This window comes from Lathyrus oleraceus, chromosome 5, assembly GCF_024323335.1.
Source record: "Lathyrus oleraceus cultivar Zhongwan6 chromosome 5, CAAS_Psat_ZW6_1.0, whole genome shotgun sequence".
Taxonomy (NCBI): Eukaryota; Viridiplantae; Streptophyta; class Magnoliopsida; order Fabales; family Fabaceae; genus Lathyrus; species Lathyrus oleraceus.
In genome coordinates this window covers 608227269-608299357 of record NC_066583.1, presented here as the reverse complement: position 1 = coordinate 608299357, position 72089 = coordinate 608227269, and the positions used below count along the sequence as shown (strand labels likewise).

Below are 72089 nucleotides of genomic sequence, written 5' to 3'. Positions count from 1 at the left end.
TATATATATATATATATATATATATATATATATATATATATATATATATATATATATTGGAGATCAATTTATTCTAAGAGTAAATTTTTTAACTTACTTCAAATCATAGTCTTTGAATTGAATCTAATATAATGGACAAATTAATCTTTTTACTTAATTAATCATTAGATTAGATTCAATTCAAAGCCTATGATTTGGAGAAAGTTAAAAAAAATTATTCTTGAAATAAGTTGAAGAATTATATGTAACATGTTGAGCATAAATTGAATTATATATATATATATATATATATATATATATATATATATATATATATATATATATATATAAAATTCATTTTACTTTTTTTTATAATTATATTTATTTATACCAAATGATTATTATTATTATTATTATTTTTCTCTAACACTTTCGATTTGATCTAACAAGTTAACATGCTAATATTTTCTCCAAATCTTCAACTTATGCTCAACATGTTTCATATACTTTTTTTAATGCTTTTAGTTGATATCTTAGTGTTGTTTTTATATTAACATTATTTACTCTTTAAAAATAGATATTGTTTTTTATTAAGTCTTCTTTATTAATTTTTTAATTGAACTATTATTTCGTATATTTTTACTAATATTTTATATCATTATAAAACAATAACAGTTGTTTTAAGAAAATAAATTTAATCTCTTATAAATATTCATAGTCAACCTTAAATAAGTTTTTTTTTAATTCATAATTTTTATGCCAACACATCCATTTTATATAAAATAAAAGCAATGTTTTTTTATATTTACAATATTTTGTAGTTTTCTTGGTAGAAGATTGTGTTGTACCTAAATTTCAAGTTGATAGGTTGGAATTAGATTAATAAAGATTAATAAAACATTTATGCTCAAAAATTTATTATATAATTTAGATGCGAAAATCAATTATATATAAAATTAAAAAATCAATAAAATAATATTGGAATATATAGATTTGGTTTTTCCTCAACCGATACTCTTTATGCCTTGATTTCTCTTTAGATGGAGAGAAGAGATAATATTGCTTGTGTACGATATATTCGGCTCCATAGTCTATATATATAGTGATGTTCAATTAGGGTTTACATTATTCTCAAATGGACCATCTTGACATCCACTCATATTTGAGCTCATATACAATATTTAATTTATTAATTAAATAATTTCTAAATGAAAATTTGTCATTTTAACTATATTTGATCACTTAATTATTTAAGGCACTTAATTGATAAAATAGCTAATATAATTAAATAAATATATTTGACCACATAATTATTGGAATGCTAATATAATATTAAATTATTAAAATATTCCAACAATCTCTCACTTGGTCAATATATCTTAATAAGTATATCATAATTATTTAGACCTGCATCTGAATGCTATTTATTTTTAGATTTCAACTTTATAATCTGATTCACCTTATACATCAATAATGAGACCAACACGATTGTCGTCATTGACATGTAATGTGACAAAACCCCGACGACCACCATATCAATGTACTTGATGACATAGATCGATATGGATGAGTGATATAGAAATTTCATGCAATGTGATCTATAAATCATGCATACTTCCAACTTGTCCTACTGAAATCTTTAGTGAGATCAAACTGAAGTTCCTTAGGTGCAATTCAAAATCACAATATTTGCACATAACAAAAAATTTGATATTGTTATAACAATAGTAGCTCATACGTTTTATTTCCGTAGAAAATTAAACATAACATAAAGTTTATACCAAAACAAAACCAAACTATAAAACATAGAAAATAAGGAAAAGACTCCCACTAAACTAAGACAATCTCAAAACCAATACCATGTGACCAACATTCCCATGAAAAGCCTTAGGTGTCAAACATTTGGTTAGTGGATCAGCTAACATTAAGTTTGTCCTTATACGTTATATCAAAATTTGCTTCTCCCCAACTCTTTCTTTCACAACAAGATACTTGATATCAATAAATTTTGATTTTGTAGAACTCATATTATTGTTGGAGTATAGCGCAACTGCACTATTTTCACAATAAACCTTCGAGGTCCTTTCGATGCTCCCAATGATGTGTAGGTTTGTGACAAAGTTTGAACTATAAGTGGTGCTTAAGGAAGAAACATAATATTGTCTTGCTCTTGATGGATGTTAGGAATAACATCATTGTTTATTTCAGGATCTGTTTCTGGAACAAAGATAGGTACAAAGACTTGATCATAGAGAGAAACAATTTTTTTATCAAAGGCAACACTCCTTATGCTTCCTTCCCATCCAAACTCTACATCCTTAAGGAATCTTGCATTTCCCATTTCAAAAATTGTTCTAGTGATGGGATTGTAAAACTTGTACCATAAGAGCGTTCAGCATATCCAATAAAATAGCAGCTAACTGTCTTTGCATCCAACTTATCTTCATGAGGGCTATAAGGCCTCACTTCAGTTGGACAACCCTAAATGCACAGGTGTCTAATGCTGGGCTTTTTCCCAGTCCAGAGCTCATAAGGGGTCTTAGCTGCTACTTTAATAGGTACTCCATTAAGGATATAAACTGTGGTCTTTAATGCTTCTCCCCAAAATGACTCTGGAAGAGAAGAATGATTAATCATACCCCTTACCATATCCTTAAGAGTCCAGTTTCGTCGTTCTGTAACTCCATTCATGCTGGGTTTTCCTGGTAGTGTGTATTGTGGAACAATTCCACAGTCATCAAAGGGAAAACGTAAAGGGCCCTGGACGTTGTTCCCCTGAATCATCATACTGACCATAGTATTCACCACCACAGTCGGTTTTGACAGCTTTTATTTTATTTCCAAGTTAAATTTCGACTTCAACTTTGAATGACTTGAACACGTCCAAAGGTTGAGATTTATCATGAATCAAATACAGGTAGCCATGCCTCGAGTAATCACTTATGAACGTAATAAAATACCGTTGTCCATTCCAAGAACCTGTCGAGAAAGGACCACATATATCCGTATGAATCAGTTCTAAGACATCCTTAGCTCTTTCAGCCTGGAAATTCCTCTTGTTTGTTTGCTTACCCTTAATACATTGAATGCAAACTTGAAAGTTTGACAAATCAAGTGACCTAAGAATATTGTCCGACATAAGCCTTTGAATTCTTTATTTAGATATATGTCATAATCGCTTATGCCATAAAGTGGTGGAATTCTCATTTAGTTTTTGTTTTGTACCATGTGATTGTATTTGCATTATTTTGTTATAAGGACATTCAATATCAAGCATATAAACATTATCATTCAAAGAGACGTAACCAACAACTTTTGAATCATATGAGAGGCTAAATTTATTATTTCCGAATGAACAAGTACAACCTGATTTGTCCAAAATAGAAATAGAAATTAAATTCCGTCTAATAGACGGTGAAACAAAAGTCTCAATCAAATCCAAATGAAAACCAATCTTTAATAATAATCTAAAACTCCCTATAGCCTCTACTGCAACTTTATTGACATCGCTCACATAGATGAATCTTTCAGCATCACTTGGCGGACGGCTCCACAGGCAACCCTGCATGGACATACTAATGTAAGTAGTAGCACCAAAATCTAACCACCAAGTATCCTTAGGTACATAAACTAAATTAATTTCAGAACAAACAAAAGTGAGAAAATTACCCTTCTTTTCACGTCATGCAGCATACATGAAACAATCCTTCTTCATGTGTCTAGCCTTTTTGCAAAATAAGCAAGTGGACTCCTTAGGTTGTTCATTTTCCTTCTTATTTTGAGAAAAAAAATCCTGCAAGTTTCTTACTTTTATTATGAGATATGGTAGCCAAGTGAGCACTTTCGATCTTCTCTCTCTTTAGCCTCTCTTTCTCCTGCACACAGTGAGATATAAGCTCATTGAGAGACCATTTTCATTTTGAGTATTGTAACTCACTTTGAATTTCCCAAATTGTGACGGGAGAGAGATATCAAAACCAAGTGCACAATAAAATCCTCAAGAAGTTCTAACTTCAATGACTTGAGTTTTGATGTGAGATTAGACATCTCCATGATGTACTCTCTTATGTTCCCTTTGCCTTTATAAACCATTGAAATGAATTTGGACAAGGTACTACATGTCTCAGCCTTATAATTTTTAGCAAAGAATTGCTCCACCATTTCGAGGAACTTCTTGGCGCTTTCACTCTCAGCAATTGAGCCCCTAACCATTTCAGGTATGGATCTTTTGATTATCATGGGGCATATTCGGTTAGATCGGTCAAATTTTTCTATTTAGTTTCATTTGGTTTCTCAATAGGGGCAGTGACACACTCATCCATCAAAGATAAGTCTAAATCCATGCATCCAAGCACAATATCCACAAATTCTTTCCAAGACTTAAAGTTCATCCCACTCAGCATAAGGATAAATTTAATATGAGCAGCAAAATTTGGAAGGGTAGCAACGACAACTGGATCTATTGAAAAGAACAACAAACATATAAATAACATTAGTAGGCATGTCAAATAACCATATGGACATGCACAATATTCTTTATATACAAAATTAATAAGACCTAGACAAGATACCCCAAAACACCATCAATTCCCAATCTTTGATTGCAAGAATTAACTGTAAGCGGTACCTTCACGTAATGATTGATAAGGCAACAACCTTCTGAATTGTTTCTTTCTAACTGATTATTGTGTCAAGCATAGTGAACACATATCCATAAATAGATTTTCTAGAATCCATACATCCTATATAATCAGAGTCGACAGATCCTTTGATTTTGACTTTGATATCATCACCACAGGCTCCACCATAAATAAGTACTATGTTCAGAGACCCATTTATGTACCTTAGAATCCACTTTAATGCTTGCCAGTGCGCCTTCCCATGATTGGCCATATACATGCTTACAAGGCTCACTCCGTATACTATGTCTGGCCTCATACATACCATAACATACATCAAAGAATCTATTATACTAGCATATGGAATGCTATTCATATAGGCTCTTTCGACTTCAATTCTATAACTTTGAGTCGAACTTAGCTTGAACTGAGGATTAATCGGTGTTACAACAGACGTTGAACTCGACATACCAAACTTGTTGAGAATCTTCTTTAGGTATGTCTATTGAGATAAACATAATCTCGATGGCTTTCTATCTCTCTAGATGTCAATCCCGGGAATTTTAGAGGCAGCTCCCAGATCATTCATGTCAAACTCATTATCGAGTTCAACCTTTACCTTCGTAACACCTTCAACATTATTGCTTACTATGAGGGTATCATCCACATAAATTAACAAAATAACAAATGAATTTCCAAGTCGGAATCTGAAGTAAACACAGTGGTCGAACTTGTAGAGATTATTTCTAGGTTCTTCATCAAAAACCTCACTTGTAGAGATTAAGGCAAATGTTATGAGATCTGTATAACTAAGTCTCTAAGGTGGTTTGGTGACTCTTTTTGACATGTCTCTTGCCAGCAGGTAGTAATTTTCAATCTCCTCATCTTCATCGACAACTTGTGCATCTTCTTCGACTTCATATGGGTTATGTAATTCAACATCAACATGCTCCACCTCAACAGGAATATCTCCCTATTCCAACTTTTCTTCAGAGATCTTTGCATTTTGACTCATTGGTTTTCTTTAACACCATTTCTGCTTCATTGAAAACTACATCTCAACTTATGATACTCCTCCTATGACATGGGTCTAGGCACCATAACCTAAAACCTTTGACTCCTTCACGGCATCCAAGAAACATACATCTCAGAGCTCTAGGTTTGATCTTGTATTGCCTAATGTAAGCATATGCTAAACAGCCAAATACTCTAAGTTTGTCGAGATTAGATGGATGTTTCAACCAGGCTTCTTCAAGTGTTTTCATCCCTAGGGCAGTCGAGGGGTACCTATTTATCAGATATGCTACAGTCACAACAACTTCTATCAAAAACACCTTCTTTAATCCTGCACCAACCAACATGTACCTCACTCTTTCCAGAATGTTTGGATTGGACCTTTCAGCCAAACCATTTTGTTAGGGAGTTCATGATTTAGTTCTTTACCTTGCAATACCAGATGCATCACAATAGATGTTGAAAGCCTTATTGCAAAATTTAAGGCCATTGTCGGTCCTTAACCTCTTGACCTTCCTGCCAATTTGGTTTTCGACCAGGGCCTTCCAACTTTTGAAATTTTTGAAAGTTTTATCCTTAGCTTTATGAATGAATATCCATAACTTTCTAGAATAATCATCAACTATGGATATGAAATACTTTGCACCTGAGTGTGAAGGATTCCTTGTAGGCCCCCAAATATCAACATGTTTGTAATCAAGGAATCAATGTGTTCTTTGTTTACCTTTGTTAAAATTCATTCTACAGGATTTACCAAATATATAAGGTTTACAAAACTACAGTTTTTTGACCTTGTCACGACACAACAAATTTTGTTTCGACAATTCGACCATGCCTCTTTCACTGACATGGCCATTTCTCTTGTGTTGTAACTCAGTCTTCGACACAGGTTTTGTAGATGCCACATCTACTGAACCACTTACAACCTCAACCTCAAGGGTATACAAGCCTTTTTTCTTCACACCTCTCAAGACTTACTTCGACCCCTTCATTACCCTTAAGATACTTTGCTCTTCTTTGAAAACATATCCTTTATTGTCAAATTCACCAAGAGAAATATAATTTCTCTTAAGATCAAGTACATATCGATCAATAACCTTATTGACTCATCATGGAGCTTGAATCTTACAGATCCAATACCTGCGATTTTGCAGGCTTTGTTGTTTCCAAGTAATATTTATCCATCATCTTGATCACTTAGTTCCTCAAACACATCTTTGTTTGGAGTCATGTTTAAAGTGCAACCTGAATCCATAATCCACTCCTTGCTAGAGTCGCTGCTTGAAACCACCAGGACATCATGTAACACCCTTCTTTAATACCCCAATAATAATTAAAACAACAAATATAAATCAGAGTAGATATGTAATTAAGGGTGTCACACTTGACACTTCACACCATTCACCAAAATAGTTTGTCATGCTCATTTATTGATCAAAATAAAATATTGCACAATTCGCAGCGGATAGAGATCTAATCAATCATGCAAACCATGTAACACATTACATGTAAAGTTGTTCAACAACCAAAATGAAAACAAAGTAAAACATCCCATCCCGATGTTACATCTACCAGAGCATGACCCACTAAGGAACTACACTAGACTCCAAGCACTAGCTTCTACTCAATCACTGCTCGTTACCTGAAACATAGTTGTAAGGGTGAGTTCCTCAATCGATATAATAAGCATTATAAAATATCATGTAATGCTAAGTAAATTAACACATTCATCACCCTAATCAGATCACACATTCAGCAACGGCAACATCAACTCATAATCATACTCAACACAAACACAAAACACACGTATAATATTGGAATACATCCATTCATATTATACGCCATACATACATTATGCAATGAGACTCCATGCATGCGGTACCGACTATTTGTGAACACATAGTTCAACCTCACCGATCAAACCCAGATACGGCTACCAAGCTCACTAGTCCCACTCATTTGAGACCTAGTGACTCACTCACTAATTCCTCACCATGGGAATTAGCTACCACCCCAAGGGCTATGCTATGCACGCTAAATCACCTAGCATGCAAACATCAATAACAATCCACAATAACTCACTCACTAATTCCTCACCATGGGAATTAGCTACCACCATAAAGGCCATACTATGCACGCTAAATCACCTAGCATGCAACCATCAACAACAATCCATAATGGACATATGCTCACACTCTAAGCCATAAACAGTCCATCCACAATTGCATACATAATAGATATATTCACAGCATTATGCATACCATCATACATTATCAGCATATTTATCACAGAATCATATCATGTCATGCCAAATAATAAATTACAGTATTAGCACACTCTACTAATACCCCTACTGCTCAAAACAACGGAAAATGATCCCTACTATATCATACACCAATATAGGCCAATCATCAACTATGTACACAATATTTGAATATCAAATTTTCACTTTTCCAACAGTGTTAACCGGTTAACTCCCTGGGTTAACCGGTTAACGCAAAACAGAACACGCTTCCTGGCACATTTTAACAGTGTTAACCGGTTAACACCCTGGGTTAACCGGTTAACGCAAGACAGACAGCAATTTCTCATAATTCATAACAGTGTTAACCGGTTAACACCCTGGGTTAACCGGTTAACGCAGAACAGAAATAATTCTTTTAATTATCATAACAGTGTTAACCGGTTAACACCCTGGGTTAACCGGTTAACGCAAGACAGAAAGCTGTTCCTGCGCTAACACGAACAGAATGCAGACTTACCCGCATTTTTCGCCGTCGGAGGACTTCTAGACCTCCGATTTCGATTCCGTAAATGGCTACACGTCCAGAAAATCACAACTCATCCAATTATAGATTTAATCACAGTTTTTAACGTAATTTGATCATCACAATTTGCAACATTCATCATCCAAATTAGGGTCAATTCAATGGCTTATTACTACCCACTACATGTTAACCCATAATACCCATTAAACGACGATAAACTCCCCTTACCTGAGTTAATCCGGCAAATCCTTTAGCTTCAAGCTTTTCCCTTCTTCAACCCTCGTTCTCTTGTTCTTTCTCCTTGCCCTTTTCTCACTTTCTGTCGCTTCTCTGGTTTTCACGTGAAAAACCCTTTTTACCAAATGGAACTCTTTATATATATTCCAACTTATTATTCCAATAATAATAATTCCAAATAATATTCCAATAATAATCTAATTATTTAATTAAATTAATAAATATACTATTAACTTAATTTAAATAATTATCATATTTTATCGGGGTGTTACAACTCTCCCCCACTAAAAGAGTTTTCGTCCTCGAAAACATACCTCAAGCGAATAACTCTGGATAAGACTCCTTCATCTGACTCTGAAGTTCCCAAGTCACATTGCCACCTGTTGGTCCTCCCCAAGCAACTTTTACCAAAGCAATCTCTTTACCCCGCAACTGCTTCAACTCTCGATCCTCGATTCCTCATAGGTGATATTTCAACAGTCAGGTTATCTCTCACCTGTACATCATCTACTTGGACCACATGCGACGGATCAGGAATGTACCTCCTCAACTGAGACACATGAAAAACCTCATGCAAATTTGCAAGTGACGGCGGTAAAACGATACGATAGGCTACCTCCCTTATCCTCTCCAAAATCTGATAAGGACCAATAAATCGAGGTGTCAACTTTTTCGACTTCAAAGCTCGACCAACCCCAGTTATCGGAGTAAAACGAAGAAACACATGATCTCCCTCTTGAAACTCAAGTGACTTCCTCCTCTTGTCGTGATAACTCTTCTGACGACTCTGAGCAATCCTCATCTTCTCCTGAATCATCTTAATCTTTTCCGTAGTTTGTTGAACAATCTCCGGTCCAACCACAGCACTCTCACCGGACTCATACCAACATAAAGGTGTCCGACATCTCCTACCATACAAAGCTTCAAACGGTGCCATACCAATGCTCGAATGAAAACTATTGTTGTAGGTAAACTCAATCAAAGGTAAATAACAATCCCAAGCACCTCCCTTTTCCAAAACACAAGCCCTCAAAAGATCCTCCAGTGACTGAATCGTCCTCTCAGTCTGACCATTAGTCTGCGGATGGTATGCAGAACTCAATCTCAGCTTAGTTCCCAAAGCCCTCTGCAAACCTTCCCAGAACTTCGATGTAAATCTAGGATCTCTGTCCGAAACAATACTCGACGGAATACCATGCAAACTTACAATTTTCTCAATATACAACTCAGCTAATCTCTCTAACGGATAATCCATTCTGATCGGAATGAAATGAGCCGATTTTGTCAATCTGTCAACAATCACCCAAATAGCTTCAAAATTCTTACTTGTCCTCGGTAAACTAGAAACAAAATCCATACTGATACTATCCCACTTCCACTCTGGAATAGCCAACGGTTGCATTAGCCCAGACGGCTTCTGATGCTCAATCTTTGACTTCTGACAAGTCAAACAAGAATAAACAAAACTCGCAATTTCCCTTTTCATTCCCGGCCACCAAAATAACTTTTTCAAATCATGATACATCTTCGTAGCCCCAGGATGAATACTCAGGCCACTACGATGTCCTTCCTCAAGAATACTCTTCTTAAGTTCGGTAACATCCGGAATACACACCCGATTACCAAATTTCAAAACACCATTCTCATCAACTCTGAATTCACCACCTTGACCTTGATTCACTAGAATCAACTTATCAACCAAAAGCACATCGGATTTCTGACCCTCTCTAATCTCATCCAGAATACCACTCGTTAACTTCAACATTCCCAATTTAACATTATTGTGAGTACTCTCACACACCAAAATCAAGTCTCTAAATTGCTCAATTAAATCCAATTCCTTAACCATTAACATAGACATATGCAATGATTTCCGACTCAATGCATCAGCCACTACGTTTGCTTTACCCGGATGGTAGTTCAAACCAAAGTCATAATCCTTCAGAAACTCTAACCATCTCCTCTGTCTCATATTCAGCTCTTTCTGATCAAACAAATACTTTAAACTTTTATGGTCACTGAAAACCTCAAATCTTGACCCGTACAAGTAATGCCTCAATAACTTCAGAACAAATACCACAGCTGCCAACTCTAAATCGTGTGTCGGATAGTTCCTCTCATGAACCTTGAGTTGTCTCGAAGCATAAGCTACAACCTGCTTATTCTGCATCAAAACACCACCCAAACCCAACAATGAAGCATCACAGTAAACCTCAAATGGTTCCGATGGACTTGGTAATATCAGAATAGGAGCAGTAGTTAACCTTCTCTTTAACTCTTGGAAACCTTCTTCACATTTTGAGTCCCAAACAAACGCTTGCCCCTTTCTAGTCAACATCGTCAACGGTAACGCCAACTTAGAAAATCCCTCAATGAATTTCCTATAATAACCTGCAAGTCCAAGAAAACTCCTTATCTCAGAAACTGACTTCGGAGCTTCCCACTTAGATACCGCTTCTATCTTAGAAGGATCAACAGCAATACCACCTCTTGAAACCACATGACCAAGAAAACTAACCTCTTCTAACCAAAATTCACACTTAGACAGTTTAGCAAATAACTTCTTTTCTCGTAGAACTCCTAAAACCACTCTCAAATGTTCAGCATGCTCTTCTTCAGATTTCGAATACACCAAAATATCGTCAATAAACACCACAACAAACTTGTCTAGGTACGGATGGAAAATCCTATTCATATACTCCATAAATATCCCAGGCGCATTAGTCACACCAAAAGGCATTACAGAATACTCATAATGTCCATACCTTGTTCTGAAAGCAGTCTTCTGAATATCCTCAGTTTTCACACGTATCTGATGATACCCCGATCTCAAATCTATTTTGCTGAACACACTCGCACCAACCAACTGATCCATCAAATCATCAATCCTCGGCAAAGGATACTGATTCTTGATCGTCACTTTATTCAGTTGCCTGTAGTCCACACACAACCTCATAGTACCTTCTTTCTTCTTAACCAATAACACTGGTGCGCCCCACGGTGACACACTCGGACGAATAAATTTCTTATCCAATAGATCTTCCAACTGACTCTTCAATTCAGTTAACTCAACAGCAGACATACGGTACGGAGCCATCGATATCGGCCTAGTACCAGGTACCAAATCAATCGAGAACTCAACTTCACGCTCTGGCGGTAATTCATTCACTTCCTCAGGAAACTCATCAGGAAAATCACACACCACGGCTAGATCGCAAATCACCAGTTTATTTTTAGCCTCCAAAGTCGCTAACAGCATAAACAACTCTGCCCCATCTGCTACTGCCTCATCATAGGGAGTGTAATACTTCGACAGCTCTGTGAACTTAGCAGCATACTCAGTAACAGACCAATTGCCCCGCTTCAATTCTAAGAACTCTATCTCTTTCTTTCCTCTGACATCCTCTGGAAAGTACTTCCTCAGGAATCTCTCTCTGAACACCGCCCAAGTGATCTCAGCACTCTCAGCAGCTTCCAACTCAGTGCGGGCAGCAACCCACCAATCATCTGCTTCCTCTGACAGCATATGCGTACCGAACCTGACCTTCTGGTTATCGGCACACGCAGTCACTCGGAAGATCCTCTCGATCTCCTTCAACCACTTATGAGCACCATCTGGATCGTATGCTCCCTTGAACATTGGAGGATTGTTCTTCTGGAACTCACTCAGTTGACGAGCAGCTCCCAATCCCACAACATTCGGATTCCCTCCAAGTACTCCAGCTAGCATACCCAGAGCCTCAGCAATCGCAGCATCGTCTCTACCTCTTCCAGCCATCTCTATTCTGAGAACCCAACAAGCTAAAACAATAAGTACTGATAGGGTTACACAACACCTATCACGTACAGGGAAACAGAATAATTACGACTCAACTCGACCAACTATGCTCTGATACCACTAATGTAACACCCTTCTTTAATACCCCAATAATAATTAAAACAACAAATATAAATCAGAGTAGATATGCAATTAAGGGTGTCACACTTGACACTTCACACCATTCACCAAAATAGTTTGTCATGCTCATTTATTGATCAAAATAAAATATTGCATAATTCGCAGCGGATAGAGATCTAATCAATCATGCAAACCATGTAACACATTACATGTAAAGTTGTTCAACAACCAAAATGAAAACAAAGTAAAACATCCCGTCCCGATGTTACATCTACCAGAGCATGACCCACTAAGGAACTACACTAGACTCCAAGCACTAGCTTCTACTCAATCACTGCTCGTTACCTGAAACATAGTTGTAAGGGTGAGTTCCTCAATCGATATAATAAGCATTATAAAATATCATGTAATGCTAAGTAAATTAACACATTCATCACCCTAATCAGATCACACATTCAGCAACGGCAACATCAACTCATAATCATACTCAACACAAACACAAAACACACGTATAATATTGGAATACATCCATTCATATTATACGCCATACATACATTATGCAATGAGACTCCATGCATGCGGTACCGACTATTCGTGAACACATAGTTCAACCTCACCGATCAAACCCAGATACGGCTACCAAGCTCACTAGTCCCACTCATTTGAGACCTAGTGACTCACTCACTAATTCCTCACCATGAGAATTAGCTACCACCCCAAGGGCTATGCTATGCACGCTAAATCACCTAGCATGCAAACATCAACAACAATCCACAATAACTCACTCACTAATTCCTCACCATGGGAATTAGCTACCACCATAAAGGCCATACTATGCACGCTAAATCACCTAGCATGCAACCATCAACAACAATCCATAATGGATATATGCTCACACTCTAAGCCATAAACAGTCCATCCACAATTGCATACATAATAGATATATTCACAGCATTATGCATACCATCATACATTATCAGCATATTTATCACAGAATCATATCATGTCATGCCAAATAATAAATTACAGTATTAGCACACTCTACTAATACCCCTACTGCTCAAAACAACGGGAAATGATCCCTACTATATCATACACCAATATAGGCCAATCATCAACTATGTACACAATATTTGAATATCAAATTTTCACTTTTCCAACAGTGTTAACCGGTTAACTCCCTGGGTTAACCGGTTAACACAAAACAGAACACGCTTCCTGGCACATTTTAACAGTGTTAACCGGTTAACACCCTGGGTTAACCGGTTAACGCAAGACAGACAACAATTTCTCATAATTCATAACAGTGTTAACCGGTTAACACCCTGGGTTAACCGGTTAACGCAGAACAGAAATAATTCTTTTAATTATCATAACAGTGTTAACCGGTTAACACCCTGGGTTAACCGGTTAACGCAAGACAGAAAGCTGTTCCTGCGCTAACACGAACAGAATGCAGAATTACCCGCATTTTTCGCCGTCGGAGGACTTCCAGACCTCCGATTTCGATTCCGTAAACGGCTACACGTCCAGAAAATCACAACTCATCCAATTATAGATTTAATCACAGTTTTTAACGTAATTTGATCATCACAATTTACAACATTCATCATCCAAATTAGGGTCAATTCAATGGCTTATTACTACCCACTACATGTTAACCCATAATACCCATTAAACGACGATAAACCCCCCTTACCTGAGTTAATCCGGCAAATCCTTTAGCTTCAAGCTTTTCCCTTCTTCAACCCTCGTTCTCTTGTTCTTCCTCCTTGCCCTTTTCTCACTTTCTGTCGCTTCTCTGGTTTTCACGTGAAAAACCCTTTTTACCAAATGGAACTCTTTATATATATTCCAACTTATTATTCCAATAATAATAATTCCAAATAATATTCCAATAATAATCTAATTATTTAATTAAATTAATAAATATACTATTAACTTAATTTAAATAATTATCATATTTTATCGGGGTGTTACACATCAAATGGTTCATAACCATCTTGCACAATGGTTGTATTACCGTTATCCTTTCACCATGATTATTCAGTCGATCAGGGAACACCTTTCTTGTTTGACCCTCCTTCTTACAATGATAACACGTAATAGAAGGATCATTACCACCATAAGAATTATGTAGAAGTTTACCCTTCTTCTTCTTAAACCTACCATCTTTATTCAAGAATTTCCCCTTAACGGACAAACCTTCACCAATGGTCGATGGCTTGCGTTCCTTTGTTTATTCAAATCCTTAGAGTACAAGTTTAATTTAACATCTTCAAAGGTCAACGAATATTATTCATACAAGAGAGTTTCTTTGAAATGAGCACGAGACTTAGGTTAAGCAAACAACAACAATAATGCTTAATCTTCATCATCAATCTTGACTTCGATATTCTCAAGATCAGGAATCAACTTGCTGAATATATCCAGCTTCTCATCCAAGACTTTAGGTAGAGACGATTGACCAACGATTTCGTCATGTACAAACCTTCGAGTTTCGTCCACACACCAGTTGCAATTTTCTCCTTCAAAGCCTGCCGAAAAACCTTATCACAAAGGCTTAATACAATGGCATAATAGGATTTCTCAATCATCGACATCTTCTCCTTCTCTGATCCTTTCAACGCTTTTAACAAGCCCTACTGAACAAGTAGGGCTTGCATCTTCAAGCTCCACAAATCAAAATCATTTACACTAGTGAATTTCTCAATCTCATACTTTGTTGACGACATCTTCTTCTCCATGCTCACCGCACCAGAAGTAAAATATGTTTCATATGCATCAGGTTATACTATAACTCTTCCTGTTCTCTAGATGGTCTCACATACTACTTCCAGCTTGACATCTTTCACGTTCATATTTTTAAGCTTGAGATCTTTCACTTTGACATCCAGCTTACATCTAACTCTCAATTTTTCTAAAATGTGATATTGATACACTAAATTAGTATGTGTTGAAAAAATATTTGCAACATCATTCATCAATGAAAATCATCTTTGATATATTATTTAGATTCGTCAACAAATTGTGACACATCTTTAAAGACCAAATACCATTTTACTCTTTTTTATAATTCATAAAACCAAATTCAACTAGATATGCCATCTTTGTAGAAATGATACCAACACAGTCAAGAAAAGATAGTCAATATTATATAGTCTTATAAGTAGAATCATGAATACTATAATGGATAACTACCTGAGCACATGCCTGTACCCATTTTACGGATTTATACCCTACCTGTTATGGGTATTTTTGTGGGTGCCCAATGGGGTGGGTCAAATTTCCATCCTTAACGTTAGTAATAATAGTAATAGTAATAATAATAATACGTGACGACTGTACTAGCTAAAAGTATACTACGTGACAACCCCTTATGTTATAGGGTTGTCAGATGTTTTTAAGGTTGTTGTGGTGTTAGAGAAAGCTCACACAAGAAGGTGAGAAATTATGTATACCAATATTTTTTGGGTGAAAATCGAATGTCCCTCTCCGCCTAAAGTTTGAGGTATTCATAGGAATCCTTTGGGCCTAGATATTAGGATCCAAGAGAGTAATACCCATTCTCAAGAGCATGGGATGTGGGCAGTGAACTCTCCTATTATGCAGGAGATCATAGTTTCCCTTTTGACTTCCTCTCCATACCGTTATGGATAAGGTTGCATCATCCTGCCTTTTCATACAAGGCGAGTAATATATAAAATGGGTGCCACAACTAAATAACAGACACTCATTCTAATAAATGAGTGTTTAGGAAGTTGACAAGTGCAACATATTACATAACCTTTTCTTAAGGAACTTCCTACACCTCCTTTTATGGTTTTTTTTACCAATATACCAATACATGGTTCCTCAAGCACGAGGGCTTGGAAAAGGCGAAGTGATTTAGCCTGATTGCCTATTTTCATTTGGACAAGTCCCTGAAGTGTACCAAGGGCGAGCCCCTCAAGCGAATATGAGGCGAGTTCCTTAGACGTACTTAGGGTGAGTCCTCCAGGTGTGGCCTGGGGTAGAATTCTAGGTGCCAATGGAATGAACCCTTAAACGTCAACTAAGGGAAACCCCCAAACATCAATTTTGGGAAATCCCCAAATGTTAGTTGAGGTGGAAAATGTAACACCCCGATAAAAATATGATAATTATTTAAATTAAGTTAATAGTATATTTATTAATTTAATTAAATAATTAGATTATTATTGGAATATTATTTGGAATTATTATTATTGGAATAATAAGTTGGAATATATATAAAGAGTTCCATTTGGTAAAAAGGGTTTTTCACGTGAAAACCAGAGAAGCGACAGAAAGTGAGAAAAGGGCAAGGAGGAAGAACAAGAGAACGAGGGTTGAAGAAGGGAAAAGCTTGAAGCTAAAGGATTTGCCGGATTAACTCAGGTAAGGGGGGTTTATCGTCGTTTAATGGGTATTATGGATTAACATGTGATGGGTAGTAATAAGCCATTGAATTGACCCTAATTGGGATGAGGAATGCTGTAAATGATGATGAATAAGTTATGTTAAAAACTGTAATTGAATCTATATTTGGATGAGTTGTGATTTTCTGGACGTGTAGCCGTTTACGGAATCGAAATCGGAGGTCCGGAAGTCCTCCAACGGCGAAAAATGCGGGTAATTCTGCATTCTGTTCGTGTTAGCGCAGGAACAACTTTCTGTCTTACGTTAACCGGTTAACCCAGGGTGTTAACCGGTTAACACTGTTATGATAATTAAAAGAATTATTTCTGTTCTGCGTTAACCGGTTAACCCAGGGTGTTAACCGGTTAACACTGTTATGAATTATGAGAAATTGCTGTCTGTTTTGCGTTAACCGGTTAATCCAGGGCGTTAACCGGTTAACACTGTTGGAAAAGTGAAAATTTGATAATTAAATATTGTGGACATATTTGATGATTGGCCTATATTGGTGTATGATATAGTAGGGATCATTTCCCGTTGTTTTGAGCAGTATAGGTATTAGTAGAGTGTGCTAATACTGTGATTTATTATTTGGCATGATATGAATATGATTCTGTGATAAATATGCTGGTGATGTATGATGGTATGCATAATGCTGTGAATGTATCTGTTATGTATGCAGTTGCGAATGGACTGTTTATGGCTTAGAGTGTGAGCATATGTCCATTGTGGATTGTTGTTGATGTTGCATGCTAGGTGATTTAGCGTGCATAGTATGGCCTTTATGGTGGTAGCTAATTACCATGGTGAGGAATTAGTGAGTGAGTTATTGTGGATTGTTGTTGATGTTTGCATGCTAGGTGATTTAGCGTGCATAGCATAGCCCTTGGGGTGGTAGCTAATTCCCATGGTGAGGAATTAGTGAGTGAGTCACTAGGTCTCAAATGAGTGGGACTAGTGAGCTTGGTAGCCGTATCTGGATTTGATCGGTGAGGTTGAACTATGTGTTCACGAATAGTCGGTACCGCATGCATGGAGTCTCATTGCATAATATATGTATGGCGTATAATATGAATGGATGTATTCCAATATTATACGTGTGTTTGTGTTGGGTTGAGTTTGATTATGGTTATGAGTTGATGTTGCCGTTGCTGAATGTGTGATATGATTAGGGTGATGAAATGTGTTAATTTACTTAGCATTACATGATATTTTATAATGCTCATTATATCGATTGAGGAACTCACCCTTACAACTATGTTTCAGGTAACGAGCAGTGATTGAGTAGAAGCTAGTGCTTGGAGTCTAGTGTAGTTCCTTAGTGGGTCATGCTCTGGTAGATGTAACATCGGGACGGAATGTTTTACTTTGTTTTCATCTTGGTTGTTGAACAACTTTACATGTAATGTGTTACATGGTTTGCATGATTGATTAGATCTCATATCCGCTGCGGATTGTGCAATATTTTATTTTGATTATTAAATGAGCATGACCAGATATTTTGGTGAATGGTGTGAAGTGTCAAGTGTGACACCCTTAAATTGCATATCTACTCTGATTTATATTTTGTTGTTATAATTAATTATTGGGGTATTTTAGAAGGGTGTTACAGAAAACATGCACAATGTTAAATGCAATCAATGATGATTTAGCATTGGGATGCCAAATTGGCCTTAATCTCTCACACATGTCAGAAACGTGAAGAGCCTTTCGACTGATGGGAAACCTAAGAAACACTCTTAATTACCCATAGTCTTTAAACTTCTATAAAAAGGGTTCAACTCTAACCCTTATGGTTTTTTGCACATTTCCGTCTCCGGATTTCTTTAAAGTTTCCTATGAATCCCCCAAGAGCCCTTCAATTTTCTCAAGTTCAAGTTCTTAGTTTCCTCATTTTCATGTACATATATGTTAACCTTTCTTATCCCTTTTCTCGTTTATGGTAATAATTAGGGATTTAGACGAGAGTGGAAACCTAGTGAAGCCTTTAAGCTGCAATGAGCGTATAACCATGTTGATTTAATGCATAGAAATGGAAAATATCTTAATAGTTGATGGACTACAAATTAATGAAGCTGGGCATGTTCGGTAGTTGTGAGGGTTCCACTAGCTCTAATAGAGATGGCAACGATAGTGACTACTTTTCCTCTTATATATTCTCAAGAAATAAAAAGATGACGGTTGCCTATAACCTTTAGCATAAATACGTCAAGGATTTTGATTCCTATTATAAAAATGAGGAAATGATAGCCTTCTTTCAACATCATGTCAACCTTTCCTCTTCAGGTGATAATGTAGAAGTCCTCTTGGAGGCATGTTCTACGACAGAGAAAGCCAATGTGGCTGCTTTAGATGATCCCCCCAACCATTACTTTTACCTTCACCTTCTTATTGTTCGTGGCCTAGGGGTTCTAGTCCCCCTTTCCCTATTTGAGGAAGAGGTTATAAAGGTGATCAAAATTTCTACGTCCCAAATCTTGTCCAATGGTTGGAGCAACTTTTGGGTGTTTGAGATCATATGTTGGTGACTGAAGGTTCATCCTACCATAGGAATGTTCTTCTTCTTCTATGGCACCAAGGCAGGCATTAAAGGGGTTTGGTGACCTTATGCATCTTTCTTGGGCGAGCCTTGTTCAAACAACATCCCATTCACTACAAAATTTGGAAAGGCAAGTTTTGAGGGTGGGAAGGCGAAATGACTCCTATATGGTCACTACTGAAGTAGATTGCACCCATTGCTTTCCTATAGCCTAAACATACAATCCAATTGCAATCACTAGGTATGACTTCGACTACCTTCACCTAATGAAATGAAGGTAGTTAAGCTTTTGGATGAATTTGAGGTCTTGAGTTCCCGTACCTTGATCATCTTGGACCAAGGGGGTGATAGTGAAATGAACAAATATATAAGTAAGGTAGATATCATAATGGACTTTATTTGGGATCTTTTTTGTTGATCGAATTTCTTATATTTGTCCTCTCTCTTCTTTGCAAATAAAATTTCAAAAATTTCTTTGGCAGAAAGGAAGGAGTGTATGGCCATAAGAAAGGCCAAGCGCCCAAGAATAAACAACCCTCAGAGTCGCCAAGATGACTTGATAACAAAAGGGACCAAGAGGCAAGCTAAGGGCGACGTTCTCATAAAATCTAGAAACAAGATGTGGGTTCCTCAATTGCTCTTGAGGATAAGGTGATTCGGATCCCTGAAGCAAATGGGGTTGGTGAGCATTCATCACCCGCAAAGAATGGTTTGCCTCCCCAATCCTCCACGTAGAATGATCCCACATTTAAAGCCATAGAATTCACTTGCGGCCGCTTTCTTTTTAATGAAGATTTAGCAAGCAACTATAAGGACATCAACAACAAGATGCCTTATATATTATCTGAACTAAAGGAGAACCACTTACTGATGGAGCACTCTGATCGAGAGAAGCACATCCAGATTATGAATGAGCTAAAGTCGAAGCTCGCGGAATCCCAAGTAAATCTGGCCATAGGTCAAGCAATAGTGAAGACTTTAAAGAAGGAGAAGGAAATCTTAACAACCAAGCTTAAGGAGGTGGAATCAAAAGCTTAGATTTTCTATACTTTAGAGAAAAAACAAAAAGAAACCCTTAAATACACACTTTACCCAAAGGATAAAAAGGATAAAATAAGGGAGGAGTTGTTTGGATTTAAGGATAAGCTAGTGGACACCTATGACTCTTACTTTAAAAGGGTGAAAGAGCATGCCACCTTCCTTTATCCTGAGTTAGATTTGAGGCAAATGGGATTTTTCAAGGTGGTATATGACAATTAATTGGTGAAGGAATATGAAGATCCCTCTTGTAAGAAGACAATTGCCTTTCCTAATAAGGGCGTCGAGGTCGAGCCTGATGGCGAAAAAGTGGTGGAGGAAACTCCTAATTGAGACAATGTTTCCTAAGAGATCACCTTATGGGGAAAGTCAAGCTCCGATGGCGGGACAATGAATTTTGAGCTTTGCTTTTTCCCTTAGTGGCTTGTTCTATGATTATGCCATGAGGGGGATTTTTGTGTAATGATGAATATTGTCCTTAAGAGCCTTTTTTTTTTTAATTTTCCTCCCTCAGGGATTCATTAAATGGTGGGTTTGTATGATCTTGTTTATTTTTGGTGCGATTTATCTTAGAACAATTTTTTTACAGGTCTTAGTTGAGTTGTGTCTTGTAGGAATATAATTCATGCACAAGGATCTAGCATATGTAATTGTCTATATAGGTGGCAAATACTCCTTTACGAGGATCCAACATGTGAGATCTCCTCAAAAGGCGGCAAGGATTCCTCTATGAGGATCCAACATGTGTAATCGCCTCAAAGAGAGACAATGATTCCTCCACGTGGATCCAATGTATATGATCACCACTATGGGTGATTTAAATAAGGTTTCCTTTCACTCTTTAGTTCCTGCAAAACAGAACAACCATAATTCCAAATTTATATGATAACATGATGCGCCTCATTAAAAACCCTTTCAACTTATTATCAACGCATGGAAAAAGATGACTCCCCACAAAATAAAGAATGTCATAAATTTAATCATACAAGCGACAAAGATGCCATCTCGCATTACACAAACTAAACGAATAAGTTAAACTAAACATGGCTTAATGCCTGAAATAGTTAAAGGTTTATGACAAGTATCTTCTTTTGCCACCTTTTTACTCTCCCATGGTAAGGTGGAAAGGTCTTCATTCTAAGGAGTTACCTTTAGCGGTTTGATCTCTAATTTCATGTTTATACGTTCACTCCTTAGGTAACTACTTTCTGGGTATGGGCCACGACCATTATCTTTTTCAGGTCCATGCTCTTTACATAACATTTTCTGACGATATCTTGATTCCCCTGTATAACCCTTACCCACCCATCTAGGTGTGAATATTTTATGCATAAATACAACGTATACAGGGAGGCCATGAGTTGGTTGAAAGTAGGTTGTCATATAATCATGTTACACGGGGAAGGTGCATCTATGACCAGATATCTTACCTTGATTAACTTGGAGTTATCCTCTGCTCCAAATGTGGTATTTAGGATAATATAACCCTTTACATGCATTTTATCGCCTGAGAATCCTACCAATGATCCTTGGAAGGATTTTAGGTCATCCAGATCCAGGTAGAGTATTTAAAAGTGTTCCTATAAAGGATGCATGCAAAGCTTCCTTGATAAATCATCACTATCTCAATCTCTCAATCGTCATATCGTACAATTGTGAACATGGGGTCGTTGTCATGTAGGTGGATGCATACCTTATCCCTATCAGAAAAGGTAATCTTAGAGTATAAGGCTCCTATCTCGCCCAAATCAGAGCTAGTGAAAGAGCTGAATCTATTGGTGTTTGGGTGACATCGTCCTTGATATATTTCTTCAAATGTCATTATTGGATAAGGTGATTTATCTCCTTCCTGAGTTGATAAAAGTCTTCAGTGTGGCCCCCATTAACCTTGTGAATTTTGCACCATTTGTTGGGCTCAGGTCTGGTGGCAGTGGAATGTCATGCGTGTGGAGGACTTCATGCCATATATGTTCATATTGAGTTTTTAAGGTCTTCCTACGGATAACTTCCTACGCCGCCTTTTGTGAGACTTTTACAAATATTCCAATAAAGTTTACATTTGCAAATAATGGATAGAAAGAAATAAAACATAATACAATTCATTTTGTCATATTTCATCAAATCCTTTAATTTTTATTCATCAAATTTGATGTCGTATGCAATTGAATGAATTAAATAATTATATTTTATTATATATCAAAATTATAAAAAAATCTAAATAATAAAAGTTAGTCTCTTACTTAGGGGTGTAATCGGTTCGGTTTGGATCGATTTTTGATTAAAAAAAAAGGTTCGAACCGATGATGTCTTCATCGATTTGATTTGTTTTGGTTTTTAACATTTTTCAAAAATGGGCCCGAACCAAACTAACCGGTTTGGTTCAATTTGGTTTGGTTTGGTTGATCGAATTTCGATGTTTTTTCTCAAATATTTTATTCATCCGTGTATTCTCCACTATTGTGTCTTTTGGTGTATTTTATGCTATTATTTTTTAAAATAATACATTCATGTAATTTTTTTCATGCTCTATTTTTTCGAACAAATTACAAGTTTTTCTTAATCCATACGAAATAATGACATGAATTCCATTGCATCATGAAATAAATTCATTATCATAAAAGTTGACATTTGTCATCAGAAGGTTAAGAATGATTTGAAATCTTAGTAAATAGAATACAACAAAACACACATCAATTAACATGTTTCACACCTCAAACACGCATCAAAATTATTTTGTAGCAAGACTAGAAGAAATTTTGTTGAAAAAGAAGAAACAAAAAAGGTAAAAAAATAAAAATTAACTAAGAGAACATAAACATGAAAAATTCGACTATAAATTATTCGAACGAAGATAGAGAGAAAAACACCTGAGGAGGCAAGGAGGGCAATGGTTCAGTGAAAGAAAGTTTGACTTATAATTTCTAGATTCTATATTTTGGAGTTTGTATCTAGACGTATGTTTTGCTGGAAGGTAAGAAGTGTAAACAAAAATGGAGAATTATTGAATTCATCGATTTGATAGTTCATAAAACCAAAAATTGAGAATCGAATCAAACCACATCAGTTTTCATTGATTCGATTTAATTTTAGAACCGAACCAAAAACAAATAATTTTATTTCATTTTAATTTAGTTTAGATTGTCAATTTAATTAATTTTTTTTATCCGTTTACACCCTAACTCTTATTCAGCACTCCATTCCAATGTATTTCATTCCGCTCAAAACATACAAGTAGTCTTACAAACTAAAAAAATTAATATATATGCATCGTCATTTATGGAAAAAAATAATATTTGAATATTATCTGGGCCGCTAGATATTAATCAGACGGTTAGAGTTGTCCTCCTTGTTTAAAAACGTGCAGTTAACTAACCGCGGTAAATATAGGTTTCGCTTTAATACCGTCTAAGCCCTAGCGTTGTTAAACACATTCCTGCAAAGTTTGCACTCACAAACTTATAACACCATCCGATTTGAAAAACACAAATTCCAATAAACAACCACACCGTGATTCATGAAACCCCTCCCCAGAACTCGACCGTCTCCGTCCACCGGAGCCGAAGACGGCTGGTCCGAGGAGGCCACATTCACACTCATCGATGCCTGGGGCAAACTTTACAAGACGGTTAACCCTAAAAACTTCCGTCAGTATCACTGGAAGGAGGTTGCAAAAGCCGTTAACGACAGTCACGGCTTCGTCAGAAAAGCGCGCCGCACTTACGATCAGTGCAAAAGCCGCATCAACGCGCTCAAGAAGAAGTACGCTACCGAGAGAGCTAGGATTTCTGATTCCAGCGATTACGACGACGCATGGCCGTTTTTCGACAAGATCAATTCCATCATTGGGGATCTTTTTCCGGCGAAGAAGCTATCGCTATTGCCGCCGTTTGTCACTCCCGTTAAGGCTTCGGCATGGGCGCTCGCTCCGGTTGGTCGTCGATCTCGCACACGACCTGCGCCGGCGATAACATCGGCTTCGGAGAGCTTGGATGAATCGCGTTTTAACCGGAATTTAGCTGCCTTTGCTGCAGCGGCAGCAGCTGCAGCTGCGGAAGAAGAGATTGATGAATCTAATTCCGATAATTCAGATTCAGATGAGTGGGAGTTGAGCAATGAGAGCAAGAAGAGGAAGAAGGGAAGAAATGCTATGGAATTAGGACACAGAGAGGTTGCAAGTGCTGCAGAGAAGTTTAGTGAGATACATGGGAGAGTGGACGCATCAAAGCAGAGAAAAAATGTGGCTTTGGAGGAACAGAACATGCAATTTTCAAAGGATTCTCAAAGGATGCAGCTTCGTAAAACCAATCACTCAAAGTAAGCCTATTATCTTTCTTTGTTTTCTTTTTTGATTACTGCATTTGTTACTGTTTAATTATTATTATGTTGATTTTGTTTTGTTGTCTTGTTTAGTGTTACTGTTGGGTTGATGTAGAATTGTAGATTGTTTAGAAAGAGGAGAGAAGTTTAATAGTTCTGGTTGAAGTGGGAATTTTTGACTATCTTATTTGGTGTATAAGATATGTGGTAGAAAAGAAGAGTGTGTGATTCAAGATATGGAATATGGTTAGCTTATGTTAAGAATTTACTTCAAAGAATAACTATTAGCTAAATTGATGAAAAACCGGGAATCAGAAATAACAACTCCATTGAATGATATGCTCATGCTCTAATGATCACATGTTGAAGATAAAGGAGTTTGAAAATTTGAATGAGTACTCCAAAGGTGGGATATCGAGCTACAAAATGAGCGAGGGTGATGGTTATTCCAGTTGTGACAATGTTCAAATGATTTTTTGTTAATATAGATGATGCAAAGAATATTATATGGCATGTAGACGAGATGAAATGTGATTCATCACGTGACTAGTTCTTTGTAATGGAAGAAAGTTGATGACCTGTTTCTTAATTTCGGAAATGATCCGAGAAAGATAGGCTTGGACTTGCAACAAATAAAATGGATTGATATGGTAACTTACTAGTAACTATAGTTCATGGTATTTTTCTTCTAGTTATCTACAAACTACCTACTTGCACAAATGCATTATATTATGCTGTATATGATGATTTCGGGCATAAGGCAGCCAACAAATGACATAAGTATTTATCTAAGTCTCTTGATTGAAGAATGTGTATGATGGGTATTCCTTTGATTATTTAACACTTTTTATATTCATAAAAGAGAGATACGAGAGAATGTTCAAACTTGACCATCTTAGAAAATTAAACTGTAATTTTTACTTTAATTACTTGTATGTGATGGTTTCATTTCAATAATTAAGTATATATGTGATAGTTTTATTTGAATAATATTTACATTGATTGCTTACATTGGTTTTTATCCACATTAGTTTATCTTAATAATTTTTAGCTTGATTGCTTATAGTTAATGGTATCCATATGTGATAGTTTATCGATTGTCTCATTTTATATATCCATTATTTAGAGGAGCTATTGACTATTATTAGTTTTTGTTTAAACAGACACATGGATGATCTCTCAGCTCATTCTCAAAGTGGGTTAGATACTCAGTCTACCAACAGAAAGCGTAAACGTGGTCCCACACAAATGAAAAAGTTAGCAGTTATTGATGGACAAAGGATACCGATTGAATTTGATCAATTAACTGGTAAACCGTCAGGGGAAAACAAGACAAAATTCAAGAGTTATTTGGGTTTCCTTAGTCGAAGCAAAATCAGTATTTTGCCGAATGAATGGGATTCTGTAGATGAGGACGTGAAGGATGAAATTTGGACAACCATCTTGGTAATTGTAATTATGTTTGAAAATGTTGTATTTAACTATCTTATCATCAGTCACTAAATTCTCCATTTTGTCGTGCAATGTAGCAAGTATGGGATGTTCCTAATTCTGGGTTCTTACGAAAGAAATTGATGTCATATGTGGGTGAGCGTTGGAGGGGATTCAAGACTCATTTGACTTCCAAATATGTACATGGAGATCATAGTGATAAATCTCCTCTTGAGGTCTATAGTTTTCTCAATGAAGAAATATGGGAGGCATTTGTTGAAATGCGATTAGATCCTTCCTTTCAGGTTAGTTGAGTTTATAATTTAGTTGGTCACCAAATAAATTTTTAGTGTTATATTTAATTCGCGTGTTTGCTTAATAGGAGAAAAGAAAGAAAGCGCAAATCAGTTCGGCTCTAAACAAACACCCTCACAGATTGTCTCGTGGGGGATACGAGTTGCTCCAGGAGAAGATAATGCAAGAGAAATTAAAACAAAAATACGAATCATTGGGAGATACAGTAGCTGCACCTCCATCTCCACCAACACGCCATGAACAATGGAAGAAAGCTCGACAAAATGCATCAGGAGATTTCATAACAGAGGACACACGCATTATTGCCGAGAAAATTGTAAGCTAATATCCAACTCTAATTTTGTAGTTATGCAACTAACTCACAATTGTCGAGAATAATTTTTAAATTTTATGGTGTAGGATTCTCTTGTTGAAAAAACATCTCAAGGAGCTTTTATTCCACAAGGACGTAAAGATATTTTGGCAGAAGCCATTGGCCGACCTGAGCACTCTGGTGGTGTTCGTGGTGTTGGTCGTGGTATCGGTATTCGACAATACTTTGGACCACCTTCACATGAAGCCTCCATTCTACCTGTTTTTAGTAGCGAACAACTAGAGACCATAAAAGTGGAGCTTACTCAACAAATTAGAGAGCAGTTGATGCAGGATTTGTCATCTATGGGTTTCTCTAAGAATTTCCCAGCTTCTTCTCCTAATACCACTGTGCCTGCGAGCCCGAAGGGTAATCACTCCATTGAGCCGCCTATACCAGAGGAGGATGAAATCCCAAAACAATGTGAACTGTATGTTGATAATTTAATTCATGCCGTGGCCTTTGGTAATGTTTACAAGTTAGGGCCCACCATACATAATCAACTGCTAGAAAATGATATGGTGAGGGTGGTGGTTAACGAGGTCCTAGATGCAAATGCTCCAGTGCCTATGCCCACAGATGAAGTGGAAACGGTTGGGCATGCTCTTAACAATTTCATTCAGTGGCCGAAAAGACTTGTGCAAATTATATCGGATAAGGTATTCGTTACATTTTTCTTGCACTATAGACACCTCAAACCTCTTAAATAAGTTACCTAATGTTTAGTCCTAATTATTTAGAATGCTGATGGATCTGCGGAAGAGGACCTTTCAGCCAAAAGGTTGGACCCTCAACTAGATTCCGTTCAACAATTGGTTTTAAAGGCAATGTGTATGTCAGAATCTATAAAGCTCGAATTGGAACACGATAGGATGAAGTTTCTCTGGCTCTCACAGAGAGATATTATGGAGTTGTGTATGGGTAAACAAGAGTTATCCATAACTATACTACGATTGTGGTTAACGTAAGTATATTTTTTTTTCATAAGTTTATTTAACTAATTAATGTTTATTTATAATTAATATTACTTCAAAATTTTAGGTATTTGAGTCGCCCTTCTATTAATGTGGGTAAGAATGAGTTGTATGGATTTATTGATCCATGTTTTATTCAAAGTCCACATGATCCAACTAAAGCTGAAACCTACATACAGAATAAGTTATACGTTGATAAAAAAGAGTGTTACCTAGCTCCTTATCACAACAAGTAAGTAAATGTTGATTCTTGTTCATGGCTTATAATTGAGAGAATTGTATTCAACCCCTATCTATAACGATTTGTTGTTCAATGTAGTCGTCATTGGCAATTGCTCGTTATTTGTCCTAGGAAGAATCATGTAGTATTCCTATGTTCAAAGGAAAGAAAGCCAGATAACAATATTATTCACACTATAGATTCGTAAGTGTTAATTTTTTTTATTATACATGGACTTTGCGATATGTTTTATAACACAAATATATAACTTTAATTAATCATTTATCATCTTAGTGCTTTGGATGGATATCATAAGCTGCAAGGTGTTCAAAAGAAGAAGCCAACATGGAATGTCCCGGTTGTAAGTTGTCAAAATTTCACTTATAACTTGTGAAGTTACTTAATGTATATAAATTTTAATTAATAAATTGACCTTTGATATTCAAATTTAGTGTCAAAGACAGTCTGGTAATTATGAAAGCGGCTACTATATTATGATACATATGTTGAACATTGTATCTGAAGGTATTATTGATCCATGGAAGAAGAAGGTAATATAGTTTTTTAACAAGTTACATTACTATTTAGTTGTAGTTTTTAGTGTTGATGTGCTAATCTTATGTTCTTTCAACATTCATTCAGGTATTTGGAAATTCGGAACCATTCCATGAGGATGAACTTATGAATGTTCGACAACATTTTTCTAGTTTTATTCTTGAGTATATTCTATAAATTTAAATAAAATGTATGATAGTGTATCTCTTCATTATGTTAATTAACAGTGGAGTATGCTTTTGTTGGAACCTTTTTTATCTGCCTGTAAATCTTCAATTGATAGTATATTTTTAACCTGTTGTTTTGAGTTGATAGTATATTGTTGGCATCTGTCAATTGATACACAACGATTTTTTTTTACTGTAATTCTATTTTATTTATTTTTTGAGTTGTGTATCATACAATCAAAAAACAAGAAAAGGCCTTTGACAGCACTTTTATCATACAATTTTGTGTGTGGAGAAGAATGTATTACAACCATTTTTAAGATAGAAATTGTGTAATCTATCCTTCAAGATGGGATGATAGTTCTATATGGATTGAAACTTTATACATACACAAAATCTGTTAGGTGGTTTATAGGTTAAAACAATTCAATTTGAATTTGTTAGTTGAATTTAGTCAAAAGTTATTTGAAAATTTTTCTTCTTACCTCGGAAGCATATTTTTAGACTTTTTTTATTTATAAAATGAGAGTGTGACTTATTTATATATAAATTTGGTGTATTTGAGGTGCGTTCAAGTATATTTTTCGAATTCAGAGAGACATTTTCAGATTTTTATATGATGCTTTTCTACTACTTAGAATGGAAAAAGTTACCTATTCATAGATTGTGGTTTCATGACGGGAGGCACACAATTTGTTTAAGTTTTGAGCTTTGATATGTGTTTGGATTTTAGGGAGAAAAACATTTTATTGCTTAACATTTTCCTTAGTTGTTCCTTTTAGCTTTTTTTTTGTCAGGCCTAACATTCTTTCGATTTGGAATTCAGATTTATAAGTTGATGACAAACTACTAGAGAAGATGATGTTTGGTTGACCTCAGCATAAAGAAATCTGAAAATATATATGCAAATACTTTGACGCCAAAGTTAGTCAATATTGTGAGGTTTTCAGGGTTAAGAGGCGTGTACCTTGAAAAATGGTAATGTTAAGCTTATATAATCTTTGAAGTTGTGGAATGAGTTTGGATTAACTAAATAACCTAAATTGGAACATGTCAGATGCCTTGAGATCCCTCCTTCTATTGATACGACAATCCCTGTTATTTCGTGGAGCATTTGGACATTCCACTCTTCAGATTGACCCATTTGTTTGGCATTTATCATATATGTGTTGATCCCAACCGAAACAAGAGCCCCTAAGCCTTATGTTGGTGGAGTCAGGTAATGGCTTGAGTCAGTCGTTTGTTGATTATGAATGCCTTGTTGGGACTACTTTCAATTAATATAATGTGTTAATAATTGGTTTAAGGACGAATTTCACCTGTTAACATAATTGTTTTGGCCTTAATGTGTTTTGCATGGGTTGTGTCGCAGATGATATATGACCTTTCAAGATTATGATTTAATCATGATTTTTTGTCTCCGATTTTATTGGCATCTAATCATCTCTAAGAATAAGTCTTTGTCTAAAACATAAATGTTGTCTTCTCTGGGCTAAAGAGTAGCCATTGGATCGAGGTGAATGTAGAGCCATTAACCATCGACTTCAGTACACTATCAAAAAGTGGGCATACTAGTAAGTATCAAGATTATCACTCGACCAAGCGTATTAGCTTATAGAGGGAATTCAAGTTGATGAAGTTAAGGATTGGGGCTCTCACACAACCAAGCGTATGAGCTTGGAGAGGGGGAGAGAGGGTGGGGTGGGGTGTCTGACTTGATGAAGATAAGGGTCGAGCTTTTCACTTAACCAATCATAAGAGTTTTAAGGGAGAATTCAGATTGCTGAAGCTGAGAACCGAGACTTTCACTAGACCAAGTGTATGAGTTTATGGGGGGTCCGACTTGATGAAGATAAAGGGTAGGGTTCCCACGTAACCAAACATATGAGCTTGAAGGAGGAATCCAACTTGTTGATCCCGCATTACAGAGATATCTACCAATTCTAGATAAAAAGCAGTAAATACACATATTAGTTTATTAGCTAAAATGTAGTTAAATGGTCAGAGATATGACATGTGTTGTGTTTATAAGTGGGGGTAATCCGTACCACACAACCAATTTTTGTAAGGATGAGTTAGACCAAACCCAAGTTCTAATAAGATATCAGAGCATATCATATATCATTTGTTGGGATTACCACATTGTCCACGCTTCAGTCTCATTAAGGTCCGAGCGTGAGGGTGAGTGTTAGAATTTCCGCCTTCACTGCGGTCCGCCCCTAGTCGCCTAAATTGCGGTATTTAGTCCGCCTTCATTGCAACCTCCAGCATATTCATTGTGTTGGGTTTGAAAGGGGTGAATTTAGTTTCACATTACTTTAAGATATTACTCGTGTTGTGTTTATAAGTGAGGATAATTCTCACCTTATAAGTCGGTCTTTTTAGGGATGAGTGTGCGTGCGTGTGTGTGTATATATATATATATATATGTGTGTTTTTTTTTTTTTTTTTTTATAATAAATAATGATATTGATGTATTTTTATTTTTGTGTGGGTGAGGTAAAAGATCTTGCAACCTATTGGTTTATCAAAAATTAAGAAAACTGCATAAGCAAACTGAAAAGCAAACAACTAGCTAGATAAGATGGGGAAAGAAATAAGAGTAACTTCTGTACAACTTCCATTAGATATGGACTTTGTTTTGTACAAAGCTTATATGGAAGAACCACTTAAATGTACTCCGGGAGATTTTGGTAAAAAGGCCAACCTATGGAAGGCCACTCACGGGTTCTAATAGGCGAATCAATTTTCCTTTGATAACAAAAATCTAATGCTTATACGTCTAAAGGGCACACAATATGATGAAGAATCAATTCTTGATCCATGTGAACATCTTAGCAAGTTTTGTAAAACTTGTTCATTCTGTTGCCCAACTAGAGCAACTGAGATAAAGAAAAAGTAGATATTATTTGATTTCACTTTGACTAAAAGATATAAATTCTACTTGAATTCCTTTCTCAGTGGTACCATTCATACATTGGATAAGCTAGAAGAACAGTTCTTGGAACTATTCTATCTAGTTAGCAGGTCCACATATATGATGGCATACATTACAAATTTCGAACTAGGCGATGTTGGATCTCTTTATGACTAACACGAGAGGTTCAAATTGATGTTGAAGAGACGTCCATCATATGGTTTGGATGACATAACACAAGGATAACATTTTACACATGGTTTAACATCTCACACTGATATGCTCCTTGATGTTCCAACTGGAGGAACTATGTTGAACAAATTAGAAACAAATTGAAAAAATCAAAGAGAATATGACTCAATGAATATTTTGCATTCATCGATAGAGATTCCTGAATGTTGAAACTTAATAGTTAAAGCATTTTTTTATCCACTTATAGGCTATTGAATTCTCAACTCAAAGCCCTGAAAATCCATTAGAAAGTTCAACCACAATATCTCAATCTCTTGAACAAGCTATAGCTCTCGAGTGTCATTTTTGTGGTGCTGGACATGCAAATGACTATTGTGTTCTTGAAGGTGAATCAAAAGAAGCCAAATATATGATAAATTTCAAAAAAGTAATATGTACCACAATACTAAATATCCAGGACGGAAAGATCATCTAAATTTCATCTGAAGCAACAATGAAAGTTAGACACCAAATCAAATATCACCTTAAAATCAACAACCTCAAAACCAATAATCGAGGAAGTCTTCTCCTCTAGAAGAGACTTTAACTTAATTCATGAAGATGACGTAAATCAATTTTGAAGAAATCAAGGTTAATCAAAAGATATCCAACAAGAATAATGAAGCTTCAATCAGAAATCTAGAAACTTAGATTAGGAAACTCTCAATACAAATGAATGTTCAATCAAGTAGATGGTTTTGTAGAAATACTCTTAATAACCCGAATAATGAAAATTGCAATGCAATTACTTTGAGAAACTTGATTATATCCACATCAATGGGGTAGTAAGTGTCAGAAACGGAAGTCATTTGAGGAAGTTGAGAGACTCATAGGAGAGAGACAAATTTAAAATGAGGATGATAAGAATGATGAAAAAAGTGAGAAAAATAAAATAAAAAGTGAAGAAAATATTGCGAAAGAAGTAGGAAAGAATAAGGATAAAATAAAAAGAGAGAGACAATAATGAATGTGAGAAAAATACACAAGAAGGAGGGGTTGAATGTGTATGTTAATTCTTTTTCAACTTCTGAAAAAACCAATTTTAGAATCTGAATATAGAGTTAGTCTGCAACGGAAAGATAAACAAACAGAAGCAGTAAGTAAATCAACACACAAAGTTTATCCTGATTCCTCTTCTAAACTGAGAGTGGTCCAATCCCCTTGTCCAACAAGAGATTTTCACTATAAACAATCCTGATTACAACTTTGCTCAATCAATCCAGAAAGAGACTTCACTGCTCAATCAATTCTGAAAGAGACTTCTGGTCAAACAATCCCACAAGAGACTTTTGCTCAATCACACCTGAAAGAGACTTCACTGCTCAAGCACATAGGCAAGAGACTCCCCTGCTCAAGAAACCTTGCAAGAGACTTCCTCTACTTTAAACAAATAATTTAGTACAAATAATTACAACTATATTTTGATACAAAATCAGAAGTATAGAAGTATTGCAATACTATAATTTTTCTAAACACTTAAGATTTCTAAGATATACAAAGATAAGAAATCTTAAGAGCTTATGCAAATGAACAAATGGAAATTTAGCTCAAAGATTATTCTCAACTCGTTCTGTTAGATTGTGTAGTGATGGTGTAACTATCCTTCAAGTCTCCAGTTTCCTTTTATAGTGGCAGATAAAAGAGTCGTTGAAACATTGTTTGCATAAGAGAAATATTTTGAAATGCAGCAGCTCCAAGAGAGAGTCATTGGAAGCGAAAATCCTGTTAAGATCTTTAACCATAGTGTAAAAATATAGTCCACTGCATACTAGGAATAAACCAGGCGTGTGGGCAAACTAGACAAGTCCCATAAACTTTTCTTGAGCCTTTCACTAAGGAACTCTAGTTGACTTTTATCCTTAGTCTGATGTTGACAAGATAGGTCTGATATGGGGAAAAAGTACGATCCAGAAGTTGAGTTTTTCAAGCTAAGGACTCCAGAGTCCGAGTTGTCACCAGAGACAGAAATATCATGATCATAATCTGATCCTTCAGAGGCTGATATTTCAGAGTCATCAGATTCTGATCAATCAGAATCTGAGATATTCAACTTGTCAACAAATGCTTTCACCAGGGTCAATTCTGAGTAGACTTTAAGCTTTATGATCCTGCACACTTGAATATATGTTAGTATACCCAATTGTTCTTCAAGCACACTCTTATCATAAAAACCCAAGAGATATGAACAAATCTTGTTCTAACAATTTTCCCCTTTTTATGATGACAAACAAATGTATTTAAGAATAATAGTTGGTCATTTTAGTTAACTTGACAACATCAGAGTCTAATAGTTTTATAAGTTTCCCCTAAGTCCTATCCAAGTTAATTAAACTTATCGTAATAGCATAAAACATATATTTTTCATATTTAAGCAATAAAATAGGTTCAGATGAGGGTTCACGTAAATAAAAGTGTTTAAAAAATATTTTAATCCTCTTAAATACTTCCATAATTTTCTCACTCTTTTGTAATCAACAAAAAGTGAATAAATACATGTGAGCATAGAGAGAGAGAAATGACATTTGAAAAAGAAATATGTGGGAAATATTAAATCTTATAAAAATTGTTTTTTTTCTCTTTTAAAAAAAAAGAATTGCGACTTTCAAAGAAAAGAGAGATGACTCAGATTGGGGGAAATTTTTTACTTCACTTCATAAGACGGTCAAACTCACTTTTCAAGTCTTCAAGAATATGAATCATCGGAACTAATCATTGCAGTAATGAGATAGAAGATCTAAAATATCATTAAAGAGAATATGTGATTTAACCCCATGAACAACTTAAAAGACACTCAAAATCCTCTATAGAAGCACAAGTCACTATGGATGTGTGCTTGGTGTAGATAAAAATGAGTTTTTGAGTTCTCATTACTCCTGATCATTCTTTAGTCTTATTGTTAGGATATCTCTTCTAAAGGAACTATTTAATTTATAAATGTGTTGAAATATCAACTATTAATTATTACTAACCGTCGAGATTGGTAGTTGTAATTCGGTTTGACTTTGTTAGTATTTGTAGTTAGTTAAAATTGAAAAGTTAGTTAGTGAAATTGTTCTAGTTAAGCGGTTAGTTAAGTTACTTGCGTATGAGTGGACATGAGACTTATATAAATACTCCGATTCAATTTCAATAAAACAGTAGTATGAAAGTATTATTTAGAGTTATTCATCTTCTTTCTCTCTTCTCTGAGTGAGACACTATAGCATAATGTGAATTTAATGAAGTGCATTTCCGCACTAACAATGATATCTAGAACTTGTGGTTCTAATCCAAGGAGTGGGAATTTGAGTGATTGTTTTGTGTGAGAAACACATAAAATTACTTCAACAGATTAAAGAGGAATTGATGCATGATCTGACATCTATGGGTTTCTCTTAGAATTTCATCATTCATTCAAGTATTTGGAAATCTAGAACCATTCCACGAGGATGAACTTATAAACATCCGGCAACGTTGTGCAAGTTTTATTATTTAGTACATTCTATGAATTAAAAATGCATCTCTTCACTATTTTGTTAAGAGAGTGGAGTATGACACCTTTTTTGTCTCCCTGTGAATCTTCACTATATTGTGGGTGTGCTAGTAGTGTTTTTGAGTTGTGAATGGTAGTACTCAAAAGACAGATTTCAATCTGATGGATTTGAAAAGGGTAGATGTCAGAGCTAAGGGCAATGTCAAAAACATCACATATGACATCAATAAATCCAACAACTTTGGTAAGAACACAAAGTCTGAAGAAAAGCCCAAAGAAGTTCAGTGCTATGAGTGTAATGGATATAGTCATATTAAAACTGAATGTGGGACCTACCTCAAGAAACAAAAGAGGAGCCTTGTAGCCTCTTGGTCTGATGGAAGTGAAATTGAAGAAGCTACAAATCATCTGAATGCTTTGATAGGAAGATGGGGGTCTGAGGAAGAGTCAATTGATGATGAAAGAACATTTGAAGAGCTGGATACTACCTACAAAGAGTGGTGCCACAGAAGGGCAGGAGTGTGCAGACAAGTTGAAAGACAGAAGCAAGTGATAGCTCAGCTAAAAAATGAGAAGAAAGAGTATATGGAAACCATCTCAAAATTGGAAACTGAGGCTGTATTCTTGAATTCCAAACTAGATGAGATGACTAAGTATGTAAAAATGCTTAACAATGGATCTGCCACCCTAGACAAGATTCTCCAGACTGGGCAAATAACTGGAAACAAATCTGGCATTGGATTCAAGGCTGAGTGCAGATGCAAATCAAAATCCAAACCTAAGAGCTGCCATGTTAAAAGCAAACCTGAGATGTCACATCAAATGTCACAACAGCAGAAAGGGAACCATCAAAGATGGAAATGCCAATACTGTGGAAAATTTGGCCACCTGAAGCCCTTCTGTTATAAGCTATATGGGTATCCTGGTCCTGTTCAGCCTCAACACCAATCTAGGTCCAAACATCACAAGACTGTCAGCAGAAAGCAATGGGCTCTTAAGACAAAGGGCACAAGTCTAATAGCCCACACTTCCCTCAGAGTCTCACCCAAAGAAGATTGGTATTTTGACAGTGGTTGCTCCAGACATATGACTGGGAACAAAAACCTGTTGACTGAACTTCATCCTCATGCCATGAGTTATGTTACCTTTGGTGATGGTGCAAAAGGTGAAATCAAGGGAATGGGTAGGCTGGATTGCCCTGGGATTCCTGACCTTGATGATGTTCTACTTGTTAAGGGATTAACAGCTAATCTTATAAGCATCAGTCAACTATGTGATCAAGGTCTGAATGTAAACTTCACAAAAACTGAATGTCTGATTACTAACAAAGAAAATAAAGTAATCATGAAGGGAGTTAGGTCCAAAGACAACTGCTACATGTGGAGCTCAAGAAACTGGATACTCTTCAATGTGTACCTTAGCTAAAGAAGAAGAAGTGAAGATATGGCATCAAAGATTGGGCCATCTGCACCTGAAAGGTATGAAGAGAATCATATCAGTAGAAGCAGTTAGAGGGATTCCCATTAAAGATTGATGAGGGAAAAATCTGTGGAGAATGTCAGATTGGAAAACAAACAAGGATGTCACACCAGAAGCTCAGACATGACACAACTACCAAAGTCCTGGAACTACTTCATATGGACTTGATGGGACCCATGCAGGTAGAAAGCCTTGGTGGGAAGAAATATGCATATGTGGTGGTGGATGATTCCTCCAGATACACCTGGATCAATTTTATAAGAGAAAAATCTGATGTGTTTGAAGTCTTTAAGGAGCTATGTCTGAAACTTCAAAGGGAAAAAGAAAGTCCTGTTATCAAAATTAGAAGTGATCATGGAAAGGAGTTTGAAAACAACAAATTTGCTGAATTCTGTTCTTCAGAAGGAATTCATCATGAGTTCTCATCTCCCATCACTCCCCAGCAAAATGGTGTGGTGGAAAGAAAAAATAGGACTTTGCAAGAATCAGCCAGAGCTATGATTCATGCTAAGAAGTTACCCTATCATTTTTGGGCTGAGGCCATGAACACAGCCTGCTATGTCCACAACAGAGTGACATTAAAGAAAGGGACTCCCACAACTCTGTATGAAGTCTGGAAAGGAAGAAAACCTACAGTAAAATACTTCCATGTATTTGGTAGCAAATGCTATATCTTGGCTGATCGTGAGCAAAGAAGGAAGATGGATCCCAAAAGTGATGAAGGAATATTTTTGGGCTACTCAACAAACAGCAGAGCCTACAGGGTCTTCAATTCCAGAACCAATGTGTTGATGGAATCCATTAATGTAGTGGTTGATGATCAACAGATTGATGTCACAGACGATGTCGAGACATCTTTGAATGATTCTCTAGCTGACTCCTCGGATAAGAATAAGGAAGAAAAACCATCTCAAGCAGAACCTGAAGATGACAAAATCAACAAGGGACCCTCTATCAGAATTCAGAAGGATCATCCCAAAGACCTTATCATAGGAGACCCAGATAAAGGAGTCACTACTAGATCAAGAGAAGTAATCTCACATGGCTGCTTTGTGTCAAAGATTGAACCTAGAAATATCAAGGAGGCCTTGACTGATGAGTTTTGGATTAATGCCATGCAAGAAGAGTTAGGTCAATTCAAAAGGAATGAAGTATGGGAATTGGTTCCTAGACCTGAAGGAGTAAATGTCATAGGTACAAAGTGGGTATATAAGAATAAATCTGATGAACAAGGGGTTGTTACTAAAAACAAAGCTAGATTGGTAGCTCAAGGATATACTCAAGTTGAAGGAGTTGACTTTGATGAAACGTTTGCTCCTGTAGCTCGCCTTGAGTCCATTAGATTACTGCTTGGAGTGGCATGTATTCTGAAATTCAAACTGTTTCAGATGGATGTAAAAAGTGTCTTTCTAAATGGCTACCTAAATGAAGAAGTATATGTTGAACAACCTAAAGGCTTCACATATCCAAACCTTCCAAAACATGTGTACAGATTGAAGAAAGCCCTCTATGGGTTAAAACAAGCTCCCAGGGCTTGGTATGAGAGGCTCACAGTGTTCCTCACTGAAAATGGATACAGGAAAGGAGGTATTGACAAAAATCTGTTTGTGAAGAATGAAGGAGGGAAGCTCATGGTGGCACAAATATATGTAGATGACATAGTATTTGGTGGAATGTCAGAGCAGATGGTTGAACACTTTGTTAGACAAATGCAATCTGAGTTTGAGATGAGCCTTGTTGGAGAACTGACTTACTTTCTTGGGCTACAAGTCAAACAGATGGAAGACTCTATCTTTTTATCTCAAAGAAAGTATGCCAAGAACATTGTGAAGAAGTTTGGCATGGAGAATGCAAGTCATAAAAGAACTCCTGCTCCTACACATGTAAAAATCTCCAAAGATGAAAATAGTGTCAGTGTAGATCAAAGTCTATACAGAAGCATGATAGGCAGTCTACTATATCTCACAGCAAGTAGACCTGACATTGCATTTGCTGTTGGTGTGTGTGCTAGATATCAAGCTGAACCAAAAGTCAGTCACATAAACCAAGTGAAGAGAATACTGAAATATGTCAATGGCACCAGTGACTATGGGATGTTATATACTCATGGATCTGGATCTATGTTGACTGGATACTGTGATGCAGACTGGGCTGGAAGTGCTGATGATAGGAAGAGCACATCAGGAGGATGTTTCTTCTTAGGGAACAATCTGATTTCATGGTTCAGCAAGAAACAAAACTGTGTATCTCTATCCACTGCTGAAGCTGAGTACATAGCAGCGGGAAGTAGTTGTTCTCAACTAGTCTGGATGAAACAAATACTGTCTGAATACAATGTCACACAAGAAGTCATGACATTATACTGTGATAACCTGAGTGCTATAAATATTTTTAAGAATCCTATTCAGCACAGCAGGACAAAGCACATTGATATCAGGCATCACTTCATTAGAGAACTTGTGGAAGAAAAGATCATAGCAGTGGAGCATGTTCCTACAGAGAGGCAATTAGCTGACATATTCACAAAAGCCTTGGATGCCAATCAACTTGAATGTTTAAGAGGAAAATTGGGGATCTGTGTGTATGAGAATCTATAGCAATCAAAGGAGTCTGGGGATAGTTCTCACAAAAAGAGTATGGAGTTTTGTGAGGTATGGTGTAGCGAAAGATGTGATGGGTGTAAAGATTCTTTGAGATATATTTACCTTTGGTCAATTTTGACTAAAAAGGGGGAGAAGTATGTGGAGGAGCTGGTGGAGTTGGTTGGAGCTGGGTACTGGATAAGATGTATATGGCTAGTCAGAAGGATAAGCTATTATTGAAAGAGGTGCACATGTGTTGTTGTTGAAGCAGATGTCAGTATGACATTCTGGCTGGTACAAGTGCTGGAGTTACAGTAGCTGTTATTTGATGAATGCACAGATTTAGGGGGAGAAGAAGTACCCTTGTGTATTGTGCATTTGTGTGTCTTACTAGTTGCATCCATAACTAGTAATTCTGTTGATTGTTGCACAGATTTAGGGGGAGGAGAAGTACCCTTGTGCATGTGTGTATTACTAGTAGCCATAGCTAGTAATTATTTTGCTTCTGCTGCTGATTAAACTTCTGTTATGTTGTTTAACTGTTGATAGTTTGCCTTGTGAACATAAATGACAAATATATGTTTTAGCCAAAATTTGCCAAAGGGGGAGTTTGTTGATTCTAAGTGTTGGCAATAATTTTGGTAAAACAAAGAGTGTTCACAAGATGTCATGTGTGATGTCTTAACATGAGATATCCTATGTACCTGCTGGAGTTAAAGAACATGTGCAAGCAGGGTTGTTTCAGAATGCCACATACAATGACAAGGCTTCTGATATTGGTTGTACCTGCTGGAGCTTATATGGAAGACATGTTCATGCAGGATTGTTTCAGATGACATACACAATGTCATGGTATCTGATATGGCTGTACCTGCTATAAAAGGAAATTGGATTATGCAGGATTTTTCCAGATGTCAGACCCGATGTCATGACATCCTGTACACAGAATATTCAGTATGAATGTCTGGTGTTTTGTGATTGCACAAGTATTGGCAATCATTGGTTGATTGAAGATATGGTTAGCTGGCGCATTCTATCAAGGATTTCAACCAGATTTGATTATTTTCCAAAGAGATCTATACAGCTGTTATTAAAAGATTTGATTGGAAAATATATTTAGGGTTTTCAAGATATCCAAGCCCAGCAGATTACTTCTATAAAAAGGGGCTTAGAAAACCTGTTTGAACACACAACCAAGACTGAGCGAAATTTAGAGAGAGAGCTAGGGTTTGTGTCTGTAGGTCATTCAAGTCATCCATTGATGATTGAATTGGACTGATTTGTCTTCTTGATCAAAGCTGTGAAGCAAGATCAAGAGTGTGTCTTCTTGATTGAAACTGTGAAGTAAAATCAAGAGTTTTGTAATTGAAAAGTATTTTCTTTTCACAAGGATTGTTGTTTAAAATCACGGGTGTGTGATTGTAAGGGAAGTGTGTGGGTTCTCATATCTAAGAGTGCTTTGGTAGAAGTTGCACGGGTAGAGATTAGGTGAGAAAGACTGTAACTTGTTGAAGTGTACGGATAGTCTTTGAACTAATTCTATTATAGTGAATTTCCTTCCTGGCTTGGTAGCCCCCAGACGTAGGTGAGTTGCACCGAACTGGGTTAACAATTGCTTGTGTGATTTGCTTTACAATTCTGTTTATATTTCCATTGTGTATTAACAGATATTAGTGTCGTAACATCACCTTCGACATCTTATATCTGATACCAGAATTTCACTAGCCATCAACAACTATACGCAGCCAGCACAACAATCTATAGACCAGATGATTCATACAATTCATGTCATCGTAGCCCCCCACCAATGACCATCCAAACATCTCATCGCCACAACATCCAACCATTTTTTGACTATAGTACACCCCAGAAACCATTGATTCATTTCCAAACCGATTCAATGTCCCAATTAGTGCAACCACACCGTCCGCAATTTACCCAACCACAACGATCCAACTACGAGAACATGGGCATCAAACTCAATTACGGAAGCGCAGTTGGCGATAACCCCCCAACTATTGGGAATAAATGATGACACATATATCAAATACCGCTGGACCTTCAACCGAACCTTCACACCAGCCACCATTGACCATGTCCGCGGGTCATTGAACTGCTCCGTGTAATTTTTTATTTTATATATATATATATATATATATATATATATATATATATATATATATATATATATATATATATATATATATATATATATATATATATATATATATATATATATATATATATATAATTTTTATTTTCAGTATTTTTTTTATTTTTAAAATTAACATTCAAATTTAAAATAAAAAAAAATATAGGTGCATGCGCCACAATGCATGTGACACCAAGGCATGCATGCGTTAAGAGGCATGATGCATTGGTTGTACACCATTGGGAGCATGTGTCAAGAGACATGGTGCCTCCTCTCTAACTTAATTGGATGCGTCCGTTCAACTGACACATCAATTAAGAAACGTGGTTATTTTGGTTTTTTTTTTTAAATAAAATATTTAAAAATTTAAATTGAAATTAGTGGTTATTTAAAAAAAAAACTCATTAGAAATTTGTAACAAATCAAGGTGTTATTGTTATTACTTCACTCATTTTATCCACCGGCGGTGGATAGCTATTATCCTGTGTCAAAAATTCAGCCAGTCAGTACTTATTGTTAGGTCTTGACCTTCGTCCGCACTATCAAAAAGCAATAAGTATGTCCTTAATTTGCATGTAATCTGCCCTGATTCCAACTAATTTAAATTTTATCCTAAACATAGGTGATATGGTTTAATAGCAATTCTTACGAACAATGAAATTAACAAATCTATGTAAGTTAAAATCAAAATTACCATCCAAAATTTAAAAAGTAAAACAAACAACAATAAAAAATAGAGAAGGAATAAGATGACACCAAGAATAATAATGGCCTGGTCTTATAGAGACCTACTCCACTGTAGAGAGTGCAGAATAATTTTGACTGTGATGAAGAACAACACAAGATCACTTTTTGATAATGAAAAACATATGCATTTTGATGAACAAATTTAAAATTTTGAGAGATAAAAGGTGATAGCTGTAATCATTTTTAGAGTAGATATCACTGTAGACGAATTTAAGTGAATGATATTTTGTAATTTCAAAGGTCTTACATAACCAATGGTGAATGAAGAGCAACATGATTTTCAGATGATTTTAAAGGTGTGAAATTGAGAGAAAGAAAGTTAGGGTTGCAATTTTCTTATAGAAAATTGAGATTGTGAATGAGTGAATGAATTATGTCTCAACACTTCACAAAGCTCTCAAATTATGGCTTCGCTAGCTTCATACACACGAGTTCACCTAACATAGGAATTTGCGACATGATAACTTTCCACACGAGAAAAAAAAACAAAGAACAACGAGAACCCATAAATAATGTGTATGCAAGAGCAAAATTTGCCCACGGCAACCAATCTAAAAATAGGAATTTTTATCAAGATTAAGATGCCTTATAATTTCTAAACTTTCAATTTATTAATGCTTGGACTCCCTAAGGCCGGTTAGGTAAATCTTCACACTTAGGGTCTACACACCCTTCGCTAAACTCATAAGGATATTATATATATATATATATATATATATATATATATATATATATATATATATATATATATAGAGAGAGAGAGAGAGAGAGAGAGAGAGAGAGAGAGAGAGAGAGAGAGAGAGAGAGAGAGAGAGAGAGAGAGAGAGAGAGAGAGAGAGAGAGAGAGAGAGAGAGAGAGAGAGAGAGAGAGAGAGAGAGAGAGAGAGAGAGAGAGAGAGAGAGAGAGAGAGAGAGAGAGAGAGAGAGAGGTTTTTTCATCAAAATAGATATGTTTGTCATCATAAAAAATGGAAAATTGTTGAACCAAAGTTGGTTTGAAAAATAATGCTCTTTAATTTTAGATTTGATTATAACAAGATGTAAGAGAACAAATTTATTATCTAACATGTATTACATGTGTAGAAAGCTTTGAAAAGATTCTAAGAAATCTATCCTTTAGGAAGTGCTTATGGTACACTAAGAATTGCTACCATACCTTTGTGAAAAAAATAAAAAATAGACTTAGAATTCAGAGATGCATCCCCAGACGCACCTCAAATACATACGTTCTTGAGTGAGACCCTAATGCAATGAAAATAAATATTACGAAAATGCATCTCCGTATAACTGACGGAGATGCATCTTCAAACAATGTTTAATAAAAAACACGCCAGACCCTTTCTCCTTTCTCACTTCTTAAAATAGTCTCTCAAACTCTTAACCTCTCAAGCCTCTCAAAGACTATCAACTTAAATTCTCTCAAAATTATTCAACGTACTTCAAAGTTTCTTCTATCAATATCAAATTGATCAAAGAGCTTTGGTGACCCCTCGAGCCCTCACGCCTGTGTCACCATACCTGTCATGGTACAATCCAAATGCAACATGTGAATTCCATAAAGGAGCATTGGGACATGACCTGGATTCTTGCTTAGCGCTGAAAGCTTTGGTGCGAGAGTTGATTAACAAAAAGAGCTTAATCTTTGAAGAAGATCACCCGAAGGTCAAGTGCGGATACCATACTGGAACAATGGGGCACTCCATCGAGGAATGCAAGAGTTTTAAGCTCAAGCTGCAAGGATTGATTGACATAGGGTCACTAACACTCAAGGAGGAAGGCTCAGGTACATATACCTTGATTTCTGAGCCAGATAATGAGAAAGGACCCTTGAGACCCCTCAAGGTTTTGTACCACAAGGAAGATGTCAGGGATGTGGTTAATGAGCTATCATTGTTTCCTGGTAAGAGCATTGAGATACTGCCTTGGATTTCCAACGTCACGACCTATACCAATGAAAGAAAAGGAGAAGTGAGTAGTGGATTCAAGAAGGTTGCGTTCAACGATGAGATTGAAGGAAAAGAATTTGAAGATCATCATGCCAATGTCAAAAAGCTTGTTGATCCAAACCTTCAAGTCTGAAGAAGTCAATTCCCTAGAGCTGGCAATCATTTGGCTGTTTCAGCATTTCTTTTGTAGTTTCCTTGCATGTTGATTATTAATTGCTTTTAAGCATTGTTGTTTTCTTTGAATTGGTAAGATTAATGAAATGTTTATGCATCTTTTGAATTAATCCATTCGTATTCACTCATTTTTCACTTATGTTAAAAATAAAAAATAAAATAATAATAATAATAATACTCCTCTCATTCACTTTTGTTTATCAAACCGTATGTTAACAAAGATTGGAAGGAGGATGACGAAAACGAAACACCTGAAATTGTTGTGGTATGCTTTTGAGTAAAACCTTGTCGATGATGTAAGGCATTGTTTCAAATCCCCAAACACTAGAGTGATAAGGAGTGAATCCCTAGACAACCACTTTGAGCCTAGAAGTTGGTGTTTATTTCGGATCTAAAACCCTTAATCTTAACCTGGGGCAGGGTAGTTATGTTCAGATAGTTTGATCGTGCATTCGATCTTTCAAAAAAAATCATCCATATGAACACCCTCCAATTAGGTTCAACCATATGTTATCCTTCGCGCACATGTTGAAGTGTCGAAGAAGTTGAGAAAAGATAAAATTAGTGTTGGTTGATCCTCATCCACCAGTAATGTGGCAGTCACACGCATAAAAAAAAGATTGAAAAAGTCTGTTAAGTCAAACACCACAAAAATGACTTAGGCAAAATTAGGGATAAAGAAAATCAATCAAAAGAGGTCACCAAAATCCTCAACAAAACAAAAAATAAGGTGACTGCCATTTCAAGAAAATTCGTCTTGAATCCTCATCACACCTTCGAACCCTCTTGGAAGTCGAATGCGTGTATTGAATTAACTGAACATAGGAACTGGAGATCATCAAGAAGAAGGGGTGGGTAAAAATAAATTTTGAGCCTTATATCCTTTTGTTTCAAAAAAACCGTGAACCAGACCACGTTGCAACCCTTAAAAGACCTAATTGAGGCAGGGTTTATTTTGAAAGCATACTACAACAAGGTTGTGTTAACCTGACTCCAAACGATTTTTGTTAATCATTTGATGGCACCAACTTGCGTACTGTGAGTGACTAGATCATCATTGTGTTCTTATCATTGACCCGCTCACTATATTTCACCCATTCATATCAATAAATTTTGATTTCAAATTTTTGCATAAGCATTGAATTAAAATTACCATTTTTGAATGAACAATCTTATTTGCGAGTCAACACTTAGCATCAAAGAAATTCAATACACAGTTGAGGAACTTGATGGAGTGAAAGAAGTCTATTCGGGGGCAAATCACTTTCAGCATCAGTTAATTCGAGCTAATCACCCTAAGGGTCATCTAGCCAAGAGTAATCTGCTTCAAGAATCAGACCGGGGCAAGCCACCTCGGAGCTCAGTAAGTCCAATCACTCTAAGGTTCAGTTAGCCAAGAGTAATTTGCTTCAAGACTTAGACCGGGGCAAGTCACCTCAGGGCTCAATGAGTCCAACTATCCAAAGGAAAGTCAACCAAGAGTCTGCCATTCCAACATTTGGTTAGTCAAGTTCAGACCACTGCAAGTTTCAAACACTTGGGGCAAGCCATCTCGAGGTAGTCTCATGGCAAGTTGTTTTCAAACCCACTTTCAAGGTGAACATTTTCAAAGACCCAACAAACTGGGGCGAGATGAGCCACAGAGGAGCAGAACCTCTTTCTTCGTGCTTTCAAACTGCTCAAACAAATTCTGCCATACGTCAACAACTATTGAGTTTAAGACGAGTGCCCGAAAATTATACTAGCACGATTCATTAATCCTCCAAAAGGATCCATTGGCTAAGCTGTGGCCATCAAACTAGATAGAATCCTCCTTTGACAACATCTATCATAAAATATTCGGTTGAGTTCTCGGTGTTGAGGAATCATGAGCTTCCATAAAAAGCCTTTACAAACTCCCAGTCTGCCCAGTGTCAGCATTCTCATAATCATGATCATTCATATATCATGCATAAAAGGAAATTCAAATCATGCATAGCCGAAATGTACTTCGTGCTCATTTTGCATTGATCCAGGTCTTGTTGTCGATCCTATGATCCTTTGACCTTTGATTCCAGTTTGTATTTGGTGCCCTTAAACCCACATCCGGTTTTTGCAGTCATTTTCAAATCCAATTTTTGTTCAATACCATTCAGGTCATATATGAACCTGTTGTTGAGCCTTATTCCGGTGTCAGGTCATACATGAACCTGTACTGAAGATTTTTTCTCTTTTTGGTCAATACTATTCAGGTCATATGTGAACCTGTTGTTGAGCTTTTATTCCGGGGTCAGGTCATACTTGAACCTGCTCTGAAGAGTTTTTCCAATTTTTGTTCAATACTATTCAGGTCATATATGAACCTATTGTTGAACTTTTATTCCGGGGTCAGGTCATACTTGAACCTGCTCTGAAGAGTTTTTCCAATTTTTGTTCAATACTATTCAGGTCATATATGAACCTGTTGTTGAGCTTTTATTCCGGTGTCAGGTCATACTTGAACCTGCTCTGAAGAGTTTTTCCAATTTTTGTTCAATACTATTCAGGTCATATATGAACCTGTTGTTGAACTTTTATTCCGGTGTCAGGTCATACTTGAACCTGCTCTGAAGAGTTTTTCCAATTTTTGTTCAATACTATTCAGGTCATATATGAACCTGTTGTTGAACTTTTATTCCGGTGTCAGGTCATACTTGAACCTGCTCTGAATAGTTTTTCCAATTTTTGTTCAATACTATTCAGGTCATATATGAACCTGCTGTTGAGCTTTTATTCCGGTGTCAGGTCATACTTGAACCTGCTCTGAAGAGTTTTTCCAATTTTTGTTCAATACTATTCAGGTCATATATGAACCTGTTGTTGAGCTTTTATTCCGGTGTCAGGTCATACTTAAACCTGCTCTGAAGAGTTTTTCCAATTTTTGTTCAATACTATTCAGGTCATATATGAACCTGTTGTTGAACTTTTATTCCGGTGTCAGGTCATACTTGAACCTGCTCTGAAGAGTTTTTCCAATTTTTGTTCAATACTATTCAGGTCATATATGAACCTGTTGTTGAACTTTTATTCCGGTGTCAGGTCATACTTGAACCTGCTCTGAAGAGTTTTTCCAATTTTTGTTCAATACTATTCAGGGCATATATGAACCTGTTGTTGAGCTTTTATTCCGGTGTCAGGTCATACTTGAACCTGCTCTGAAGAGTTTTTCCAATTTTTGTTCAATACTATTCAGGTCATATATGAACCTGTTGTTGAGCTTTTATTCCGGTGTCAGGTCATACTTGAACCTGCTCTGAAGAGTTTTTCCAATTTTTGTTCAATACTATTCAGGTCATATATGAACCTGTTGTTGAACTTTTATTCCGGTGTCAGTTCATATATGAACCTGTTCTGAAGAGTCTTTCTCTATGATTGTTCCAGTATTATCAGGTCATATATGAACATGTTGATACACTCTTCTTGAATTTTTCTGAGTTTGTTAGGTCATACCTGAACCTGCTGTCAGAACTTCTTGATATTCCCCAGCGTTGTCAGGTCATATATGAACCTGTTGTAGCACCTTTTCCTTTATTCGGGTTTAGTAAGTCATTTGTGAACTTACTACCGAAATCCCTTGTACTTTAAGCGTCGTTTATCAAATTTCACTTTGAGTACTCCCCAGTGTGTGTCTGATTCTCCAGCAGGATTGTCTTCCTAAGCGAGTTTGTTTTCTACCATTTGTCTGTCTCCCTGTGGACCACCAGCATTCCCCACAGTTTGGTCTGTCTAATAGCATCTCCTGTCAAGGGTTCACCATATCCCTAACAGATAAAAATTACAAAAAAGAATCATGCATCCTGCATCCATGCATATCATATCATATCATATCATATCATATCACATCATGTCATAGGGATTCAGGATCAAAATCCGGGTCTTCTTAGTATTTAACCATCTCCCACTATGATCATATGAAGAGTGTCCTGCTTCATATTCTCTAGTTGAAGATACTTAAATAGGGGCAACTGTCATACCCCGATTTTGACCCTGAAAAAAAAAAACTTTTCCCAATCACTCACTCACTCTTCAAATCCTTCTGTGCAGCTGAATCGCCATCGCCACAACAATTAGGGTTCTCTCACCTTCCGGGATCAAAGGAATCTCGTCGTCGTTTTGACAAATCTGTGCAATCGTATGATCAGTCACGAGAAAAGTTTATTTCTTTGAAGAAGAATACTCCTGAAGATATTGTTGCTGAATTAGAACAGGGTCTACAAGATTCAAAGTCATCATTTGAGAAAAGCCGCTCCAATCTAGTACACTCCCTCATGAATATTGAAGTGAAAAAGAAGTACGAGTTCTTGGAGTCAATAAGTGCAATAATGGATGCTCACTGCCCGTTAAAATCAGAAGAATTATTAATTGGAACACCACAAATCGCAGCCACCAATGTTAACCGGAGAAGCGAACATGGTGGGTTTCAACTCTCAGTCGTCTTACGGTATGCAATCCATGCTCAAAGAAGGTCACAAGCATCTCTCCGGTCTCGACGAAGCCGTTCTCAAAAACACTGATGCCTGTAACCAACTCTCCATCATCACTCGCACTTCCCTCGGCCCCAACGGGATGAATGAGATGGTTATAACTCATTTGGATAGACTTTTTGTGACGAACGATGCTGCTACGATTGTGAATGAACTTGAAGTTCAGCATCCTACTGCTAAGATTTTGGTGTTGGCCTGTAAGGCTTAGCAAGAGACATAGGCAGCCATCTCATGAACATTCTGTAGCCGATGAACGCGTTCAGGTTATTGGTCAATGTTCAGATTATAAACCACCACCCAATTCATCTGGTTGTGCTCGAAGTGAGCCATATGATTACTCTGGTCGGAGAGGCCGAAAAGAACCTGAAGTACTTGCAGCTTCTTCGCTGAAACGTTTGTTTGTGGAGAATCAACCATATTTAGTTGGTGGATACTGCCAACATGGATTGTTGAACGACCTAGAGCCTTCTGGCAGAGGAGTTTGCTCTAAATTCTTTTGTAGCGAGCAAAGGCTAAGAATGTCGGTGGTTGATTCTGCAGACAACATATTTAGTGTTCCTGAGAAATATAAGTACATGAAGGAAACCTGCCGGAAGCAGTTGGCATTTGGGAAATCAAGAATTCATGGATTTGGCATCTTTGCAAAGCATCCATATAAAGGTGGAGACATGGTGATTGAATATACCGGTGAACTTGTTAGACCTTCTATTGCTGATCGAAGAGAGCGTTTTATATACAATTCTTTAGTGGGTGCTGGAACATATTTGTTTCGGGTTGATGATGCAAGAGTCATTGATGCCACCAGAGCAGGAAGCATCACTCATTTAATTAATCATTCATGTGCACCAAATCTAAATATTGACTCTGTTACTCTAATTGGTCTCATTCAGGCATTATCCCAGCTTGGATGTCTAAGTTTTGTTAAAGAAGTTCACTGTTTCGGTTATCGATTTTTCCATGGTAATGAGCTCTCTGCAAATAATTCTCTTATTACTACGTATGCTAAGTCTGGAAAACTACATATGGCTAGAAACATATTTGAGCAAATGACAGAACTGTGTCTCACATCATGGTATGCAACAATAGCAACCTACAATGGCTATTCGAAATAAAGTTTCGTCCACCGATACTGTGTCTGCTACAAAATTTGCTAACAATGGCCCTGTTTTCAAAACAACAACACTCAATTCTTGAATTCAGTATTCACTCAAGACCTCCAACTGTCCGTCTCCGGCGCCGGTGTTAACCTCCAATGCAATCCATGAGGAAGAAGCAAAATGGGTTTAGAAGGCCTGTTATAAAAAAAAACAAGAGGAATCATAAGCAACCAAGTCACGACCACGCATTAGCACATTGCCATGAGGTTCAAGCAAAAGAAAGTCATATGTTCAAAGAAGTTAATCCGCAATGAACTTAGAAGCCTAGTACTGTGCTAGCATAAAGGTTCATCAAACCATTCATCCAAAACTATCTTGTGACATACCATTTACAAGCAATTGTTATGCAACATGCGACAAACACCAAGCAAGGTCCAATCACGTCAATGCTAACCAACATGAGATCTGCAGCAGTATGAGCAGACAACTTTGCAAATTTTGCAGGCAAGGCTTGGTCCTGATGACTTGCGAATACAGGACGCTGCAGCTTGGTTTGAGTATTTTGGATCCAAGGCTTTTGAACAGCAAGAAGCTGATCGAAATGGTACAAGAAAACCTGCAACATCACAACAGTCCATGTTTCGGTTACAAAAGCCACAACAGAAAATTGAAAAGAACATAACAGCATCAAAAAAACTCACCTTAACCTCTTGAATTAGTTTGGTTCCTCCAAATTCCACAACAATGTATCGAAACCACATCTTGCAGCCACAGGCATCCTACAAAGTAGCGTTTCTGGTGCTGCCGGAGGGATTGGTCAGCCACTGGCACTTCTCATCAAGATGTCGCCTTTGGTTTCCGACCTGCATCTCTATGATATTGCGAATGTTAAGGGAGTTGCGGCTGATATTAGTCATTGCAACACTCCTTCAAAAGTTGCGGATTTCACAGGAGCTGCTGAGTTAGCCAATTATTTGAAAGGTGTGGATGTTGTTGTTATACCTGCTGGTGTTCCTAGGAAACCCGAGATGACTCGTCCTAAAGCCAAGTCGAAGAAAAAGGGCGGCGTCGTCGACTTCAAGAAAAGAAAGGTGAAGCTTGGGAGGAGATTGCCTCCACCTAAAAATTCAACAAATACCGAAGTGAAATCTAAAGCAATTATTCTGCCGGAGCAGAGTGTGGCTGCTGATAAGGCAGGTTTGGCTGTAAACAAGAAGGGTTTGACTTTAAAAGAACTTCTTCAGCAAACATCTCATCATAATGCAAAAGTTCGAAGAGATGCATTGATGGGTATTAAGGACTTATTCAGTACCATCCAGATAAAAAATCCAGATCCAGAGGCACACAAATACTTTGTTGAGCATATTGCTAAGTCATGGACGTCTTCACAAAAGCTGCTGAATACATGGAAATTCCAGTTCGAAGGACCCATGATGAACCTCTTCAAAAGCTTTTTATGTTGGTAAGGAGTGAGTTGAATCTAGACCTCAAGAACATTAAACAGGAACAAGCCAAGTTTTGGAAGCAACATCCTGCACCGGTTAAGACGGAGCTGTTTAGTTCAAGCTCAGTTGACTCGTGAATTTGCAATCTTGTCTCCATCTTTAGCAAGTGATTTCAAACAGATTTTGGAAACAGCACCTCGCCTGCTTGAAGAGTTCATGAAGATGGCAACCACCAACCTACCAAATCGATCAAAAAAACCAAATTTCATAATGCAAGAGTTGGATCAATGGAAGGAACAGATTTCTCACCCGTTGAATGTCGCAAATGACTACATTCGTGAAATTCCCACCTATCAACTTTATGCTACTGCTGCTATCGCGGACTCAGTGGGAGTGGGAAAATCAAGCCAATGCTCCATTTTTCACTGCAGTAACACGGGTAATTAGTTAAAGCGTTAAATTTCAGAAAAATTACCCAAAGCAGAGTTAAGACAAAAACGAAGAAGAAAGCGCGTGCTCAGAGTACCTGTTCCAAATCCAAACATCAGGTAAGGCAATCCAAAACTGGGAATCCCTAAAGGGATTTTGGCAGAGCCCTCTTTTGATCTCCAAACCCTAAAATGCGTGGAGGATAAATAGAGAGAAAGAAAAAGTCAGTGTGAGGGGAAGGGACGACAAACCGAGGAAGAAAAAATTAACGGTGAAAAAGTTTCAAAAAGGAGAAACCCTAATCCCAAAGGTCAAAAACGAAACTCTAATAGAGAGGCGGATGAAATCGGAGAAACAAAAACCCCAACCCCACAATCAAAACAAACCTGGATTAGAGAGGCGAAAGAGTGAGGTTTAGGCTTCATCGTCACCGTCGTCACCACCGAAGGTGAGCCCCTTTTTTGTTTTAGCCATGGATTCTTGCATGTTTCAGAGAGATTGAGTGAGATGTGAGCGATTGGGAACGGAATGGTGTGCGCTTGAGAAGGAGAGACGTGAGACCTGAGAGGCGTGTGAGTAAGATTGAGGCGAGCGTTTGAGAGGGAGAGGACGAGATTACGTGAGTGAAGACGATGAAGGACTTCTGGGTTTTGGTTTCCTGTTTTTCCCACTTTCTTTCCTTTTTATTTATTTAAAAAAAAAAAAACAACAAACTTTTAAATCATTTAGAAAATTTAGTACGTTTAGTATTCCCTTATTTTTAATAGTGTATATTAAGTTTTGTTTTTTCCCAATTCATTAACTCTAGAACCCAACAGCCAGGCGGCTGGGTTTAATTTTCTGCTTTTTTTCTTGGTAGTCCAACAAATTGTTTTTTATCTTAGTTTTTATTTTTTAATTCTAATTTTTAATCTATCTTGGTTTATATATCTAAATTAGTATTAAGATAATAACTAATCATAAATGGCCTAATGGAGAGAGGGTAGTTTCATAGTCTTTAGTGGAGTGGGTTCAATACCCACATATGTAGCATTTTATTTCTTTAGCATTCATTTTTTTTTATGTTTATGTTTTATTATAATTTCTCCTATACTCGTAGTTGCATTATTGTTTAATAACACAAATTTGTTTTCTTTTAATTTCATCATTCATTCAAAACCATTTTAAATTATTAAAATCACATTTTTTCTCGATTCAATGTCGAGCCCATTTCCACACCCTTGTAAGTCGATTGCTTTTAAGCGTCGCCATCAACCTCACATAGCTTACTCTTGGGCTTTCTTACAATGAGCCGGTTCTCTTGCACTTAGACTCATATTTCGCATCATTTGTTGTTTGGGCCTGATTTAATTATTTCATGATTTTTGAATCCCCATTCGACAAAGTGTACCCCACTTCCCCAATGTGTATATAATGTTGTATTGTTTTATTTCTCTATTTGTTTTAGATACTAACCCAAGAGTAAAATCCACCATTTCTAAAAAAATACAAAAATATGACTCGATCCAACGTCGAGTATTTTTCTCAATAAACAAATCAATTCATTTCTCCCTCCTATTCTATTCCATTTCTTTCAAACTTTCTTCAAACGCCTGATTCAACGTCAGGCCATTTTTTCTAATCAAAACTCAAAAAATATTAATCCCTATCTAAACATTTTTCAATAAAGATGGAAATGGAACGTGGTGTATACCGCGCACTCCTGAGACTAGGATTCGAGATGTATATCTCGCCAATCCTAGCTCTCGCCATCATCCAAATTTATCCACTTTGCTCTATCAACACTCATTCAAATTTCTCTTAAAACATCCATCCATACTTGATCTAGTGTCAAGTCATTTTTCTCAACAAAAACTCAAAATACCTAATTCTTATTTAATACTTTTTCAATAAAGGTGGAAATGGAACATGGTGTATACCATGCACTCCTGAGACTAGGATTCGAGATGTATATCTCGCCAATCTTAGCTCTCGCCATCGTCTAAAATTGTCAGTGCGGTTTCTTCAAACCCTTTCTCAATCAAATTCCAAAATACTTAATTCCTATCTTAACCTTTTTTAATAAAGATGGAAATGGAACATGGTGTATACCATGCACTCCTGAGGCTAGGATTCGAGATGTATATCTCGCTCATCCAAGTTCCCGCCATCACCCAAAACACATCCCACCAATCAAACCCTTTTTCTCGCCGCCGTGCGACTAATCAAAAACCTTTTAAAATGAAAGATATATTGTCTTAAGAGATACAAAACAATGTTTCGGCCACGATTGTTGAGTCGAGATAAGTGATGCTTTTCCGAATGTAGATTTATAAATCCGTTCGATGTGTGGTACGCGTCCACTCCTCATCTGTTTTGGGTAAAACAATGTTTTCGTCGATTAATACAGTATAGCTTTCGCTAAAATCGACCAACAAACAAACATTTTTCTACCCAGAACTACGTAAGCCTTGATTTCTCTTTTGAGATACGTAGGAGCAGGATTTGTAAATCTTATCAGGCCCACTAATAAAAAACTTAGGTTTAGTCCTTCGTCAAAAATCCAAAAACATTTTCCTTTCTTTTATTCTTTCTTTCCCACTTAAATAACCTGAAAAGCCTAACATTTCAACTAACACTAACGCACACAACTGACCTAATGGTTCCCGTTGAGTACAACGGACGTGAGGGGTGCTAATACCTTCCCCTTGCGTAATCGACTCCCGAACCCTGATTTGGTTGCGACGACCAATAATCATTGTCGTTTTTTTTTCTTGGGTTTTATCGATATTTTCCCTTTCCTTTTTAGGAATAAATAAAGTTCGGTGGCGACTCTGTTCAGTCCATCATTGCGAGCGTGCGATCGCGCTTCGCTTTGAAGTCGTATCCCCATTTTTTCGAGGTGCGACAATATGTTTTCCAAGTTTGTAGAGATATGGCACTCAAAGACGTTATCATTTCATTTTCCACACGGTGAGATATCTATAACACTGGACGATGTATCGTGTTTGATGCATCTTTTGATCATATAGAAACTATTAGACCACAACAAGATTAACATGGATGACACACTAAATATGGTAGACTATTTAAGAGTTGACCCAGGATAATCCATGAAGCAGTTAAAAACCACTTGAGGGGCTCATACTAGGTTTCAATTCTTAGAGAGGCTATACACATCGTAGCTGCATGATGCAGAAATGGCTACTGGTGATGAGGAGCAGGTTTCGCAACATAGAGCATATGCTATGAGAGCATATCTTTTGTATTTGGTTGACACGTCCATTTTTGTGGACAAGAATTCCACTTATGTGAATGTGATATACCTGTGATACTTCGATGACTTACAGTGGATCCATGAGTATAATTAGAGGGTATCTTATTTGTTCTACCTATACCCTAAGTTAGCTAAATGCTGTATGTTGAAGACCAAACATGTGACAAAAAACATCACACTGTTGACTGTAATATTTCTACATCTTTTAGTGTTTGTGTGCCATTTTCATAACACTTTTGCTACATCCATTTATGCATATTTTACTAATGATTCATATGTACCATTTTCAGGCTTGGGTGCTTCAACACTTCCCACGCATATCCAGATGGTCATGTGTGCTGACCTACATTGAGGATATGCCACATGCTTCTGCATTCGTCTCGCTCAGGGGGAATCAGGCGACAAAGCCATACAATGTGTATCTTGACTGCATGGTAGCAGAGGATATACACTTCCATATGTACGTTGATCACCGTGAGACACGGCCCTTGAAAGACATTGCCTTTTACTATGGATGGATGACTTGTTGTTCATGTCTAACATATCCTCATTTGTCTGAGCGCGTCATGCGGCAGTTCGGCTACATGCAGTTTATTCCTAGAGACCCTTATGAGTATGCTCCTTCCACTATGACACGGAGCAATATGGATACCATGTTTGATGATTACCTTTATCATCTAGTACCAGATGAGGCACTGAGTACCATAGCTTCTAGCGATTGGAGTGTTGTACATGACTACATCCAATGGTATTTCAGGGAGTAACTTCCTTATATGATATAGGATGCTCCACGATATCCATCTAGGTCATCTCATTAGGAGATACTAGAGGAGGAACATGTTAGGGTAAATCATGTTGTTGATGTGTTGCCTAGATGTCACTATATCATGGAGATTGGGCATACATGTATAGACAAAGGAGTCTTTCTGGAAGGATATGAGGCCAGGGACATTGTAGATGCCATGATAGGGAGGCACAATAGTACATGAGGTAACGTAGGAACAAGGGCCCCCGACTCCGTTATACGCAATGATATATAGTATTTATATTAGGAGTGCTATTTTTTAGTTTATTTTATTTTGACTTCATTGTGTACTCCATATTTATTAACATATATATGTCATTTTCATATTATTACGAAAGTGTGTGGTTTAATTTATACAAAATTAAAATGGTATTATAGTCACAATATTTCGTAATATATCGTCAATTCATTAGAGCATCTCTAAATCAAAGTAAAAAATTATTGTCTAGTGTGGTTTCAGAGATGCATCTTCGAATTATGTTTGTTGTGAATACATAGATGCATATCCAAAACAATTTATGTCAAAAAAAATGCGTTTCACTGAGGAATACATAGGGGTGTACATGGAGTTGTTATGGAGATGCATCTCCAGAATAAATTTTGGAAAAATATGGGTGAGACTCAGCTAGGGCGTGTTTGAGTGAGGAGCATGGTGTGTCTGGAGATGCATCTCCAGAATCAAATGGGAAACTTTGGATTTTCATAGGGTGTTTTTCCACCACTTAAGGTGGGATTAGAATTTCCCTTAAAACGTGTGTGAAAGTCTAGAATTGACTCGATCATAAAAGATGGATTTTGGGCAGACAACGTATGGTTGTCCAATGGTGAATCTGTTTAAGTTGATGCAAACAGGTTTCACCAATGATTATCATAAGGAATTCAACATGCTTGCTATTAAGGTTTATAGAGTAAGTATGAAGGAATTTTAAAATTATTTTCTTTAAGTTGGCTTCAATATGATATCAGAAGAGAATTGTTGGCCCTGTTGTCAAACAATATACTCAATGCTTTTTCACTAGACAAACTTTTTGAAGAAAAATAAACTACTTAAAAAAACAAAATATCCCCAAATCCCAAACAAAATACCAAACACTAACCTAACCTACTCTTCTAATTATATCCCTAACACACTAAAATATAACTTGAACCTTCACCAAATAAAGACCTAATTACCTCATTTATTACCACCCGAACCAGAAACCGACCACTACCAAAACATTTCCCCAATAGAGATGAATATTCGACATGATAAGGGATTATGTTACTTCTGCGATGACAAGTTCACACACACATGACTATCCTAACCAATGAATGATGACATTATAATTAACCAAGGAGGAGGAAACATATAACAAAGATCAAGCCACCGTGATAGGGGCACAATAGTGTAATTAGAGATGTAACCCAACATCACATTTCAGTGAAGGAGATGAAAAGGTGTAGCATACTAGGTACGATAAGGTTTATAGGAAGGATTGGGAACATGGCGGTGCAGGTACTGGTCAACAACGTAACTCAGACACATACTTGTAATAATGTATTGTTCAATGTTTAAGGGAGCCGATCGAACTGGAACCTAAGTCTTCCTACAGGATCTTAACATTGTATCTCGTCCCAAGAGTGGGAGATGGCCAAGACGCCTGAATCCCAATAAGGCTAATATATTTATGATGGTAATCCACAACGAATCCATGTCAATGACATCATAAGATGAACCATCATTCTTATAGCTGTTATCCAAACGAATATTCTAGAACCTAAGAAATATGCATGTACCGACCCTATAAAAGCACTTGATAGTGGATGACTGAGGCACAACTATTATATATCAGCATAAATTATATTATTACATTTTTTTCTTGGACAGTGATGATTGGATGAAGGGTTTTTGTAGGTTTCCATAAAACCTAGTGAAACCCTTATATAAAGGACCATAAATGTTAAATCAAGGTACACATAAAATTTCCTAAAACTTTATACCTCTCATATTCGACACTCACTGACTAGGGAATCAAAGTGTTTATAGGTACCACCCCATCCACTCATAACAATCAAATGCGAAAGTTATTTAATATCGATATTCTCAAAAGCTAACCATATCCATCATTAAGAAATAATTCCTTACTAGAAAGAAAATTGGAAGAGTCTATGAGAATAAAAAATAGCATTCGAACCACTTACTCCAATGTTAGGAATAGAAAACTAGGGAAGAAAGGAACTTGCAACTCAAAACCTCCACAATCCAATTCTAGCGAAATAGTGAGAAGAAACCTCCATTATAATGGAGGACTTTATGCACCTTCCCTAGACAAGAAACTTCAAGCACCAATGGAGGGAAACGAATATCTGTTTTAGGAAAGGAAAAACACATCACCTCATGACCCTCCATATATGGGCATACAAAAACTGAAAAAATAAACATCTTGATGAGGAATTTAATCGTGGCGGTGAAAAAATAGCTTGTAGCTTTGGAGTTTCGGAACAAGCAATTTTGAGAACCCGGAATTCTAGATTACAATTATTTCCAACCTCTTAAGATCCAAGGTGGTGTAGTTATAAACCAAAATGACAATTCTTATTGAAGAGTGATAGGTCACCAAAAGCATACAACCTGATCACAAGCGTCTAGAAGTTGTTCCACTTCAGAGCTAAAGTGAGAAGATGACCTACCAAGGCACCGAGTTTGCTGTCGCTAGAGAGCTTACCATTCTGCATCCTCCAACGATTTTGAAGACGAGGAAGAAATCTATTTTTTTGAAATGCCTTAAGCAGAATAATCCATGAATACCCCATAAGGATAGAACTACAAAAGCTATTAAGAATGAGAACCTATGATGGAACAACTTATCCCAACGAACACATGGAATTGGTCAACACTTTTCTAAACTTCCGGGAAGTGAGGGGCCATGAAAAAAATGAAAGTTGTTCATCCTAACTCTAAAACGAGAGGCCATTATTTGGTTTAGATGTATGAGAAACAAGTTGGTTGATTCATGGGTAGGACTCTAGAGGCATTTTTCTGCGAATTCCATGGCATCCCAAAGACAACACAAGTAAGTGGAGAGCATACGATCTATTAGACAGGAAAATATGAGCCAATGTGGTTCTATATTAAGAGGTTCAATGGAGAAGGTACAATAGTTAAGAGCACTGACAACAAGATTATAAAATACCTTATAAGTCTTGAACTCCAACATAGGTCCAAATTCGCCAAGAATATTGGAACCAGACCCCCTAAAACCCTTAACACTCTATTGAAAAATAAGAGGAAAAATTAGCGGCCAATAAGGAAATATTTGAAGGAGAGTTCCATAAAACATAGGAAAGTAGAAGGGGAAATGAAGAAAGCCAACAAAAAATATTGAAGAGATATGGGAAGCTAAAAAATATTCTCAACACAACCGAGAAAGCAAAACAACACCTTAACCCAAATTTAGAGAGTACACCCTATTAAACACGTCAATAGAGCATATCCTGCAAGAACGCATCAATACAAAGTTTCGTGAAGAGCAATTCAAAATTCCAAAAACTATCTGAGAATGTACCATAGTGGACAAATCTCAAGATTTTTGCTTCCATTAATGCAATGATCATAACTTAAAGGAATGCATTTAACTAAAAGATGTTATTGAAGATTTAATTAGGAAAGGTAGGTCGTCAAGATTTTCCCATCAGGATAAAGTCAGATCCAAGAAGAAAAGGACGAAAAATGAGAGCCAACTAAGAATAAGGAACAAATAATCCTGGTAGCCAAAAAAGAGAAATACTCTGATAATGAAGAAGAAAACAAACTAACGGTCGTATATACCCTCGCGAGAGGAACATTCAATGAATGGGAAGGACTACCAAACTTATTATACATTGAGGAAGAGCCATTAAAACTATGAAATTTTTTCCCTATCAACATTAGAAAAATCCAGGGGGAATAGAGGAGGCATATAAACAAAATGATGGGCTGAAAAAAGTTTTCCATAGAAAACCACAATGATATGGTGGAGGGAGTGGGGTAGTTTTAGGTGGGTTCCCCCATTCATAAGGAGCCTTTAAGAACCCAATAATAAGAAATTTAATAAAAATATTATTGTTTGAGCAAAGTTCGTCAAATGATCCGTGTAGAAAGGGCCAACCACCATCTCTTTCAATGATAAAAATCTAGTCAACGGAATACCACACTATCAAGTCTCTTTGTTGATTAGGGACATTATGATCAATTATGAAGTGAAAAAGGTTTTGGTAGACAAGGGAAGTTCATGCGACATAATTTACACAAACCTCTAGGAAAATATACACTTGAGTCGAGAGGGACTCATCCCATTAGAGGGAGCAAAATCTTGGTATTCATTAGATCATCAACAAGGCGGGGGATCCAATTGATGGTATCTTTTTGGAAGAAATGATACCAAGAAAGAAATGAAGACTTAGTTTTTGTATTAATTGATCATTCGATGCTGGATAGTCTTGGGTCGTCTCTTCAATAGTCTACCTAAAGCTGAAGTATTACACCAGTGAAGACGCCATAACGATCGTGGAGGCAAACTTGAATGCTTATCAGTCTTGATTCTTGGTATCCCTTAAACCACATCAAGAAAATACCGACTCCCAAGATAAGGAAACATTAATTGTTTAAGGAGGGAAGGAACCTGAAAAAGTTAAAGAGAAAAGGAAAAATGAAGGGAAAAGACCCCCCACAAGCCATTTTCTGGCTAGACAACATCTCGAAAAAGAGTTAAGACCGATATTGAAAGATTTAAAAGTTGAGACAAGGATAAGGTGAAAAGACTACAAAAATGTTAACCAGAAGTTTGATAATTATCCATAACCACAAGATTTATATTATTTACAATGCAATGTTATTTTCTACTTTAATATATAACTAGAATGAAATGGCCTTAGCCATTTAGGACGATCAACCCCGTGTTTGCAAGTGTTAGAGTTTTGAATATATTAAGCATTATCTTTCTTTCACTATAATATTTTATCTTTAAAGATCTAACTTCCATCTGAAGGGAAGAGTTAGCACCTCAAATAAAGGAACTTAATAAATTCTTCCCCCAATAGAGGAAAATCGACACCAAACTCCCAACCGATGATAAAGGGACCTCAATCCCTGACTCGCCACCAAGGAGAAGAATGGTCACATAAAAAACAACAATCCATCCCTATTATTAAGGTTAAATCCCGAGGAGGGGTCAAGAAAAAAGTACCCTTAGGCCGAGAAAGTCCCTAATATGAATTAAAAAAGGAGATGCATTGTTCCTAACTAAAGAAATACCCAAATAGGAGAGACTCTAAAATCATAAAAAATTATGAAAGAAAGAACCATTTTAAGCCACAAAAATTTGTCATCAATTATAAAGATCAGAGCAAATTTTTCCCTCGAAAACCTACACAAAAGTGAATATCAGAGTATCCTCATTTAATCTCGCCTTTATAAACCACTTTCTTAGGTTATACGCCAGAAGTCGCTAGGGAAACAAAGGCTTTAAAATAAGAAGTTGAGATATTGCATTATCAAAGCCTCGTGTGCTTGCACTAGAAACCGTCACCTCAAATTTCGAACATGCTCTACCCAGCCAAGGTACTTTAGAGCTCAAATAATATATTATCCTTTTGAGTTAACGACAATCCTCCCAACGAGTTCTCCTTAAACCAATATTATAAAAGGCCAAAAAAAAAACTTTCTCTTTTTTTCCCTCAAATTTATGTCAAAGTGTATCATTAGAATTTCATTCCCATGTTTAAGTGAAGAGACCCTCATTCTTAGTCCAAAAGTTGTACCTCTACCATCTTCTTCTCTTTACTACATATGGCCACCAAAACATTGGACCACTATTTCTCTTTGTCCAGAAACTAAACTTGGTCTCAAATATAACTTTACATCGATCGATGGTTCTTAATAACATTCTTTAAATCTTATCGAAAGTGGAAGACATCATCCTCATGTTTATTATTTCCTTCGTCAAGTCTAGATTGAATGCAAAGAAGCATAATCATATATTTTTGAACTTCACATGTATCTTGCTCTAAGTCATCGATGAGTTGCATGCACCTCTATCAATGTTTGAGTACCATTGAGGGAAAGTAAATGAAAAATCAAAGCCACCAGTTTAGTCATGTAATAGAAACACTCGATCATCATATATTGAAGATCAAAAGGCCCTAAGTCAATGACCCGTGTAATGTCTACCTCATGAATCTGTATCACAAACATATTAGAAGTAAGAGCCAGGAAAAAAGAGGCACGAAAAATGGAGAATGACCCCATCATCAAAAGGATTGAAATTAAGAGCCTCTTCAACATTTTTAATCACATCATATTTGGTCCGCTTCTGACACAACATGTTATCCCGTTCTCGGGATTCATCGGACATGCTTCCTATTTTCCATAAAATGGAGGATAGATCATAATGCATTGTAACATGACCAAACCCAAAGAAAGTTCTTCAGGCACTAATTAATCTTGGAGTTTTGTCTCATCTTTCGTTCCTGATTCCAGAAAAGAATAACGTAAGTTACAAAAAAGAAAACACCACTGATCACATCACTAGAAACAAACTAGATTTAACTAAAGTTACATCCCTTACTATGGAAAGAAACATTAAATAGTCAATAATGCATAATAGGGTTTGCACGACTAGAGAGTCAGAATAACTCTTGATCTTCTGGTATGAAGTTAAATCCACCTCATTTATATTCTCATGGTCAAAATGTAACTCCTTTGGATGTGTCGTGAAATGACCATTAGCCCACCATTGAATGAAGTGTGGATGGAAAGGGTTACCCAAGACACATATTAATTCATGTGTAGCTTGAGACAACAAATAAAGAACCATGAAGCAACAACAAAAGTATTCAACAAGACAAAGTAAGGATTTGAAGAGGGTTAAAATGACGTAAAAGTAACCAAACCATGCTTACTACCAAGAAATTCCTAGGTGATTTGAAGTATAATCTAGAATACCACGGATGAAACTCTTATTTGATGGTTAGCACAAAAATGGTGAAAATATCGAATATAATCAAAAGAAGGAGGGAAAATCATAAAAGAAGTCAACATCAGACTCGACATCAAATGACGCTCGAACGAGGTGAAATGAAAATGGAACCGTAATCCCTGAAAGTGACTTCATACATAGGAAACCAACATAAAAGAAACCTACCACAAAATTGATCATTTGGTCCATGAAGGATCATGGCCCATTCCTCAGGTTTTCCAAACGAGGTCCAAGAATCAAAATAACACAACCCGCTAAGACCTAAATAAATGGACTAACAATCTAAATACACTATGTTTATGCTAGTTCCTATAAGGGACATATCTTTTAGAACGTAAATCCTCCCTGACAAAACTGCAAAGAATCACTCATGATTACCTATCCAAGGAAAATGCCATGTCAAAATAATATTTCCCCAGAAGCCTACTGTGTAGGAAGTTTTTACCGGACCTCTAACAAATTATTAATTTTAATTTTTGACATTACAAATCATGAAATCCTACTCATCTAACCCCACAAGTTCAAAAATAGAGTCTTATATTTACATCCCCATAAATTATAACCCCTAGTGAACTTTATTAAAAAATCCTAAAAATCTAATCCCTTAAAAAAATCATCTTCGTTTTTGGAAAAATATATGAAAGGTTAAAGATTCTTCATGAAGAAAGAAATTGTCCAATTTTTTAAAAAAATATGTAAGAATATAACCAAGAAAAAGATCACTGTAGGTAATAGAGACTCAAAAATGATGTGACTATGAGAGACGACGACTTCCAAGAAAGTTGAGAAAGAACAAAGATGAGAACACATGAAGGTAGTGATATTTATAAGAGATCTCCAAAAAAGAAGAAATGATTACTAACCTACATCTGGAACTAGAAAGCCCTAGTGGTAGCTACATTTACCCATGTCACAATAATTATGCTTAACACTTAGAAGGAGGGCGCCTCGTGCCTACGGTAAATAGGGAAATGATCAAGATACATCAAGATGAACAACAAAAATATGCAAATAACTAAAATCAACCTTTACTTCATATGGAAGCTAGGCCCTTTCATAAAATTTCAATAAAGTTCGACAAAGAGCAAAATAGAAATCAAAATATGTAATAAGTATTCAGAACTACAATACGGAAAAATAAAACATAGAAAGGAGATTTCCATGCCAAAAATGAAAACTAGAGAAAGTACTGATTATGGTACGGTGGAACTGAAATACTTCAAGTCCTAACAGATGTAGGCAATGATGATGTAAAATTGCAAGACACGCGTCAGCTATATCGAAGTAGGCTTTGAGGGGAAAGCATGTGACATGAATCATGAATTTAACTTGACTTAAATCACAACACCTTGTGACTCGAATCATGGTTTCTTCTTGACTCAAATCATGGCTTCACAAATCCAATTTTCCATCATAGATTTAAATGGTTGTTTCTTTGATGAAAGAAGGAGTGTGAAACTCATAGAGACAAAATTTCAAATTGTCTTCTCTTATTTAGTGTGTCTATTTCTAGCACCTTCAACCTTTTTCTTGTTTTCTAGAACAACTTCTTGAGTGTTAATTCATGTCAGATTCATTTCTTTTTATTGCACTTTATTCTTATAAAATTTGTTGTTGTTTTGAATAAATTAGAGATAGTGAGTTGATCAATCTTGTAGTGATTTCATGGTTGATCAAGTTCATGATATCAATAAGGATCCAAGACTCATTTATCCAGAAATTTGAGATAACCGTGTGTGTGTTCTTCATTCATCTACATCTAATTCCTTGACTAACACATTATGAATTAGAGTGTTTGTGAGATTCCTTTGGCACTGTTCATTATCTTTATCCTTAGTCTTTTCCATTCTTGTCGACCTTCATCTCTAAATATTGAGTGTTGAGGTAGACTAGTGTTACATTAGGGTATCTAATGTTTTTATGTGAAGTTTTCTATTTGTAACATTTTATTTGTAACATGTGCAGGTATCATTTCTTGAATTTAGTTTGGACCTTATTGGAATCTATTAAGAAGAGAGTTTCATAATACTCCATGAAAGACTTTGGAGAAGCCTAATACAAATTGTTCGTAAGGCGGAGTTGGAAGATGTCCAACTTTGGTGATATTGTTGAAAGGCTTGTCGCAGACAAAGTTGGGAGTTGTCCAATTAATGCTTAGCTATGGAAATCGATCAGACAAGAAATCAGTGGAATTAAGGCAAATCGCCACATATGAAGACTTGGAGCAGAATTATTATGGATAGCAAGGTTATTGGATCAAGATCTTTTGGGATATTGTTTTCGTTAGCAGTTTGAGTGTCTACATCAACAAAGGGATTTTTAGTGTGATATTTCATTGTAATCAAAATGCTTACATCAAACTTATCAAAATAGTGGAAGATCATTATTATTTCTTGATGTTTCTTTAACACCATTGAAGAGTGGAGTAAGCAAAGTGAGGACAAACACAAACCACTAGATATCTCTGTGTATCCTTTTCTCTCTTCCCCAATCTCCTTAATTTTACAGCATTCATTAATATTGATATTGCATTAGTGCATTATTGTACCATTTTTATGTCATTTAGGTTAGACCATGCTTATAGGAATTTAATGTGTAAGCTTAGGTATGCGATGCATCAATCTGATTAAATCATCATAAGTTCAATTATGTCATGAATGAACATCTATGTAAAGTGTTTTTAAATCGCTTTGTTTAAAGATGTTTTGGTTATATTGTAATTGACTTGCATTAGAAGTAATAAAGTCCTTAGTGATATCTTGTAATATTTCAATTGGTTTAATTTATTAAGATGCTTCCAAGCCCTCTTGGTGTTGTATTTTGCTTCCACGTTTCTTAAAATATATAATTTTCATTTATGGGACTTAAAATGTTTTTGAATATGTCTTTTAGGATCTAGGTCTATTCATTCCCCCTTCTAGACCTTTTTGTGTCCATATTGTCACCTAACAATTGCTACATGAGCGAGGGTTTTGATCAAAGTCTTGCGACTCAAAAAGTTAAGGATATGGTTCCTTCGATTCTAGACAAGTTTGTCTATTTGTTTGGAAGCTTAAGCAATTAAATAAATTCCAATTATATTACAATCATTTCCTAATGTCTGATCATTCATTGCATACATTACATACATTTCATAAATTAACTTAAAATAAAACCTTACTAGTTATTCTTCAAACATTAATTGTATTTAAGATATTCTCTAAGCTTTGATTCATACAGGATTGAACTGACAATATTTTGAGGTATGTGCAGTGTAACAGGAATCCTGACACTATGTCTTAAAGTTTGCTCTTGATTAATCCTATTTAAATATGGGTGTGCATTCATGCAACCACGTGCTTAAATTTTTTGAGAGATAGAACAAAGAAACAAAAAACATATTCTAGTAACCTATTCTTCCATGGTTATCATAAAAAGAATATGAAGAAAGTTTGTGACTATTGACAATGGTTATCCGAAGTTTAAAAAATTACAAAATATTTAAGGGTAGAAATGTGTCCCTTGAAGTGCTAATAATAGTCAATGAGTTGAATCAGTTATTCGGGATTAACAAGATGTGTCAATCAGTCATAATCAAACCATTGTCGTTTAAGTTTATCTGAAGCCTTATGAAAAAGAGTTTAATAGTATTATTTAGACGTGCAAGAGGAGTTGTATCTAATTAGTGTATGATTGGTCGTATGTCAAGTTTATGATAATCTTGTTATTGATTACTAATAATTTTCGTGTGCAGCAAGTTAAGTCGATATCGTCTTAACTGGTATGATTGTTCCAACTCTCCTTTATTCTTTTTATGCATACATTTTATAATTATTTGAATGCCAAGATGTTTTTTCTATTTTAAATATGTAAATGTGTGTGATATGTTTATGCATATCATGCCTTAATCATTTAGTCATTCAATACACCCGTTTAAAATTTATTTATTTCGTTCATTATATCTATATGTGCATCACTCATCCGTTCATGCTTCACCATTTATTTCTATCATTAAAAACCATTTTTGCATTCTCGTTAAAGTTGTTTATCATTAAAATCATAATTAAATTTGTGCATCTCATTAAAATGCATTCTTCAAAGCATTAAATTTTTTCAAAATTTAACTGCTTAATTCAGATCACCCTCTTAACCTGATTCGAATTAGAAGTCTGGGAGTTGGTGAGTTTTAGGGCTGTTCAATTTGATTCGAGTCAGGAATCACTCTTGATTCGAATCAAAGTGCTTTTTTTCTCAAAAAAAGACATGTGATTTGAATCACAATTATCACTTGATTCAAATCACAAAACCAAACTTCACGTTAGTTTTTAAGTTTTGTTCAGTTTTTCAAATTCATTTCATTTCATCTCGTCATTTCAAAAACCTCTCATCTTTCTCAAACCCACTTTCACTAAATTCATTTTCATTAATAAATCATCAAAATCCATTCATTAATTTATCATCCATCATTATCTCTTTTTCATCTCACTCATCATCATCAAACTCATTTGCCTCCATCAACATGTCTTCAAGCTTCCCTTAAAAGAATTTTTCAGAGAAGCAACAGGGCAAGAGACATGTTTCATCATCAAGCTCTCCACTCCCCCCTGTTCCAAAAAGGGCAAGAAGAAAAGTTCAATCAAGTAAAGAAATGTCTACTTCCAGAATGAGCAAGAAGTCAAGTAAGTAATCCTCTCAGAATCAAGCCATCTCTGTCATTTTCCATAAGGAAAAACATTTGTTGCCTGAGGATAGTCTGAAATTGTACTCTGAGAAGTTTTTGAATAATCCTATTGAACCTGAATATTATGATGACAACCTCTAAAGTTGAGTTGAGGGCAAAATTCCTTAAATCATTTTCCAACCACAAATTATTGAAGTTCATTGGTTTGAACAAGAAGTATAACCCTGATCATGTCAAGGCTTTCTACTATAATCTTGAAAAAAAATCCTAGAGGTATTGAAAGTATATTTAAGGACCATGTACTTAAGTTTGTTATCTATTTTTTACTACTTATTTTTATTTGAAGTCTGAAGGTACGAGTGTTACTTTTGCTAAATCAACTAAGTATGATAGGATTTCGTTTGTTCAATTGATTTCTATGTATGTTTGTGATCAACATGGAATGGTAAATTTCCATACGGGTAAGTTAGGTTTGATATATGTATTCTCCACTGATTGTTGTTAAGGTATTTTACAGGAAGCCTAAACATTGGGTTAAGGTTGATGATTCTGTCCTCTACTTGATGTGGCACTTCTTTCTGACATAAATTTTAACTAGGTAAAATTCATCATTAAAAGGGTGCTCTATTGCAAAGAAAATCTTCGTAGGTCTTTATTTTTGACCTAATTTGTTCAGCTGATCTTGGAACTTAATTAGGTTGTGTCTAAGGATAAATACTTGGTGGAAGCTCCAAATATTTTGGACGAATATGGAGTTTCTATGATGAGATATTACCGGGATACAGATAATTTGTATTATTATCTGGAGAAATTAGGCTGGAAAGTGTATGATGGAAAGATTATGGAACTAGAGAAAAGTTTCACTAATCATGTTGGTTCGTCTGGTGTTGGTTTATTGTCTGTTGATGCGAGATTTTATTTTGATGAGTTTTTTAGGAAGATCATGGAAGATAATCATGTTTGAGAAGAACGAATCATGAGTCGGATTGAAGTTGTAGCAAAGAAAGCTGAAGAGGGTCGGGAGAAGTTGAAGGAATAGATCAAGGCCGTAATGAAAGCTAGTGAAGCTTGAGTTCTGGCTCAAGTGGAATCAGTAAAAGGTTCTAATGAACATATTGGTAGTTCCAATTTTATTTTTCCTCTTGATCCTTCACAACTTGTTCTAGAGTCAACTGGTGCTGCTTCAAATCCTATAGTTGTTGCCCTTCTACTAAGGCTGCAATTGACTTAACCTAATTTTCTTTTCCTTTTCATGCATATCATAATCATGACATTTGCATCTTGGGATAATTATATTATTTTAAATTGACAGGATATTTTATGATTATCAAAACTTTATTTTGAGTATGTACTATGTGACAAGTTTTAGTCATGTACATTGTGGAATATTTGTGATTCTTATATGTTATCTCCATATTGATCATTTTGCTTAAATTGAGTTATGTGAGGAAGTTAGTATCGTATGGGACTTTTTGGTGTATATTTAGTTTGCTATTATGACATTTTGCTTTTGGCTTTTACATTATCATGGTATTAGCTGTTTGCATTTTCTCTCTCTTTCTCTTTTCTCTTTTTGGTATTTATCAAAGGGGAGAGGGTATCAAGATTTTATCAATATTTGTGCGCATTAAGCTTTTAATGCATGTAGAGCTTTAGAGCTGAAGAAATGTGTTGTACACTCATCTGTAAATTCACCAGATTCATTTTATCTTCAAATTCCAAATAATCACTCAAATAAATTGATCAACAATAATATCTCCAAAATTTCCAAACATAAAAAGGGGGAGAATGGAAGTGCAATCATATTATCATATGGTATCATTTTAGTTGTTTTGATGTTTTTGCCAATTTGAGTGTATACATTATAGTTTGTTGTTTGTAACTTACTTATCCTTCAATTATTCGCTTGTTTGTATCTCTTTTGCAATTTGAGTTGTATTACATTCAATTCGTCTATTTAGCATTGTAAAATTAAGATCCTTCATTACTCAATAAAATAAGAGAGCTAATCCATGATAGTGTTCATTTTTTAGCCTAGAAAATTCATTTTTGTCATTTCATCAGGTCTTCTTGAATCGCAAGTTAGAACTCATATATCAAGATGTTAATGGACTTGATTCGAATCAAGTGGTAAGTGTGACTCAAATCAGGAACCTTGTGAAAATTGGGATTTTCCCCTGGATGATTTGATTCGAATCAAAAAATGAACTTGACTCAAATCACAATCTCATGTGACTCAAATCATGTTGTAATTCTGGTTCAAATCACAAGTATCCATGGAGCTAGGAGTTGGCTATATTTAAATTTATGGGTCATCATGAGGGGGAACATTCACATTGAGTCAAACACTCACCTAAAGATCAAAGACTCACCCAAACAAGTGAGAGAGACACCCCATATTCACCTAAAACCTTAAGGTGATAGGTGTATGGGTCCTCTCACTTATAAAGTGCTTAACCTCCACTTTTCTAAGCAATGTGAGACTTAGAACTTACACTTGTTTCTCCATATAACTCACACTTGTTTATCAATAATCTCCCCTTCAAGTTTGAGCCAATCCACTATGCTCCCCCTCAAGCGGAAGCTCTTTCATCCACATGCTTGTATCACCATCAAAAGACACCCTTATCTCGTCATGAGCACTTCAATGGGACACACCGTCTGCCCATCATGTTAGAAAGACTTTCGACATAAAGAGCCGGTCCCTTACTCGAATCAGGCTCTGATACCGTTGTTGGGTCATCATAAGGAGCATCCACATTGGGTCAAGAGCAACACAAAAATGAGAGAGACACCGCATATTCACTCAAACCCTTAAGGTTTTTAGTGAATATCTGGTGTCTCTCCCACTTGTGTGTTGCTCTTGACCTAATGTGGATGCTCCTTTTGATGATCCGTAAGTGTTATCAGAGCCAATGGTTTAATTAAGGGACTGACTCCTTTTATTGAAAGTCTTCATGACAATGTGGTGGTCAGGCAACATGTTCCATTGTAGTGTCCACAACGGTAGTACAAGTGTATATGGATGAAAGAACTTCGACTTGAGGAGGAACATAGTAGATGGACTCACACTTGAGGGGGATTTATTGGGTTTGGGCTCCCTTTGAAGGTGTGAAAAACACAAGAAAGGGGGGTCTGAATTGGGTTTTACAAGAAAAAGCTTTTTCAAAAATAAGAACACCACTAACAAGTTAATAACAAAGAGATAAAAACACAAATATATATATCTTGGTTCGCTTGAAACTCAAATCTAATCCAATCCACCCGCCAAGGTGATTTTGCCTTATACACAAGGACTTAATTCACTATTATCAACAGATTACAACAAACACAAATAATAATCTTCTTTGTCTTCTCAAGGATCCAACTATACCATAGTCTCCTTACGGACTCACAAAGAACAACCTTCTTTGTCTTATCAAGGATAACCTCCATAAGGAATCAAACAAATAGTTTGAAAAATATTTGTATGTTACAAGATGCTTCTACACAAACAGATTTTACACAAATGAATAATAAACACTTAAAGAAAAACTGTGTACAAAAGAATGATAGCTTTTCACAAAGAAATAGACTTGTCAAAATATTGTGTCACCGACATTTTTCTTCAAGTCTCCAAGTCTTACTTAAATAGCATAAGCATAAGACCGTTGGAGGACAAAATGGGGAAAGCTCATTCGATCGGCTGTCCACTAATTGATGGTAAAGGAATGATACTGCGTATTGTACTTCGCCCATAAAATCAGTGACATGTGTCTTGTATAGTACTGTCCTTGCCCATGAAATCAGGTAGTGGAAAGGATGTTCGATTTGTACTATGTACTATTTGATCACGTTCTCATTTTGATCGTATCTTCAAGTTTATTGGCTTCTGATGAAAGTTGATGAAGCATGAAATGAAGAAACACAAAGCTGGATTCAGAAACTTCAGAATCTTTGGTCAGAACCTTGACAACATCAGTAGTCTGGCTTGAGATCTTCAGAGTCTTTAGAATCTTTAGTCAAAACCTTGATAACTTCAATTGTCTGGCTTGAGATCTTTAGAATCTTCAGTTACATACACAACTTTAGAACCTTGCCATTCTTCAAAAGTTTGGTGATCAGAGTCACGTCCAAAAGCTTCAACTTAGAGAACATTGCAGCATCAACATAATGTCTCCTCAGAAGCTTCTCATGAGTGAATCATCACAGTAGCAGAAAGATCATTACAGCAACTGTCACACCCCTTTTTCTACCCCAAAATACTTAACATATAATCAGAGTAAATAAGCACGCATATAAACAAAAGGGCGTCACATTGACATTTTCAAAAACTAAAAGCTTTCAAAAACCAACATCATTCATCATCACTACACAAT

At 36.2% G+C, this 72089-nt stretch overlaps 1 protein-coding gene across 1 annotated transcript; it reads left to right on the top strand.

The window, feature by feature from the left end:
• The first annotated feature begins 23923 nt into the window (after positions 1–23923).
• Positions 23924–28992, top strand: LOC127086991 (uncharacterized). The gene is made up of 11 exons (XM_051027818.1): positions 23924–24825; positions 25992–26274; positions 26358–26564; positions 26642–26890; positions 26974–27585; positions 27667–27890; positions 27968–28132; positions 28220–28324; positions 28415–28481; positions 28573–28671; positions 28763–28992. The coding sequence occupies exons 1-11, from the start codon at positions 24026–24028 to the stop codon at positions 28850–28852; spliced, it is 2901 nt and encodes a 966-aa protein (XP_050883775.1). The 5' UTR covers positions 23924–24025; the 3' UTR covers positions 28853–28992.
• The last annotated feature ends 43097 nt before the right edge of the window (positions 28993–72089 follow it).

What these genes read in the sequence shown, in the direction of transcription:
- LOC127086991 (XM_051027818.1), top strand. Translation starts at nt 24,026, where the DNA reads ATGAAACCCCTCCCCAGAACTCGACCGTCTCCGTCCACCGGAGCCGAA. An exon ending in GATTAGATCCTTCCTTTCAG is followed by an intron (nt 26,565 to 26,641) that starts GTTAGTTGAGTT and finishes TTTGCTTAATAG; the next exon opens with GAGAAAAGAAAGAAAGCGCA. An exon ending in TTGATCCATGGAAGAAGAAG is followed by an intron (nt 28,672 to 28,762) that starts GTAATATAGTTT and finishes ACATTCATTCAG; the next exon opens with GTATTTGGAAATTCGGAACC.